Source organism: Malaclemys terrapin, chromosome 2 (genome assembly GCF_027887155.1).
Source record: "Malaclemys terrapin pileata isolate rMalTer1 chromosome 2, rMalTer1.hap1, whole genome shotgun sequence".
NCBI classification, from domain to species: domain Eukaryota; kingdom Metazoa; phylum Chordata; order Testudines; family Emydidae; genus Malaclemys; species Malaclemys terrapin.
Genome location: NC_071506.1, coordinates 109,378,729 through 109,450,817, shown reverse-complemented (window position 1 = coordinate 109,450,817; position 72,089 = coordinate 109,378,729).

Below are 72,089 nucleotides of genomic sequence, written 5' to 3'. Positions count from 1 at the left end.
AGCTTCCCTTGGACAGTGTAAACTCATTAATAAGTAAGCCACTTCTTCATAGGAAAGTGGACATGCACCAGCCTTCGTAATCTGAGTTGAGATTCCCCAAGCACTTCAACCAAAGCCACACTGTTTTAGGTAAAATATAAAACTGATTTATTAACTACAGAAAGAGAGATTTTAAGCAACAGGCATAGAGATCAAAGTTGGCTACCTAAGAAATAAAAATAAATTCACAATCTAAATTCTAACTCGGACTAAGCTAGATTTGAATTAAATAGTCTCACCCTAATAGATGGTGCAGACAGCGTACAGTTCCTCAATACATAATCTGGACCCTCTTCCAGCCTGGGACCAATCTCTCTAAGTCTTTGTCTTCCAGATGATCTTCCAGGTATTGAGATGAGGGGCAGAGGTAGGTGATGATGTCACAGTGTCTCTTTTTATACCTTCTTCCAGCTGCTAGAAAGATTCTTGCTGTGACATGGGATAGTCTGCGTTCCTGGCGTATATGCCTTCTCTGAGAAGCCTCTCGGATAGTAGATTCTTTTTGATGGACTATCAATGACGTCTGGCCCTCCTTTGTTGCAACTGAAAGGCTGGCTGTGGGCATTTCCCAGCTCACAACATATTTCAGTAACACATATAACATAACGTCACATGCAATGATAATAAATACAATTCAACAGGATATTAAGGTTCAGCAGATCAAGACTTTTTAAAAGATACCTCACAAGGCATGCATTGTACAAAACACATCATAATCATAACGTAGTGGTGACTATGGGGATTCCAGGGTGCTACTTTGAGGTACAGAGTATCAGCAATAACCCTTCCAATCATATCAGCATCCTCACACTTAGTTTAAAGAAAGAATATCCCAAATAAACTTCTTCCTGTCAGCAGGGGCTGCAAGAGAGTGAAATGTTTGTGTTTATGTCTTGTGGAAGATATTCAGGCCTGGTCTACATTAAAAAGTTAGGTCGAAGGAAGCTGCCTTAAGTCGATCTGTTAATGTATGTATCTATACTACCGGGTCCTTTACGCCAACATAAGTTGCCTTTAATGTCGACTTCTGTAATCCACCTATGCGAGAGGCGTAGCGCTTAATTAGATTTTCATGAGTCAACTGCGAGGTAGTGCTAGGGTGACCAGACAACAAGTATGAACAGTCGGGATGGGGGTGGGGAGTAATAGGAGCCTATATAAGAAAAAGACCCAAAAATCGGGACTGTCCCTATAAAATCAGGACATCAGGTCACCCTAGGTAGTGCAGATGCAGCGTTGTGTAATTCGACTTAATTGGCCTCCAGGTGATGTCCCACAATGCTCATCTGTGACCGCTCTGGAGATCATTCTCAACTCTGTTGCACTACAGCCAGGTACACAGGAAATAGCTCCTCCCCTGCTAAAGCCCTAGGAATTTTTGATTTCCCATTTCCTGTTTGATCAGCATTGGGAGCATGCCAGCTTGAGCACAGTTGATCATGGAGACTACACACCCCAAACGCACTCCAGCCAGGTCTGCACAGTGTAGTAGTAGGATTTTATGTTTGTATTTTGTATAATTTAGAATGAAGGCTAAAGAATAATAAGATAATAATGTAGCATGTATTAAATGTCCTCTGCAGATTGCTGGCACTTAAGTCTGTGTTGTCTGACCAGTTCACCTAGTGGCTGCATGTAGAAACTGAATAGAACTGAGGAGAGAACTGAATCTTGTGGGACACCACAAGTGAGGGGTCTAATGGCAGAGGTGCAGTTTACTATTAGTACTCGTTGGGTACATCCCTCTAGGAAGAACTTAAACCATTTTAACATGTTCTCCTGGGTTCCTGCCATCTCTCTCAGATGAGACAGTAGTATCTAATGGTCAAAAGTGTAAAGGGATGTAGACAGATCCAGGAAGATGAGAACAGATGTCTGCCATCTATTCATTGACAGTCAGAGATCATCAGTATTCCATGATTCTGCAGCTGCACACTGTGCCACAGAATCCACTCATTGCCACATACGAGGGCTCCAGAATCAAAGCCTTTTTAAAAATTAAGTTTGCAAGAAAACCTCCCAAATGTGAGCTGAGTGTAAATTTATGCAGAAATGTCTGTCTGAGTCTTTAGGCAGCCTGGAACAATAGCTCTGTGAGGCATGAGCTGTCCCCCCTTTTTTTTTTTTAGTAGGTTAACTCTGAAATCTAGAATGTTGCAGAATCCAGAATGCAATGCAATGGCTTTCCATTCTGCTGCAAGGCTGAGTAGATGGAGATCTAGAGCGTATTATTGCAACACAAAATTCCACTAGTATTCAGTATTTATATTTACATATTTATTCACACTGTATGTTATGGTTTATTGTTAATTACTATGATTATATTAGCTAATGTCATTATTATTTCTGAGGACAGTGGGATGAATGATTCAGATCAGTATGCACATTGTAGTGAATTTTAGCACATGGAAAGCTTTATAAAGATGAACTAATTAACTGCCATAATTAATGCCTACCTCACAAGAGTTCTGTTTATTCCCATTTCACCAATAGGGAAACTAAGACAGTAAAAGCTGAGATTTTAAAAGCAGCCTAAGTGAATTAGGTACCTAGGGGGTGCATTGAATTTCTTAACTAAGGCCAAAGAGGGAGTGTGTGTCAGAGCTGGAATTAGAATACTGGAGTCCCTTGCTCTCCCTCTTCTGCTTAGCTCACTAGATAAGGCTGCCTATCACACTAGTGAACTACTCTGCCATGTTGTGGTCAGAGGTCACACTGACTGGTTAGTGGAGACTAGCATAGCTGCAGGTAACTAGCGGGGGGGAACTTGCAGTGGACGGAGCACCAGAAGGAAAAACTCTGGTGCACTACACCCACCAGTCTGAAATGGTCTATCTGCTCATCCCTATTACTCCCCCCAGCAATACATACACAAATCAAGGGAGCCATTCTTCAGGTCTCATGGTTCAGCTGTGGGTGTGGCTACAGTGAATTACATACGAGCTTTGGTAAAAATCATGATAAACTTTTCACCATAGCATACGCTCACAAGGCTGTATCTACCGGGTAGAAAAAGGCTGAAAACATATTTGTTTAAAATGAAAGCTAAGAGGGGCCTTGACATTTTGAGGTCCTCAAAATAAGGAGGGGGACATGACTGCATGTTTTATGGACATTAAAGGCCAGCTGTGGCTGAGCGTAGAATCACAGGAGTAAGGAACGGCGAAGACATTTTTAGTCCATCTGTTTCATTTCTCTGCCAAGGCAGGAGCCAGCATTGTAATTCTCTGCCTGCTTCCTTAACTCTGTACTTCATGATCAGGTGCTGGTGTGTGGATAAAAAACAGAGCAAAATATTTTTCGTTATCATCTTCACATTCCAGGACACATCTCACAACAGCTGTGGAATCCATGGGTATCGCAGCCATCAATGGTCTGCTACCCAGAATTTCACCCACCAGGTCATCGTGCAGATAAATGGAAGGAGTGAGGTTTGTCACGGCTTTGCAATGAGCCCACATTCAATTCTTGTTGACAGCAGTTATTGTTACTTGGTATGCAGCTCAGCTGAAGCTTTCCTTTTTATGAATGCAGGTAAGAAAAAAGATCTGAGAGATTTTTTCCAAGACAGTGCACAGAGTAAGTGATACAAGTGATTCTTGAACAATGTTACAGGTTGTATGCATCAGAGATACGACTATGGAGAGAAACTGGCTAACATATTTCCATGTACTTAATTAAGGATAGGCATATTTCCATGCGTTTAAATTTCTTTTTATTTTGAGATAGTGAATTTCTCCTATAGCACATCCTGATCTCATTAACACCAGTAAATCTGGACTAATTACACTGAAGTCTATCGATTTAATCTATCTGTTCTCAAGTATGCTAATCATTATGGTATCTAGGAACCTATAGTTGTATTCTGGACTTACACCACTGTAACTGAGTTCAAAGTGGTACGTCTTGTCCTTCATAAACAATTTATCAGTCAAAATGATGTTAGGTGATTTCCACTCCAAAGTAATCACCACTCGGGCGGCAAGAAGATAGATAGGAGCACTGAAGGTAAATGATGTGGTAGAGGAATCAAAAAGTGAGAGTCCATGCTGTTATTTTCCAGCCGAACTAGTGCCAGTGATGCACTTGGGTGTGAAATACATTAGAATAATGGTGAGATATTTGTCTCCAGAACTGTTCCATTGCTGGGAAATTCCACCACACACTATATGGCTGAAACAGTTTTGCAGAATTGTCAAGAAAGTTATTAGCTCTCCCTTGCCATAAACACCAATACACACAACTCCTCTGCACAAATACATTCACACACAGGTCCACACTTCCTCCCAGACACACACCTTAGCACATGCTCTTTGCCTGCATTCCCCCACCCCCTCACCTCTGCCATTAACTTGCTACTAACCCTCCACCCCATTCAGCCCTCTGTCTTATCACTCTTCCCAAGTACTAACTGGTCACATCCCCAACTCATCAATTCTCAGTGCTGCACCAAATTTCTCCATTCTCTTTATTCTCTCCCACCCCTTTGCTTTCCCACTTCCCAAATATATAATTTCTTTTCCATGCCCAATCAGATCTATCACTGTGAGGAAAAAGCAGGTTTTCAAGCCTACACCAGCCACTGCTGTTCTCATCCCAGCAGCTGTGGTCACCTCAGTACCTACCTCACAATCAGGCCTCAAGTGTTCTCTTCGTGGAAGGTGTTCAGCCTTCCTACTAGTTTCTCCGCTTGCAGCTCCACTTCTCCAGTCCCTGTAGCTCTGCTCTACCTGCTTCCTGGCTTATGACATTCAAACCTGTTGGAATCTTTGGTCCCTCCCTTAGGAGCTGTGGTACTCCTCCATAGGCCTGGAGAGAGAACAGTTGGGATGGGCCATGGGAGGAGGCTTCAGGATTGCAGGAGCCAGTAGTGTTCTAAATATAACCTCAGCCAGCAGGGGGTTGAGGATGGAACAGATCTTCACTACTCAGACCCATGGACCTGAGTGTGGGAGTTATCCAAGAGCCAGACACCCAGAAAATTCATCAGATGTCATTGCAGCTGTTCTGTTGCTGAATTCTGAATGGAGCGCCCATTACAAGCCAGCCAGTGTTGTAGCCTCAGCTGCTTTCTCGTATTACCCAGCAGTTGCAACATCTGTTAGACTTGGTTTGTGTTTTGAAGATGATCTTCGCAGTTTTGAGTGCTACAAACCTAGTTCCAATACCTGCAGTGACTCTCACTCTTTAGAACTCCATTCAAGCCAATAAGATGTTAGTATGAGTTAGGATGAATTAAACCCTTAATTTATTTTAAATCAAAGCTTTGCTTTTGAAGAAGCTTTTAATTTGCCCCAGGCAAGAAGGTGAGTGGAATTTTACAAGGTTGGATTAAAATGACCAATTTCTATTCAACTCCTCCAACATAAACTAGAGTCAAGCAAATCCATGTTATGAGCCTTGAGAACTCACTCACATTTGCTGTTCTGAACTTTGTCCCCACTGGTCTGCCTTAAAATATCTAAGGCTACATCTACACTACGGGGGGGGGGGTCGATTTAAGATACGCAAATTCAGCTACGCGAATAGCGTAGCTGAATTCGACGTATCGCAGCCGACTTATCCCGCTGTAGGGACGGCGGCAAAATCGACCTCTGCGGCTTCCCGTCGACAGCGCTTACTCCCACTTCTGCTGGTGGAGTAAGAGCATCGATTTGGGGATCGATTGTCGCGTCCTGGCGGGACGCGATAAATCGATCCCCGAGAGGTCGATTTCTACCCGCCGATTCAGGCAGGTAGTGTAGACCCAGCCTAAGTCTTTTAATCTGGTGTAGCTTCAGGGAAGTCAAATACAGTGATTCCGTTTTACATCCGCTGAGGATCTCGCCTAAAGTGTCTTAGTTCATTCAAAAACTAGCTTTTCCCATGTTGAGCAGGGAACGTTAAGCAGCCAGCACATGTTGGGTCTAAAGCTCTGCACATATTCTGTGACAGATACAGAAAGTATCTTAACGTGTTGTGAAACACTACATTTAATCAGACCAAGTTATGAAGAGTAAATAGTAAGGGGATATCTGGAATACAACCTGAACATGATACTTCAGAACACTGGTATTCTGAATATTGCTTTGAGAAGCCCAAGTATCTCTGTGCTTTGAGAAGCCCAAGTATCTCTGTCTTAAATGAAACATTTGTACTGTGTAATGAGCACTGGATATAACATTTGAGTACAATTCTCATGGGTGGCGGGTATAATAGGCCAACGGAGGCTAAGCCTCCCCAAACAGCCGGGCTGTGTCCCTCTCTTCCTACACTGCTCCTCTTCCTTCCTTCGCGCAACATGTCACTAAAGATACATTTTTTGCACTCTATAGCGAGGCGGTGGGATACCCCACAGCCCCGCTGAGGGCTGAACCTCCCCTAATACCAACGTGGGCGGAGCCACCGGGTCCGGCACCCGCCCCTCAGAGGTCATGGCCCCGACCCAGAAGTATAAAAGCTGCCTGCAGAGTTCAGTGGCGCACACACCGGCGGACAGAGCAGATGTCTGTGGCCGAGCTCCCACCTGGGAGACAGCCGCAGGCCACGACCGGCCTGCTGACTTACCAGGCCTGCCAAGCCTACCTCTCGCCAGCTACCCCGAGGAGGCCTGGCCAAGCCTACCTCTCGCCAGCTACCCCGAGGAGGACTGGCCAAGTCTGCCCTGTGCCTGCTACCCCGAGGAGGAGCCGAGGCTGCCCTGTGCTACCTACCCAGAGGAGCCGATCCTGGTGGAGAGCACCGACGACACTAGGACGGCCCAGGTACCATACGAGGGGGAGTTGGAAGTAGCCCGGGGGCAGCCGACCCCAGTCTGGCTGCTGCACTGCTGGAGTCGATGTCAGTGTGTTGCGGCCAGGATCCCCACTGACAGCAGCAAATGTCCGTCGCTGCTAGGGCCCCGGGCTGGGACGCAGTGGAGTAGGAGGGCCTGCGTCCCCCCTGCCACCCACTCCTTGCGTGGCAGACTCCCCTCTTTTTTTCCCTGACCTAGAGAGGCTGGGACCTGTTAAACTGACCAAGCCCCTGCTTACGGCCTGGGTTACCGACTAACTATTTGGTTGCTGCCCCGCCTTGACCTAGGGCCTGGGCTGCTATAGACATTGCCTCAGCCCCTGTGTAACGAGGTGGTGGGATACCCCACATCCCGCTGAGGGCCGAACCCCAGCCGAGACTACTACACACCCTCATCTAGATTTTTTTCCACCAAACTGCGGAGCAGTGAGTGATTTCACCAGGACATTGCAACAATGGAGAAACGCTATCAGGGCAAATGGAGCCCATCAATGCTTGCAGACTATTGCTGGACAGTGACAAGAGATGCTCCATTTAATGAATACAAGAGAGAAGCCAAGAAGCGCCAAGTAGACACTGAATAGGACTAAACTATGTACATAAATTTTTTTGCCTTTTGTTTCATAATAAATGTTATTTATATAACCCTTTTGCTGATTTTTAAAGTGTTACATAAACAGGACAGGTGAAATATTCTCATGTAAAGCAAGCATAAAGACATGAAAAGACCTAGGTTTACAATTTATGATTAAAACTCTACTATCTACACAATATACATAGACATAAAATGTAAAAACTTAAATATCTTAAAACAACTGATTGGCTACTGTTTCTAATTGTCATAGTTGAATTCAGCACATCAAAATACATAATAAATAGCACATTTTATCTCTGAAGCAGACGACTTTTCAAAAATTGTAGACCAGTGTTACCTAAGTGTGTGGAGTACAATCTATGAAAAAGGCAGCTTTTACATTTTATCGTATCAACACCTGATCTCAGCGTTATGTAAAATATATGCTACTTGCATAGCATGTGCCTGTATGGTCACACATTTTTGTTCCACACGGGTTATTTTGGAGCCTTAGGGCCCTATCCCATTTGCAGAGATTTGATTTAGATAGATGCAATGCCTTCAGGCAAACAAATATTGGTGGGAATGGGGGACAATAGTTCAAAACTACAAATTATCTTTTAGGTTAGCGTTGTCATTCTTGCAGCTGTGTGCATGCAGGACAAATACCCACACAGCTGTATCTTCTGATGGCATTGTGATGCAATGCTACCACTGTGCTTGCGCTCCTATCTGAACTAAAGTTGGGAGCTTGTTTCTGCTGCCCACACGCTTTGCTTTTATGTATGTACATGACAATAGAAAAGGCATTGGCCCCATTACAGTATGTGAGTAGCATGTGTTGCAGATGAATACTGAGTTTAGGTAAATTACCAAGAGAAAAGCATACAGTCTGATTTTCTTTTCATGTAACATGTGTGGAGAGGTGGTAAGTTATTCATGCTCATAGTCCTCAGGGATCAATTTTATACAAGCCAAAGAAATAACCTTGGGGTGCAGGCTGTTTGTCTGTCTTCAGTACTTACATGGCCCCCATTACTGCAGTATCTGAGCACCACACAATCTATAATGAATTTTGCCCTCGCTACAGTACTGGGAGCTAGGGACATGCTATACTCACCATTTTACAGATGGAGAACTGAGGCACAGAGAGACTAAGTGGCTTGCTCCAGATCCAAGGAACTGAACCCAGCTGCCTCCAGGCCAGTGCCTCTAACCATTGAACTAGCCTTCCTCTCACTCCCAAAGAAATTGGGGCCAGATACTTGTGTAAAATGGTATAGTTCCATTGCAGCAGATCATGCACTGGATGTCTACTTAGCTTTAGGCTGTCTCCCCACTACAGATAGTGGATATTATTTGTCTCCTGTAGTGAGAGAATAGGGCTGCAGGGAAGAATGACAGTTTACATCATTCTTTCAGTATGCCCAGCTCACCTTTTCAGCTAACATGTGGAGTGCAGGGCATTGCTATGGAGCAAGGGATCAGTCATGAGTTCCCACTTCTTCACAGTTTGAATAAAAACATGGAATGTGAAGATCAGGATAATATAATTAGGTGATTGAACATTTTTGCTCATTTGTTCAACAAAACAATCTTTTTTTTAAATGTCCATTTAAAACTAATTTTTTTGGGGGGGGGCGGGGGGGGTTCCTTGAAAAATTCAAACTTAATAACCAAAAAGTTTTCAGTTTGGGTTTTTTTCCCCAGCAAAACCTGAGAATTTTCAATGAAAACAAAATATTTTTTCATCTAAATGTATTGTAGGAGCAAAAATCATTTCCTGACCAGCTGTAATAATACTAGTTAGTATTTGCAGTATGTAGTTCTTTACCTCTTCATAGTGCTGTACAGCATTAATGTAAACTTGTGTGTATGCATGTATATTAGATGCTGTATATGGATACATGTAATGATAGACTATATTATGAACATCGTTTCCTTTGCTATGCATACTTACAGATTTCTCTACTTGCCAAACCCAATCTATGACTGTTCCACCTCCAAATTTTGTAGAAAAGCTTTGGGTCACTAGTTGTACCAAAGAGAGTCTGGCTCAGCAGCTCCTAGGTGAGACACTCTCAGAGGGAAAGTGGTGGACCCACCCAGGTAATTTATGGAATTAATCAGAAGGAGGAAGTGTTCTTGGAAGACCCAGCACTTCCATTGGTACAGAATAAGACATGAGCTCGTGCCAGGAATGGGGTAAGGGGACCTGATCACCAAGCTAGATATAGGAGGAAGGGTGCATCTCTCTGTCAGCTGAGATCTTTTCCCAATATAAGTTGTACATTTGCCTAAAACTTGATTTCCTTATACTTAGCTATGATGTGGTAATGATCACATCTGTCCTTTTTTTTCTTCTTTTTTTTAATATTCTGCTTCTGTTGCAGATTTCCCTTCTTACTTGAAAGCCTAGCCAATAGAAATGCAATTTCCTTCCTCTCTGAAGCTTGCAGCTGCTGGATTCAGATGGGTTCAAATGTTTAGCAGAGTGAGGGATGCAGCCATGCCAATTTTTGTCTGTGATTTGTCCATACCTACAGTACAAAAAAACAAAACAGCTCTCCTTTTCAAATAGGCTTCATCCATAGTGTAATGCCATTGACTTCCATTGAGTTTACCCCATGGCTGAATTTAGCCCCATGATGGTTTACATTTGCTGAAGATCAATAATCCATAGACACTGTATACATACACACAAAATGAGTGACTGTAACAGAGACAGTGGTGTGTTTTAATGACTTCAATTGCTCCCAGGTGTTTGAATAGGCTATGTTTATAGACTGTTACATAGTTATACAATGGGATGACAAGAGTTCCCCCAACTCTCAGTGTAAATCTAGTTTACTATGAAACTAATGGATTGTAGATTTAATGATGTGGTCTTTTCCCCCCAGGATGCATCTCCTTCTATTTTCATGCCAAGTATGTCACTATTTCATAACACAGTAAATCAGATCATTCTTTTGATCCCGTCCACCAGTGCGGCTGTACATCTGAGTCTTGTATACCCTAGAGTGGGATGTCTGTAGTGCCAGGCAAGCAAAGAATCCACTGGAGTTCTGTTCTTATATTTATTTAGCCTCTATAGGAAAAACATTTTTTTTAAACATCCAGACATCCGCTGGAGCTAGCATTGTTTTCACTGATTGCTGCCACTAGAGCTCTGGAGACAGACAAACCGATCCATATGGAAACAAGGTTTCCATAAATCTGTCAGGCTTGAATTCTCTTGTGGAGCCTCATCCGGCTGCTTACCACAATTTTCTTTTTCTTGTTTTTAATTCCTGCTAGAGTCAAGTTCAAACAAACCCATTAGTTAGCAGCACTCTTGAAACAATGGTATAATTTAATTGTCTCAGAAATCCTGAGAAAGTTAAGCCTTTTCTCCCATATTGTATAGACATAAGTATACATTTGCATATTCCCACATCCACTGACGTACATTCATGGAGCCCATCGTTGTCTCCAATGTATGTTCTTTTAGGATGCGGGGGTTGGGTGCTTGTAAAATGCAGATATTAGACCCTTAACTCTGCTAAGAAATGGAGAGGCCTGCTAGCCACAGAACCATTAGTGTTTGATAACTTCTGTCCATTCTACTTCTTGTTATGGTCCATTGGAGCTGTTTCAGAAATGACAGGGGATTAAAAGGCTCAGGGGATTGAAAATGGGCAACAGTCTTTTACCTCAAGGTCAGAGGTTCATCTCTGACCTAGGCTAATAGTGGCTGAGGCTGACTGAAAGTCATTAGCATCTGAAATGAGTTGGCGATTCTTATTCCAATTCCTTCTGGGCAAGTGATCCCACATCATAAAAATGACCCCAGCTGGCTTTAAATGGCACTCTAGTGGAGCACTTAACAGGCAGAGAAACTTCTCTCTCACTCCTGGACATAGTCAGGCTGGGTGCAGCAGTGAGGCACATTGGTGGGGCAGTGTAGATAAATGGAGGCCTTGTGTTTTCAGAAGGCTGCCCTGTCTCACTTCGTCACCTTTGCCAGCACCAAACTTACTTTCAAAACATGAGAGAGAAATTCAGTACAACATTCCTCAGGGATGCAGCAAAAGATGGAAGATCTAGCTAGACTGGAAAGGTTGTACATAGGCAAAAGTGTCTGCCATTAAATAACACAGCTTCCAAAATGCGGCTTTTGAGAGATTTTCTCATTTTGTTTTCTTTCTTCTCAGGCATAGATCTTAGGAAGGATTTTTTCCTTATCCTGAATCAGAAGGAAATGTAGCACTGAAATCCCTGTAAACCAGAAGACAAGTTAGATAACATGGTGATTCAGGGCCAAAAGAGTCAACTGAATTAGACTATAGTTATAAGAATCTGCCTTCCATAAGATTCTAGATGCTATCTGGGAAATTGGGTCATGTAATCATGAGATGGACCTAGACTACTCCAGAGCTATCTGAGCTAGCACACCTGCCTGTGCCATCAGTTCATGGCAGTATCCAGTTCTCTTTGTGGTACTGATCCTGCAGTCCAGTGGTTCTCAACCTTTTTCATTTGCAGACCCCTAAAAATTTCAAATGGGAGGTGTGGACCCCTTTGGAAATCTATTGTCTGTACATATAGTTTTGAATTCTTTTTCAGTCAGTTTTCAGTCTGGCTTTCACAGACCACTTCGACATAGTCTGCGAAACGCCTGAGGTCCACGGACCACAACTTGAAACCCTCTGCTATAGTCAATTCTGTGACCTATCAGATCCATTCTGGATCCTAAAAATACCCAGTCCTAGAAAGGTAAAAATGAGCTCCTTTAATTATAATTTCTTCTGAGTGTTGTTTAGTGTACTTCAAAGCAGGAATGCTGTTAAGAAATGAACATAAAATGGTTAAACGATTTTTAAAACTTTCACAAATAATGTTATGGCATTGAAAGATACAGCTGATTCTCTGTCCTTCACCCCGTATCTTTTTTTTCTTTTGAAACACTGAGCGAAGCCTTTGAATTCCTCAGCTTTGGTTGCTTTATTGCAAGTCCTTGCTATTTTTAAACAGTTATTTTGTGTTTTGTTTCCTGGAGGCCTTTATTGTAGTGGTATTTCTCACCCCCTCCTCCTTCCCTGGCAATCAGGATGCTGGTTCACCTTGAGGCCAATACATCCAGATGAGGCCTGTTCTCAAACACCCAACCCCCCCCACCCCTCCCAAAAGACTAAGCATTTTACTCCATCTAAGTTGTTATGCTGTAGTGGTAGGTGTTCAGCAGAATTCAGAGATTCATAGAATCTGACGGGGACCATGACATGAAAGTTCTTGCTATGGAGTGGAGAAAGCTTGGTCACCCTGGAGATATTTAAATTGCCTCCGAACAAGGAACCATGCACCAAGGACAGCTCACCAGGGCTACAGACTCAGCCATATTATGTGCCCCAGGCTAGAAAAACCTCTGATTGTGGTGAAAGGACACGAATAGAAGATGACTCCATTTAAAGGTCCACCCTTCTGATCATAGGCGCCGACTTCCCCTCTTTCCCGTGGGTGCTCTACCCTCCCCTCTGGCCCTGGCCCCGCCCCCACTGCACCCCTTCCATGAGGCCCTGCCCCGCCCCCATTCCAAACCCCTTCCCCAAAGTCACCCCAACTCTGCTCCCTCCCTGCCAATATTCCAACTCCTTCCCCAAATCCCTGCGCTGGCCCCATCTCTTCCCCACCTCCTCCCCTGAGCGCGCCACGTTCCCGCTCCTCCCCCCTCTCCCGGAGCATGCTCATGCTGCCAAACAGCTGTTTGGCAGCAGCTGGGTGGGAAATGCTAGGAGGTAGGTGGAGGAGCGGGGATGTGGCACGCTCACAGGGGGAGGGGGAGGAGGAGGTGGGGCAGGGGGGTGAGGGGAGTTTGGCTGCTAGTGGGTGCACAGCATCCACTAATTTTTCCCAGTTGGTGCTCCAGCCCTGGCATACCCACAGAGTCGGTGCCTCTGCTTCTGATAGCCATATCTGCAGTGCAGCCTCTCTTTGTGAGGACTTACTAACAATTTGCCATCATGCAACTGTAACTGCTGCTGCTCTGTGAATTGGCTGACAGGAGATCTCTGTGCCAAGGGGACAGATGTCTCCCCACTGACTACAGTACAACCCAGTCTCCAATTCCTAACATCCAAGAATTAAAGGGGTATAAGAAATCCAAGTCTGTTCTTCAGTCTATGCCATACATCACAGTATCTGGAGCTGCTATCAAGTCACTAGAGTGACTGACTGTCTCCTGTCTCCAGGCCTTTTTCCATACCACCCTCTCCACATGGGCTATTTCCCCCCTCCCACTTTGCCAAGCCCCTATCCTTCCCTCTTTCATAACCCTATTGAAGAGTGTACTACTTCTGGGATTTTCACAAGAAAGTAGCTAAATCCTCCTAGGTTATTGAGTCATCTGGGCTTCTCACATGGTGTCTTCTCCATCCCTGCTGCCTATTAGATTGTAAATGCTTTGTGGCGGGGCTTGTCCTAGGTTTGTTTCTTGTGTATCATCAGACTCAGTGTCATCACTTAACACACACTTCAGTTGGGCTTTCAAATGATAAAATCCTTGATCTAAAATAAGTGAAACCCCACAAGGATTTGACCTTGGTACCTTAAACATATCACCCATATGCTTTAGCCACTGTGCTGTACACACTACAGCCAACTGCATTTGTGACAATCTAATGCTGTTGGTTTTGTCCCCTGGAGAGTCTGCATTGCTCTCCATGCCGGCAAACAAGTCTTTTGGGAATTGCAAGTTAAAATATGGAGCTCAAACAAATTGTGTTTCCTAGTGCAGGAATGCAGATTTTCATGCAAATCAGATTTTATTTTCTGCATGTTCTTTTTTCTTTGACAAAACAAGATTTTTCCCCCCTTACACTTTAGCCAGACGTTTCTCTCTAATTAGAGCACCTGTTGAAAAAATCCTTTTGTACGTGATGTTAAAGTAATCAGTTGTGCGCAAAAACACACAGCCGGCACTCCACGCCACAGCACTACTGCCAGGAGAGGCGTGTGCAGAATGGGAGAATGGTCTAGTGCTTAGGGTACTCGCTAGGGCATCTGGTCTTCCATAGGCTTCCTGTGTAAACTGGGGCCAGTCACTTAATGTCTCTGCTCCTTAGTTCCCTATGTGTAAATGGGGATAATCCCTTTCCTACCTCGAAGGGGTGTTGTGAAGATAAAATACCTTTTAAAGATTGTGAGGTGTTCAGATACTATGGTAAGTGGGCCAGGGAGGGCACTGTGTGAGAATGTAAGGCAGACAGATTATGCAAAGGGATTTCTGTACACCGGGCAGGTGGGCTGCATGCTGGCTCCTTAGTATAGTTCTACCCAAACATACTGTTTATTCTGGCACTGGGGAATGCTGAAGTTCATACACACTGAATTATGTCACAGTGCTCAGAGCACCACTGCCCTTTGCCTGTGGAGTTCAGATGCTGCGCAGTGCAGAGAATAATGGCAGTGTTCATTTTCTAACAGGGATTCAAGTCATGAGTGATTGTCACTTTTGTGTTGTATACAAATCAATCATTGCACTGAGGTTATGTTTTAAACTGAGCAATCCAATAATGCTGATGTTTTACAATTCTGTATTGTGGAACAAGTCTGTAAGATCACATTTAAAAAAATGAAGCCATTTTGAAGTTCAATGAGAGTAAAGAAGGATCTAAAATAGTTAAGCTGATAGTCTGACAGCTTTGAGGTGAAGGATGATCCAGTGGCTAAAGCAGAGGATTGAGAATCAGGAGATCTGAGGTTCTATCTTTGGCCTGCAATAGATTTTGTGACCTTGGGCAAGACACTTGATCTCTCTATGCCTCAGCTTCTCCATGTGTAAAATAGGGGACGTAATACTTACTTGCATCATATCAGTGTTGTAAGGCTTAATTCATTACTTTTTGTATGAGCACTTTATGATTCTCAATTGAAAGGTGCCATAGAAGTGCAAAATATTATTGTTATTTATTGATTTATTTAGCAGTCTAATGGCTGAGTAGACATTCCTTTGAAATCTCCAAAGGAAAGTGTGTGGGGAGAGGGAGGGAGAGGACTGCTCCTGGGCACAGTAATTCTATTTATATAGAATTGTAGTAGAGGTTCATCACGATTTCATTTTGCTTCAGATTTTTACCTAAGAAAATGGAGTTTTATAATAGAACTGACTGAGAAATCCTGCACTTCCATGGTGCAAATCGTACCATAATTATTGAACAAACACAAAGGTTTGTACATTGTACCTCCAATCTGCTAAGGTAAGTGAGAGTTAAAGGGCTGGCGCTCTGAGAGCTCACCCAGCTAATGGATCAGGATTTTTACAGACAGAAGGGGTATGCTGTAGTCAGAGTGGTAAATCTGTAGTGACAGACGTTGGTTCTATATTTGTCAATGACCTGATTGGCATGCATGCAGTTCATTCTACCAACAATAATTGAAACATGGTGTGAGGTAGAGAGAGAGGGAAATAAAGCTGTGGTTAAAGTGAAGGTATACATGGATTAATGTTATTTTAGTTTAAAATATTTCCCCCACCTGAATTACTTGACTATTTTTTTTAAACAAGAGTCCTGTGTTTGAATTGGTATGACATGCCTTCAGTTGCCTCTTGTTCCCTCTCCCTCACCTCCCTGTTGAGCGCTAGACATCTGTCAAAACTATGGTAATGGCTTTCTCCTGATTTGAAAGGATGCTTGGTATTTGTCAGAATTTCCCCTGGCTGCCACTTTCCCGTAGTTGTACCATATCTGTCCCTACAGGGTAAGAGTTAGGTGCCATGTTGTAAAAAAATCACGTTGTCTTAAGCTACGCCTACAGTATGAGCTAGGAGTGTGAGTTTTTTGTTTGCATACATATGCTTGTGCTAGCTCTCATTGAACTAGTGTGAGTATAAATAGCAGTGTGTAGCTGCGGTAGCACAGGTAGCAGCAGTGGAGGGACAGCTTAGCTGTGCTGTGTACGTAGGCACACTCTTTTCAGATGGGTTTGTACGCAGCATGGCTAAGATGTGCCTCTGCTGCTTGTGCTACTCCAGCTACACACTATTTATACTCACAGGAGCTCAATGAAGCTCCTGCTCCTGTGATGGTGAGTATGTGTATGGGAGCTGGGAACCACACCCCTAGCTTCTAGTCTTTGAGGTAGCTGTAATGTTAATTGTTAGTGGATCAAAGGAAAGGCGGAGGAGGATTCCATGCAAAGAGAAATAGTTTGGAGGGGAGAAGGCTCAAAATTTTAACACACGCTAGTATGGCCAAGTAGAGCCATCAATGGAGGATCCCCACTAACCTTGCTCATGATTATTGTACCTTCCTTCGCCCTTCCTCCTTCAGAACAAAATCCTAAATTACTTTGGCTTGGTACCAGCTGTTCCCTTGTCTTTCCAACCAGAAAAGCTCACTGGGGATGGGGAAATGCTGTGCACGGTTATTTTGAAATCCAATAACATGTGCATGCAGTCCAGCTGTGAATTGCATGAAAAATGCTGTGAAGCTTTGGGTTCTGTTTTGACAGTCCTTGGCTACTGAAAAGTCTTTTTCTCTGCCCACAGTCCCCTAAAATCAAGTCAAATCCACATACACTTTCTTCCAGTTTTTCAGCATTAGGTGACCACAATCATTTCTTGGTCACTGGCAGGATACATGTTCTGTCAGCCTCACTGAGGGGAAAGATGTTCTGGAATCTTCCCCTTGGTGGCTGTTTCCATTCTTCCCTGTTTCCATTCGCTAGTGGATCTGTTTGGAGTCTGTGGGTATAACTAGCAGCAATGGGACAAAGTTAAGGGCCCAGCTACATGCAACCTGATTATTTTGGAGGAACATATTATAATATGCTAATCTCTGTGTCTTGTAATAACACCAGTTGGTTTGGCCTTGGTGGATGAGACCAAAGTGGGTTTGGCTAAAACAGAGTTTGGTCCTATCTGTAAAGGCAAGACAAACTTGCATTATGCGAACATTGGGGAACTGCTATGCTATAATATGCTCCGCTGACACAGTCATTTGGCTCAGTCATAACAAATGGAAAATGTAGGTTAGAAAAACTTTTGAACAGTGTGATGTAGTTCTTTGGGAAGAGACTGTGCCTCTATATTTGTGCAGTGCCTAGCACAACGATGCTGTGATCCTGAATGAGGCACTAACACAAAATACAGAATAATCAGTTAAACTCTGGAATAGTTTCCTATGGGAAGTCGTGTAAAGCTCAATCTCTGAAATAATTTACAACTGGACTGGACAAAGCTCTGGAAAATATGATGTAGATGAACTAGTAGTTCTTTTCCAGGTATAGTTCCCATGTTATTCAGCAATAATGGATAAGCATATTAGCTGGATGTTTCTGCTGAAATGATCAGCAGTGAAATAATTAATAATTTGGGCAACTGAATTATAACTAGGCTTCAGAGTTAATCCCACAGTGAAATCAACTGAGGGCAGTTCAGAGGGTTAGAGCTATTGTTTCCGGCTTTAATTCAGACCCAGGAAAGCAGCATGGCAGGTACATTATATTTGGAAGGTGAAACACTTCCAAGTTTACATCCTCCAAAAGACAATGGAAACATCAGAGAAATGCTGGAACTTGTTTTCTGACTTTCAAGCCTCGATTCTCACTGTCAAAACTCACAGTCAGATAAGAATGAAAACGGTCATTTCAAGAACCATCTGCTAAAAGGGTAAGGATATGATCCTGCAACTAATTAATTAATAATTTTATTAATTTACTTGTAGTGCAGTTATGTCTAGGAGCCCTCGTTGTGGACAGGACCCCATTGTGCTAGGTGATGTACAAACCCAGGACAAAAAGATAGTTCCTGCCCCAAGGGTTTAAAATCTAACTAATCAACCTGAATCCACCTGTATTTCACAGTCTGAAAACAGATACTGCACTATGCACATTAGCTAACATTGTGAATATTTTCCCCCTGTGCATTTCATTCTGTAGTAGGTATTGAACAGCTGCATGTACTCAGAGTCTTGGATTACTGACCATTACATCTTAGTGGGCAGAGCAGGTCAAATTAACTGTGAATAATATTTGTTATGAATTTTGGTATTTTTATTGAATAAATTATTTGCTAACACATTTTTCATTATTCAGCGACCTCCATAGATCGATGAGTAGAACAGAGCAAATAATTTGCTTGATGAATTTTCCCAGCCAAGTACTGAATAATTAGTTGTGCATTGCTTTTTCCCCTTATATTACAAATTTATGAATAGTGCTTGCTAATATACTAGTATTGTTCACTATAGAAATAGTAGAGATAAAATGCTATTCAATTCATGGGGATTTTACATATTATTACTTAGTGCTTTGAGTATGTAGTTGTACTTTTCATGTTCAAAGTATGTTACAAACAGTAACTGATGAAGATTTATAACTCTGTGAGGAAAGTGAGTAGTGTTGCCCCTTCTCTGACACCAGTGTTGCATCTCTGCCTAGCGGTAGCAGAATTCTCGGGCATTGCTGGATGGTTTCCGATGAAGGAGAAATCAGTGATGTGGGGTCTGATGTATTCCAAGTGTAATCTGCTCTCTTTAGGCATATGCACCATTCCTGAAATACAGCCATCAAATAGCACACCCTTTTTTAGGCAATCCCTTGTTTCGGGAATCTGTGTGTCCAATACCTTTGTTCCCATGGAGCCACTTTGCCTGAAGAAACGACTCTAATCAGAGACCCAGGCAGAGAGCAAACTCTTCTGTTCACACAGCTACCTCACCACCTAGAACCTTGTTGAACCCAAACATTCCCCTGTTAATAAGACTATGACATCCTATTGATTTTGACCTTCTTGAGGCTAAAGGATTTAATCTGTTCATTGCTATTAATGGGCACCATGCCAGGAAACTTGAATTTCCTGTGCTACTGGATTAACGTGCCAAATGTGAGTGAGTGAAAGAGCATGCCAGCGTTGTGGTGGTGTTGTGAATATCTAACTATGGGATACTGCCTCTATTCCATCAGTGGAATGTCTGTTGGGTTTCTGTGCACTTTGCAGCAAGTACACAGAGCCCACAGACTCAGGACTATGTCAATGGGAGGGTTTTTCCTTTTTAAAAATATTTGGTTTTTCTATATTGCCATTAAAAAAAACCACTTAGACTAGTTGACCATACTATGAAATGCACAGCTGAAATCCACAGAGAGGCAAATGAAAGCAGACTGGAGGACAGTTTTGTTTTGTGGCAACTTTCAAGGTTTCAAAATGTCCTCTCCCCTCCCCCCCCAACCCCACACTGGAAAGAAGGCAAAACCTTTCAGTTGTTTCCCCCAAAACAGAATTATATCATCATGTCCATTTTTGGATTAAAACCTGTGTGAGTCTGCAGGTGGTTAGGGTACTGGTCTGGGATGGGGGAAACCCAGGTTCAAGTGCCTGCACTGTCTGATTCAGAGCAGAGTGTGCCTATTCCCTTTGTTCCTAGCAGATTAGACCAGGCAGCATGCACATACACCTCATCACGTGCTGGCACTCAGCATCAGAATCTGATTGCTTTCAACACTGGATAATGACCTCACTGTTGTGTTACCAAGAAATCCTGCCATAGGCCAGATATGTCCACATAAACTTTGCACACATTCCCATGTCAGCCGTCCATCTTAATTCCTGGCACCCCTTTTTGTTTCCACAGGTGTTTATGTGCATCTGGGGGTATTGTTCTAATAAAGGACAATTAATTTGGCAAAATTCCTTTTTCATGAACTTTCCACTTATGCCTTACAATGGAAAGTTCAGCTATTTCTGCAGGAGAAATTGGCTACATTTTGAATGCAAAGTGACTTGTGTCCCCAAACTTTCTAATTAAAATTTTAAATTCACGAATAAAGTCACTGACTTACAGGACAACGGTCACCTCGGTTCAAGCAGGACAAATATATCAAATATTTGTGTGTGTGTGTGTTGGAGCTGGTCAAAAAATGGTAAATATTTTACATGTACATGAACACGTAAAGTAACAAAAATGTTTTCATTTTGTCCTAGAATTTGCTTTTTTAATTAAAAAAAAAAAGAATTTTATGTCCAGTTTTTTGTTTTTATTCAAAAAGGCCATTTTTCATTGAAAAATATTTTGGAGCATATACTTTTTACTTGTTTTATTATGTGTGTGTTTGACAGATTTTAAAAGGCATTTTGATACCCAGACAAATGACTTGAGGCCACTTAGATGCATAGAAGATAGGTGGATGCGCATCCTCTAGGAATTTGTTTCCTTGTGCTTTAATCCCAAAACCTAGCTGTCTAAGTGGTGTTAAATTGAGCACCCACATGATTTTCTTGCCTTTTAGCCATATGACGAAATTTTTCTTCTCATCCTTGCGCCCATGGGACTTTCAAAGTGCTCCCATGCAGGCCATGTATATGGAAAATTATAAAATTCATTGCAGCCTTAACTGTGATATCATTGGGAAACCTCTATTTACCATAAATAGAATTTTAAAAATCTACTTTATAATTGGATAGTCAGCTTTAATCAGAAACAGTGTCTGAGGCAGACAGATGTTGTTATACCTTTGATGTTTGCAACATTGTAGCCATGTTGGCCCCAGACCTGAAGAAGAGCTTGGTGTAGCTCATAAGTTTGGTCCAGAAAAGGATATTACCTCACCCACTTTGGGTCTCTGTTATGCCTTTGACGCTGTCAACCTTCGTTTCAAATCTGTGACCCATTTGGGCTTGCTAGTGAGTGTAGCTTTTGCTGACTGCAACGGTTAGAGTAACTTTAGTTGCAGAAATAGCTTCAGGAAATGTTGTGTATTTTTTTTTTTTTAACATCAGTCATATTGTTCCTGCTAATTACCCTGGCCATATTAATGGCACAGACTGCTCATTTTCAGGCTCTGTTGGAAAGACTACCCAGAGAGGTGTTATTCCTCTCAGTGCAGTGTCAGATGTCACCCTGTGGGATATTAAAACCAATTCGAGATGGTGTTGAAAAATATTTTCTTTTTCTGTACAGTAACGCATGGAGCACTGATAACATTAAAAAGAAATCCCATTGCTAAAGAAATGTTAATGCAAAAGCTGCCAAATGGGAGAGATTTTCTATAGTTCACTGTTAATGTAAGACTTTGGCTTCACAGTACATGCTGTCCTCTAATGAACAGCTCTTTAATGAGAGCAGAGAAATCAGTGTTTCATAACTATACTAAAGACAAACTTTGGGAGGGTTTTTCCTTGGTTTAATTTGGTTTTAAAGTACAAACGCTAATTGGCTTTAACTAAAACAAGAGAGAACCCAATAGATTTTATGGTATTTTTGAGCAACAAACCCAGATCTCAGGCAGTCAGAGAAACAGGCTCCCCTTTTATGAGGTAATTATGATTTAGCATTTACTGTCTCCCTCTTGAGTCTGTGTGTTGCCTTTAAAGTAGCTCTGGGATGAACGTCAAAAATGGGATTTACAGTCAAACCTTTTCAACATGTAAACTGCAGGGTATGTATTATTTTTCTAAGTAATATTTCTTCTACATTTCTGTGTTGTTGGGTTTTTTTCCCTGAAACAATACCTATAAATTATTCCTCATGAAAAAGTTGCTGCATCATCAGAAAAGGATTATTTTTGGAAGTGCTCCTGAGGTTTCGTGTAGAAGTAAATAATTCCTCAAACCTCATGGACTGCCGTCTTTCAAGGTTCATTTCTTCCCATCATTTAGAAATCATTTTCAATTGATTAAACTTGATCTGCATAAAAGCTGGTAAGGGGCAGGTCCCATTTACTTCAGTGGGAGCTGAATCATGCCCTAAACCAGGTGTCGGCAACCTTTCAGAAGTGGTGTGCTTTATTCATTCTAATTTAACGTTTCACGTGCCAGTAATACATTTTAATGTTTTTAGAAGGTCTTTTTCTATACGTCTATAATATATAACTAAACTATTGTTGAATGCAAAGTAAATAAGGTTTTTAAAATGTTTAAGAAGCTTCATTTAAAATTAAATTAAAATGCAGAGCCCCCTGGAACGGTGGTCAGGACCCGGGCAGCGTGAGTGCCACTGAAAATCAGCTTGCGTGCCACCTTTGGCACGCGTGCCATAGGTTGCCTACTCCTGCCCTAAACGCTGAATGGTGTAGTTTATTGCCTAGAGGCATACTACTCTATCCCTATCTAGCTGTCCTTTGTACAAGAGAATGGGTAGCTGAGACCGCTTGTGAACTGGAAAGAGCTTGTTCTTTGTTTCAGATAAATATGTTACCCTCAGATCAACAGGAAGAAGGACTATCCTTTCACTTTTGCCATGGATTCCTTGTCTTTGTTTTTTGCTTCATCATAACTTTAACTAGAGTGCCACACAAAGGGCTAGTCTACGCTGGCAATGTTAAAGTGCTGCTGAGGCAGCGCTTTAACGTGGCTTGTGTGGTCGCGGCAGAGCGCTAAAAAAAATACCTCCTTGAGGGGCGTAGCTCCCAGCGCTGGGAGCATGGCTCCTAGTGCAGGTGCACTGTCTACTCTGGTGCTTTACAGCGCTGAAACTTGCTGCACTCAAGGGAGTGAGCGAGAAAGTTGCAGCGCTGTAAAGTGCCAGTGTAGACAAGCCCCAAGTGTCCATGGCAATAGCGTTTCCAGGCCTTCCTGGGAACCAGAGCACAGACTGGCTTGCAGAGCTTGACAAATCTAGATGAAATGCAATTTACATCATGCAAACCCATTTATTCTTATAGTGTAGGGTGTTTTTCATCTACAGCGGGAGTTCTCAAACTTAACATCTCATCCACTTCTATCCCCCACCAAATTAGCCAGCACCTTCAGCAACCCAAGCCAATAGTACCAAACCCTCCCACAGCATCAGTCTTCTCTCAGCAGGCCTTGCCTTACCCCAACATTGCAGCCTTCACTCACCCCAGCATCCCCTACCTTAGCACCAGCCCCATCTAACAGAGCCCACCCCCAAACCAGTACTCCAAGTTATGCACCTCTTCCCAATCCAGCCATGGTTTCTTGCAGTGACCCAAGAAGAGAATGGTATGTGCCCTCAAAAGGTGATGAGACTGGAGTCATAGCCAGAAACAAAGGCTAGTTAGATGTGAAGAAAGCTTGAGAACCTGTGCACCAAATACTTTAGAGCAGTGTTTCCCAAACTTGGGACGCCGCTTGTGTAGGGAAAGCCCCAGGCAGTTTGTTTGCCTGCCCTGTCCGTAGGTCGCATCTCCCAGTGGCTGCGGTTCGCCGCTCCAGGCCAATGGGGGCTGCGGGAAGAGGCGGCCAGTACGTCCCTCGGCCTGCGCCACTTCCAGCAGCTCCGATTGGCCTGGAGCAGCGAACTGCGGCCAGTGGGAGCGCCGATCGGCCGAACCTGCGGACGAGGCAGGTAAACAAACCGGCACAGACTGCCATGGGGCTTTCCCTGCACAAGTGGCATCCCAAGTTTGGGAAACACTGCTTTAGAGAAAAATCAAAATGCTAGTGAGAAAAGGAAAGTTTTAAGGTGTGATTTAAATAAAGGCAGAGAGACAGTGACTTGGAAGGAGGGATCCCAGAAACTGTAGATGAACTGAAAGAGTGACTGCCCCATCTGAGAAGAGCCATGAGGAGGCCAAAATCGGAGGTGTATAATTGATACAATAGGAAAGATAAAGTGAATCAAAGGAGAACTTTGAAAACCAGGTGGGTTATTTTGAATGAGATAAAAAGTTGAATTGGATAGTGAAGGTGATGGAGAAAGGGGTAAAGGTGATATTATCCTGCTTCCTTGTGCACAGGAGCAATTTAAATACACTAAAGCATTCCCGAAGCTTATAGAATAGTGATTTAAGGAGACCATAAAAGAGAGAATTGCAATAATAGAGACAGTGATTAATTTGTGAAAGTAACCAATCAGAAGCCAGAGTTAAAGTAAAGACAGACTTTAAAAAAAATCTTTATTTGGTTGCAAGAGAATAAAGAATAAATTTATAAATACAAAGGTAGCGGTTATATAAGAGACCAGGCTAAAATACTGGTATATAGGGCTGCCATTTTCAGAACAATCCAAAATAAAAGGAAAGATTTTGGAAAAGCTTCCAACTGAGAAGCTCAACAACTCAACACAGCTCTGCACCAAGGGGATGCCTTTGATAAGATTGTAATAAATGTGAACAGTGGAGCATATAAGTAGGGACAAGTAAGGTAATTCCTAACCTAACATGGGTTTCCAACAACACCTTGAAGGCAGGAGGAGGGGAGGAGTCTACTTGAAGCAGAAAAGGAAGCTATAATGAAAGAGCTGAAAGGGCTCAAATTCATACTTGTCTCACTCCCAAGTCTAAATCAACATGACTATGGAACAAAGGAAGGCTAGTGACTTGTAGAATTTCTACTTGCAGAGAGCAGGGGCGGTTCCAGGCACCAGCACACCAAGCGAGTGCCTCAGGCGGCAAGCCGCGGGGGACAGCCTGCTGGTCGCTGTGGGGCAGCAGTCAGAGAGCATTCGGTGGCATGCCTGCGGGAGGTCTGTCGGTCCTGCGGTTTCGGCGGCAATTCGGCAGCGGGCACGCCGAAGCCGTGGGGCCGGCGGACCTCCCACAGGCATACCATCAAATCCACGTTACTAGCCGGACCTCCCGCAGGCGTGCCATCAAAAGCCGCCTGACTGCCGTGCTTGGAGCAGCAAAATACATAGAGCCGCCCCTGTCAGAGGCGCAGCCTTATAGACATAGAAGAAGTGGGAGGAAAAAGAACTTTCAGGGTCCTGGATAACTGAAGATTTCTAGGCTTGGAAACTGCCATGGAGTTGAGGTCTGTGTTAAAGGTAATGAAATTTAATGAAATCCAGTATAACATTAGAAATAAGTGCCCTGTGCCCCAAGTATGAGTGGCAAGGTGAGTGAGGTAATATCTTTTATTGGACAAACTTCTGTTGGCGAGAGAGACAAACCTTCAAGCCACACAGAGCTCTTCTTCAGGTCTGGGACAGGAACTCCCAGCCTCACAGCAAAATGCAAGGTGGAAGAAATGGGTTAGCATAAATAGTTAGTACATACTGTAGGGACCATTCAAGGTAGAGTGGCCTGTTAGCACCTCTACAGTCATAGGACAAAAAGAGGGGGTTAGTGGGTTACAGATTGTTGTAATAAACCATAAACCCAGTGGGTTTGTTCAGTCCATGATTTTTAGTGTCTATCAGAGTTATGAATGTAAGCTTCCAGGTTTGTCTTTTGAAAGTGTGCAGGTTTCCTTTGAGGATGAGGACTGATAGGTCCTGGGACTGACATGGCTACAGCTACACCGCATACAATCCAAGGCCTTGGCTACACTTGCAGCTGTACAGCGCTGTGAGGTAAACCTGTCTTCGTACAGCTGAGTAGGGAAAGCGCTGCAGTCTGTCCACACTAACAGCTGCCAGCGCAGTGGTGTGGCCACGCTTGCAACATTTGCAGCTGTGTTGGGAGCGGTGCATTATGGGCAGCTATCCCAGCATTCATGTGGCTGCAACATGCTTTTCAAAATGGGGTGGGGGTGTGTGGATTGTGACAGGGAGTGTGGGGGGAGAGAGAGTGCTTTTTGGAGCATGTCAGCTCTTTATTTTGCAAGTTCCGAACTCCCGGCCCCCTGCTCATTCATTTACTCACTCAAAGCAAGCTGCAAACTGTTTGCTTTTCTCTGTGGTACGAGCTTTGAAACCGGCACTTCCGCATTCCTGCAGCCGGTCACAACAATGGAGAGGATTGGCCACTTGACAAGGTAATTAGTACAGCACTGCAAGCGTTTACACTCACACCCGTGAGTCGTAGCCACTCCTCTATATCTCTTATGCTTCTCGGGGAGGTGGAATACCTGCAGCAATGTACCAGGGAAATACAGCGCTGTAAGTGCCCTGCCAGTGTGGACGGGGAGTGAGTTACAGCGCTGGGGGAGGCTTTACAGCGCTGTAACTTGCAAGTGTAGCCAAGGCCCAAGTGCAAGTGGCATTCAGCAAGGGCCTGACTGAAAACTCACTGAAGTCAATGAGAGTCTTTCCACTGACTTCATTGGACTTTGGATTTGGTATCAAATTAAAAGTTTAAATCTTTTACTTTCTTCTTCAGGTTCTGTGAAATCTTTAACCCAATGTGAGAACCCAATTTCTTTAGCCCAATTTCTAGAACACTTCATGTAGCTCCCCAGTATCCACTATCCTGGGACAGTTTCACCCACTACAGAACCCTGCTGGTTTATGGAACTGGTCTAAAGGATTCTGGTATTTTCCTCCAAAGATGGTATTTTGTAAAGTGTTTAAAGTATTATTATTTTATATCAAAAATATACAAAAACACATTAAGAGGTGAGATTTTTCTATTTAGGTTCTTCTTCAGCCCTCGCCTCCATGGGATCTGGGCAGCTTCTGGAACTCTCTTAAATGGTGTGACTAACATCCATCACATGTAGTTCTTTCTTTTTCCCTTCTGCTCCCTACCTGGGGAAACTGGGGGATTTTTTTCCTTGAGGTTTTGTGAGGAGTCAAACCATATCTTGCCAAGCCCCTCATGAAGGCAAATGTGAAAGGGAGTGTCCATGCAGGGAAACTGAGAGGGGTAGTCTCTCTCTCTCTCTCTCTCTCTCTCTCTCTCACACACACACACACACACACACACACACACACACACACACACACACACACACACACACACTCACCCCCACTCGAGGTGATTTCTCTGGTTAATTACAGGAAGGGACAAAAATGTTGCTATATGCAATAAGGAGGAGAGGGGTTTGACTTTATGACCTTGAATATGAATATCATCCAAATGTGAATATTAGCTTATTCTCCAGTCCCTGGCAATAGTTCAGGAAAGGAGATGTATACAGAATGAGACGGAGAGAGATGTAGCACTTGGTAACATCTACATAGCAGCAGCATTCGTGACTGAAGTCAAACAATGAGGCATCTTGGAAGAAGAAGATAAATGGAGAAGAAAAGAGAGTCAAAACTGAGTTAGTTCAGATAGGGTGGAAAGGAAAGGGATTTGAAGTCTCCCCCAGAAATTAAAAAGGAAAGGTTAGAAATAACATTCAAAGAAACAGAAGAGAGTATTGAAAAGACAGTGGCTTCTTCTTGGGATTCTATAGAAGAATAAAATGATCAGCATTAAAAGCTGCCCCAAGGTGGTGGTATGATGAAAAGGTCTGCAAGGGTCCTGTAATCAGAGGAAAGGAGCAGGTCATTCATCATCCAGAGTAGGGCAATCTCAATATAAGATTTAGAATGTGATCCTTGACCAATTTTATGCTGACTGGACCAAAGCAGGTAATCTTTAAAGTCATATACATAAAATAAGCAGAGCCTAAACTGGAGTATGGCATATTTCATTACAACCAAGGCATGTGACCTGGTGTGGAGCCATCATTGCACAGAGGTCAGTTCCACCAAAACAATTAGGTCAGTACAGTTCTTTGTAGTCAGTATTTCATGTTACTGTCTACTACATCCAAAGAAGTGGGCTGTAGTCCACGAAAGCTTATGCTCTAATAAATTTGTTAGTCTCTAAGGTGCCACAAGTACTCCTGGTCTTTTTGTCTACTAAACATGCTTTTGCAATATGACATAAATATGCTCTATTCAAGGGCTGTGTAAATTGCTTGGAATCTTCTGCCAGGCAGAATGCCAACAATGACAAGTGCGCTGATTTCACTGTATTACTTTGAAAGACCGTTCGTAATGAAAATCTCAATAACAATTTTTTTAAATGACGGTCTTGTAGACTATATATTTTAGGTTCCTTTAGACTCTTGATATTTTTTTCTCCAGTCCAGAATAATTGGCTTTGTAGCCTTCCCAAGTCTGTGTGCCTCTCTCTGTCATATACTAACAACTCCAATGCATAGATAATTTATAAAAACAGAGTAGACACTTTTTAATAATTAAGTAATAGATAATGGGAAGGTGGTTTTTTTCCAGTGATGTACAATGGCTTTGAAGTAGAACAGAGCCCTGAAAGGGTTACATGCCCATGTATTGTATTTAGAAAAAAAATTGAAGAAAGCTGCTAATCTCATAGCATATAATTAACTACTTTAAGGCACTGAATGGTTCTCTTTATTTTGCAGTGAACGTACTTCATTGCAGTCACATGTATGCAGCAGTCCTGTGGCAAAGAGCCAGCTGGTTGCCCCAGACTAAATCACGTAGCATCAACACTGCCTTTTCTCTCCAAATTACAGGGCAAACAATAACAGGTAAAATTAGCCAAGGCACTAATTATACAGCACAAGTGTGTAAAGGATAGAGAATGATAAATGGCAAATGCAAAATATGTTGTGTCATATCATGTAATCTCTCCTGCTGCAGAGCTGAAAAACAAAGGGAGAATGGTGCCTTGTTTGTCTAACATACTACATCACAAATTAGAAATCCTTCCTAATTAAGATATTGCTAAAATTCCTTTGTTAACAAATTTTAACAATGTTAATTAGGAGGTTAGAGTGATCATTGTTCATCTAACAAACAATTAGGGTGATTTGCACTGTGGTTCTCAGAAACATAAGCGCATCCCAGAGCTTCTTGTCTTTTTACCCCCAGGCTTCTTGAGCTAAGGCCGGGCATCTGGGAATGCTAATGTAGTACGTAGCCACCCATTTAGCAGGAGCGTTGCTGGAAAATTATGTCTGCCTTAACAGCATATAACAGTTCAAAACAGCTGCAACTGTACGAGGATGATCTAGTCACAGACAGTGCTTGCTGAGGTCACTTAGGCTGTATCTGCACTAGAACTCTTTTTAACTTACCCTTCATTTCACTACCTCTGGTCCATCTCTATGGGTGATAAGAACTGTGGGAGCATTAGTGAAGACAGGGCATTGCCATTTTTGCCTTTGAGGCTACTGTTGAGTGTAGCAACTCAGTCAGGAAGCGTCACAAAATGAACTCACAGTTCTCTTTGCAATGCTAGTACCATGGTTGTAATATTTCTTTGCAACTAAAAGAAACTGGCTAAACCAAAGCAGAAAGTTTAATGTCTGGTCTTTGGAGGGGGGCTTAGTTTAGGAATCAGTCTGCTGGTTTCAGACGGCAAGAACTTGATTAAATCTCCCTGGTGAGAGGCCTGCAGAGATCAAAGTCTAAACTTGAGCAAGAACAGTGTTAAAACTATTTTTAAAATGCAGGGGCCAATCCCACTGCCACTTAAGCTAATGGCATTTCTGCCACTGACTGAAGTCAGGTGTAGAATTAGGTCCCAAATTAATTTTGAAAATAAATATATTGGATGGATAAACATCGGTGCTGAGGAGACTGAACTGCCTGAAAACTGTATTGTAATTTACAATGCTCCAATAACTTTGCCTAGACTAGGCTTATTTGAGAGCTCTCCCACTGTTGCTCTACTGCCAGTGATAGCCACGAGTGGGAGCACTAGTATTTCTACAAGCAATCGCAATATAAATATTCAATAATACACAGGATTCTGGCAACTACAAATCTAATTGTCCCCATGTTCTTTCGAGTTGTTCTTAGCAAGTCTAGACAACGAGGTGGTGAAAACATCAGTACGCTTGCCAACACCATGCTCCTAACGTTGGTATTACCAGTGGTAGGGTTACCATTCATCCGGATTCCCCCGGACATGTCCGGCTTTTTGAGCTAAAAATAGTGTTCGGGGGGAATTTGTAAATGTCCGGACTCCCCCCCGCCATGCAGAGCGCGGGCGGCTAACAGGGCAGCCGGCCGGATGGTGCCACTTACATGGGGCTCTGACAGCCAGAGAGAGCCCCTCCTCCGCTTCCCCCTCCTCTCCCCTGCAGCTGAGATCACTTCCTCCCTCCCTCCCTGCATTCGCAGATCGCTTCCAGCAGTCTGGAGCTCCTCCCCTGCTGCCCAGCGTGCCGGGACGAACGGTTCCGGCCGTTCCTGAGCAAGTTCACAGAGACGTTAGGCGAAGGCCAACAACAAGGGGGCCAAGGGGTCAGAGAAGGGGCAGGGAGGTTTTGGAGGGGGCAGTCAAGAGATGGGGGAGTCGGGAATTCGGGGGGGGGCTTTCTGGGGGTGTGTGGATAAGGTTTTGGGCAGTCAGGGTACAGGTAGGGGGTAGGGTCCTGGGGAGCAGTTAGGGTGTGGGGGGGTGTCTTAGGAGGGGGCAGTTAGGGGGCAAGGAGCTAGGGCAGGGCTCCTCCCTTCCTCTTTTTTACTTGCTGAAATATGGTAACCCTAACCAGTGGAACAGCACTAATGGCCATGCCTTGTGGAAGGTTTCCCAGCAAAGTTTAGGGTAGATCCAGCCACTGTGATACTTGTCATCCCAAAAGCCCTGATCATTGTGGTTAGTGTGAAATAAATGAAACTGTTCAATCTATTGTTCTTTCTGTGCAAACCCTACTCAGAGGATCTAACTCGATGTAAACACTAAGGCCTGGTCTATGCCTAAAACTTAAGTTGAATTAGATCATGAAAAATTCACACCTCTGAGAGATGTAGTTAAGCTGACCTAAGCTCGACTGAAGAATTCTTCCATCAACCTAGCTACCACTCTCGAGGGGGTGGATTAACTACAGTGATAGAAAACCCCCTTCTGTCACTCTAGCTAGTGTTTGCACTATGGGGCTACAACGGCACAGCTGCAGTGCCATAGCTGTGCCGCTGTAGTATCTGCAGTTTAGATTTGCCCTGATTCATTATGGTTTGTTCTCTGATTTTACTTGTGTCTATTGTAAGAGTCTGTTGTCCGTCCATGGTATGAGAAAATCTCTGCTGTTTTGCAATATCGGGGCTATTGTTGCACAGAGCCTGTTTTTTTGTTCAAATCACCAAGGTCATAGCAAATTTTATAGTTCCATTGTCCCCTTATAAACTAATACCTTTATTGTCATGGATGCTGCTTTATTTAAAGAGGTGTGTGGCAAATCCTAGGTGAAGAATGGGTGCACAGGACACATCACCAACATTCTAACTGTGGACTTGAAAAAACATTACAGTTGTGGGTCTAAAAGTATGTTTTCCACATCGTCTGGGTTAGGGGACAGCATTTATATGATTAGATCATAAGGCTGCAGCTATTTGCCTGTTTCTGATTAATCCCTCCTCTTACGGATTATTATTGACAAAATTGGAGTGTAAACTAACCCTAACCTGCTGAGCTCCTCTTAAGTTCTCATGAATATAAATGTATCAGTCCATCAATCAAATTTACATTTATAAAGTGCCCTTCACAGAAGGACCCAAGGATGCAGGAGACAATCAATATAAAGATATGAGTGTTAGTCTTGATTCAATGAAAAAAATTACTCCGATATTTCAGTTTTCTGGTGGAGATTTTACATGGGAGATGAGTTGGATGGGCCTGATTTGTTTTTCCACTAGCCACTAATTTCTATTACTTTTGTGCAAATTTGAGAGCTGATAAAAGTGAAAGACTAATAGTACTGGTTGGTATTAGGGTTTATGCATGCTTCCCCTGTACAGCTCTGTCAACGCACCTCATTCATGACCTGCAACTCCCTTCTGATGGCTGTAGATCTCTCTCTTGTGAAAGCTTCCAGTTGTTCTAAAAGGAGGTTGTTGGCCACAAGAAAGTAGGATAAGGCCATTCATCTCTTTCTGTGTGTGACCCAGGTCAGAATTCAACACAGATCTTTAGAATAGAAAGGTGAATGCATTAACACATTGCTTTCTAGTTCTAAACTAAGAGGGAAAGATCAATTTTCAAAGCTGGGAGGCCAGAGTTGGAATCCTAAAATCATGTTTAGATGTGTAAGTGGATATTCAGGTGCTTCAGGGCCCATTTACAAGTCTACTTGCTAAATCAGTTTCACCTAACTTTAAGTACCCACATGTGAAAACTCTGCACACTTGGTAATGTTTTTGAGTACATTTTCATCATGGTGCACAGAAATTATATTCAGGTTTCAGAGTAGCAGCCATGTTAGTCTGTATCCGCAAAAAGAACAGGAGTACTTGTGGCACCTTAGAGACTAACAAATTTATTAGAGCATAAGCTTTCGTGGACTACAGCCCACTTCTTCGGATGCATATAGAGTGGAACATATATTGAGGAGATATATATACACACATACAGAGAGCATGAACAGGTGGGAGTTGTCTTACCAACTCTGTGAGGCCAATTAAGTAAGAGAAAAAATTTTTTTTGAAGTGATAATCAAGCTAGCCTAGTACAGACAGTTTGATAAGACGTGTGAGAATACTTACAAGGGGAGATAGATTCAATGTTTGTAATGGCTCAGCCATTCCCAGTCCTTATTCAATCCTGAGTTGATTGTATCTAGTTTGCATATCAATTCCAGCTCGGCAGTCTCTCGTTGGAGTCTGTTTTTGAAGTTTTTCTGTTGTAAGATAGCCACCCGCAGGTCTGTCATTGAATGGCCAGACAGGTTAAAATGTTCTGCCACTGGTATTTGAGTATTATGATTCCTGATGTCAGATTTGTGTCCATTAATTCTTTTGCGTAGAGACTATCCTGTTTGGCCAATCCTTTATACTATGGACTATTATTATCAGATGTAGCTGTTTAAATCAAATGTGGTTTGAGCTCTACGGGCACATATAGATGCTGTAAACTGACTTCCATTGTATACCTTTAAAAAAATGACCAAACCAATTTTTGTAACAATGTCAGTTCTGTTGCTGTGACTTTGCTGTATTGCACATTACAGCCAAGTGAGATTGCTTTTTTCATAACCAAATTAGACATTCCTGCAAACAGGGACCATTACAAAGGAAATGCTGGTGGCATGGATGGGCTAAAATTAGAGAAATGCTTGCACCCAGTAGGTATCTGCTAGTCTGAGACTCCACTGAGAAATCGCATATCTGCCATATTGTGATGTTCACATAAATACTCCTGGAAGTACTGCTGCAGGAGGTCACTGTGTCTGATACCACTGTGTGTCCCTGAAGGTATAGTCTAGTGAATTGGATGTTCTGAGGAACTGCAGCAGCTCAGCAGGCAGGTAAAGGCTAACGTATCATCCTGCCCTTTGCGTGGTCACTTCTGCAGTATTGCTCACCCCAGATGTTCAAAAATCATGAGTCAGGCTCACCAGAAATCAGGAGAGTGGCTTTAAAATCATGAGATGATGTACAAATAATAGATGGGGTGTTCTTTTTATTTGCCTTCTGCTTTTTGAGCCTTTAGGGTGCACTGGGGTCATATTTGGAAGTTTTCTCCACAGCCACGAGGGCTAGAAACTTATTTTTTCTTTAAGAATGAAGGCTGAAATCATCACACAGCTACCTGACTCCAGGAGCTGGGGCTTTAAGGAAAACAATAATTATCACGAGAGTCATGACAAAATCGTGAGAATTGGCAGCACTGCTTCTGTCATTGATCAGAAGTAGTCGATGTGGAGTACCTACAGTATCTCTCTGGCCATTGTCTCCTATTGAATGCTTAAGCTAGGTCTCTCCATACATGAGGCCTGGAGGACATCAAAAGAGAGTAAACCAGGGCAGAAAGGCCACTGACTGTTTGGAAAGAAGGGAGAAGCGGAGCCGGTGTGTGGCATGTTCACCCCTCTCTGACAATCTGTTAGTCCCTTCATGCACTTAGTATATAATTTGGAGTTCCATGATTCTGGGAGAAGGTGGAAAAGAGAGGCAGGGAACAGCCATTTTGCTTGGTTTGCTTCCCTTTTGACTGACTGACTGAACCTACTAAAAAGTGAGGAGGTAAATGCTGCTAATGGTAGCTGTGTATATCCCCCCCCTCATGGCTACACAGAGACCCCACAGAGTTCGGAGCAAAAGTGCTGTAGCTACTCAGGCTCTACAATTATTAGTGGTTCATAACCCCATGACCTATCTCTACCTCTTCCCTTCACGTTGCCACACCTCCATCTCATGGAGAATAGACTGACTGGCTCTTCATGATTTGAAAGCTACAGAGATTCCTTATTGCTCTTTCCCTATCACAAGGATGTTCCTGTGGTTTTGGAGACTATAGGTCTAAAAGATTTACTTCACTATTTTGGAGGATTGAGAGAAACTCCAATTTCCCTCTTTGGGGGGACACATGCACTCCTTTTTGTCAACACTATTGACATAACATAAATGTGCATTAAACTGAGGTGCATTTACGCATGTTATGCTAAATGAAGTCTGTTGTAACACAGTATTTGGATACTACAGCAACTGGCACTATTTAAATACCACTGGTGATAGAAAAATTGGCTAGGTCGCTTGCTAGATGAACAGAAACATCCTGAGACAGTCGATATCACTTACTGTGGCATTGTGCCTGGCTGGCATGCAATTTCACACAAACATCTTGCCATCTCACCAATATTAATGGGAATTAGTTGTTTCTGTTAGAACCAACTAGTCATCTAAATGAGTACAATTATTGGCCCAAATAACTACTGCACAACACAGCGTTTTGTGATAACTCTTTGATTCTTGGTTGATTCACAGATGGGGCATAAATATGGAAAATGTGTGGAAAAGGTAGGCTTTAGAGCTGTTTTACAGAGAAATATTGAGAAATGATAGAGAAAATTCCAGCAAACATGCGAGATTTGTTTTCTTAAGCAGCTGTAGATAAATATAATGTAAAGAATCTAAATGAGCCATTTGCCATATGTAGAGCGATCTACCTCTCTGTCTGCAGTAAATCCTTTCATCAGTGGCAAGGATACCTAGTGCACAGAAAAGGCATTGTTTTATGTTATATTTAAGTCTAGATACATAAATAAATCAACTTTGAAATACAGGGAACCAGACCTGAAACACACAGCCTTGTTATTTCCTCTCCTGTTTTCTTCTCTCTCTTATCTCTGAGGGCTTCTGCTTGTGAAAACACTTGGGACAATCTTGTTGACTGAAATATTGGTATTTTATATTGCTATGAATTTATGAGGGGATAATTAGCTCCTTACTCCTCCAAAGTGGTGTTCCCCTTCTTTTCTTTCTACTCTCCTCTATTCCATCTTCCCCATCTTTTCTCTATCTTCCTTTTCCCTCCCCTACTTCCCTCTTTTTGCCACTGTTTTTATCTCCACAGACCCCACAGATGCTTCTTTCCCTTCTTTATACCTGTCTACTTCTCAACTTGCAGTATTGCTTTCACTCACTACTCCACACCTCTGCCTTACCTTCCCTTGCTATCCCATTCCCAGTCTGCTTCTTTCTCTTCTTCTGTTTCTGTATCGGTCTTTCTTTTTCTTTGCCCCTTTTTGCTCTTTCATCTTATAAACATGAATGACAGAAGGAAGATCTAGCCAAAGGCCACCTGCCTCCTCAGAGCTGATGCTCACTTTAGGAAGCCCCTAGTTAGCTTTATGGATGATGGGCTTCTGGCATCAGCCCAAAAGTACAGATAAATATTAGGCATTCCAAAGACAGAAAATTAAAACACAGCATGCAAATATTCAATCCACAGTATTATTATGTAAATTATCACCTAGTGGCTCATCTTATCAAGAAAATCTTCCTGCACCATCGCAGTTTTTTTCCACCTTTAAAATCTTGGTCACTGCCTAGTTTTCAAGTGTAAAGCAATTTAAGCAACAGAAATATTCCTAATAAACCTGTACTCTAAATTATACACACCTATGTCATTTCTCAGTCCAGTTTTCAGACTTGATTGCCTAAAGTAAGGCACCCAGTTCTAAATTTGAATGCTCAAATAGGCATTTAGGCGCTCAAATGCCCATTTTAAGCACCTAAATGCTAATCTGAGCACTCAAATATGTAAATAGGCACCCTCACCTAGGTGATCGAGTTTAAAATTTTGTTCCATATCATTTAGTGCAATTACATTACAGTTCTGTCAGATCTCTTGCCAGAATTACGGGTGTCAAAATATCATTTTGCCTGTGAAGTATCTGCTACTTCAGAGGACCCACTTAATGCATGGAATTTATTACTTAGACAAGCACTGGGGAGTATATGCCACTACTAAATTTCTATGCTACCCTGTCCCCCATGATATGGCTGGCTTCCCCAGCTATCTGAAGAGGATCCATTTGCTGTTTAGAGTGCCTAAGCAGCAGGATGCCCACAGAAAGCATCAGGGATACTGCTGGCCAGGTAAGAGTGAATGGACAGGTAAGTTCTTCCAAAATGTACTGGGAAAGAATTCATAGGGTGTCTCAGCTGACTGCAGTGCAAAGAACCATGGGATGTGCCCCCCAGGAGTCTTAGCACCACTCACAAGTGAGTGCAGTGGCAGTGTAAACACAGTAGCTTGAGAGTTATTTGACAGTTAGCCTAGCTCAAGTGAGAGAGGCCAAACTTGAGAGGAGCAACTTGAATGTAAAGGCAGGTCTACACTTAACCGCTGCACCCGTGCAGCTGCGCTGCTGTAGCACGACAGTGAAGACACTACCTGTGGCCATGGGAGGGCGTAAGTACTCTCTGGTAGATCCCTCTGCGAGAGTCAGTAGCTAAGTCGACAGGAGAAGCCCTCCCATCATATATGGGGTTATGTTAGTATAACTACATCGCTCAGGGGTGTGGATTTATCACACCCCTGAGCGACGTTAATATACCGATGTAAGTTTATAGTGTAGACCTGGCCTAAATAACTTAAGTTGACTCTGCAGCAAACACATACGCAGGTTGACTTCACTAGAATGAGGCACATGCATAGGTACGTTCATCAATCAGGGCCTGAACATGCCCTCTCTCTGGACTCTTCTGAATTACACTTTTATGTGACCTTTACTTAAGTGGGACTACTTGTGCTTGAATTTAGGCACATGCTAAACCATAGTGAATCAAGGACTTGGCGAATAATGGTGTTAGAAGGTCCCTGCTTCTCCACTCCGTGGGGAAAAAAATAAATAAAGTCAGCTCTGGCCTAGATTAACACTATATTCACTTTAATAAATATTTTGTTTTGTTTGCTGGACTTGCTGGAGTTACATTGCAAAATTCCATAAAACTGGCAAATATTTCTGATACCACATGCAAGGCAAAAGTGTATCCAAGAAAGGCAGAATAAGAAAATCCTGTCAGAAACTGCTTGAGTGAACATGCAGCTACCATTTGCAATGTAAGGGCAAAAGAGCCACCAGCGTGTGAAAGAACTCCAAATGAAACTATAAAATGCACGTGTCAATAGCACATTCAGTAAAACATTATTGAAAGCTTTTGCTGAATTACTTACAATAATAGGGAAATATGCAGGTATTTGTGCTTGAAAGCAATCATATTCTTTGTTTCACAGCTTAATGGAACTCGCATCCCAAAGTACCCAATGGACCAATTTAAATCACAATGAGGAGCCGACTTTCAGCTCACAAAAACAAGGAAATAGACAGTTATGGCTTAAATCTGGTGTGACACCCTGACTTTAACTGAGACTGCTGTGCCAATAAACAGAAGTGCGATTTAAAGCCTGCCCTTGTCAACCAGGAGTGTTAGACATAACTGTGAAATTCCAGGTTTTGTGGGGTTAATTGCACAATTCTTTGCTTTGCTTTAACAAGCTGTTTTATAGCTGAAGAGCTGTGATTTCCTTTGTTTCTTTTGTTGGGACCAAGGTAGATTAAGGGGGAACATTAGCCATTTAATTATGAGTGTAGAAGTGAAGCCTTGCTGTTGAAATAAGTCATTAGAAACTTTTTATAAAATGTGATCCTTTTAATCCACAGATGTAAGACCACAGTGTCTCCTGCAAGAGCCTGTCCAGACATGTCTATTATATGAAGTATTACATAGTATTATTTTTAGCTCACAGGTCATTTCATGGTGCTAGGATGGAAAGGAGAAAAGAGAGCTCAGCGGGTTGGAGGAGAAGCTGAGGACGGAGGGATGGAAGCAGAAGTCTAAGTGGGGGAGAAGTTGGGAAAAAGTAGTGAGCCTGGGAACCTTAGGAATGGGAGGTCAAAGTGCTGGGAGGGCCTAGATAAAATGTACAGCCTGGGGCTTTGCTATGACCATTCGTCAGATACTGAGACCAAAACTGAACACAGCATCCTAGGTGAGGGCATATCATTGATTCATATAATAGAGCTACAATATTTATCTATATTCTTCACCATCCCATTCCTTACACAACTGAACATTTTTTTTCCTTTCTTTCTTACTGCTACTGCACATTAAGGAGAGGTTTTCATTGAGGGTTGATCTACACTGGGAATTTACATCGGCATAGCTACCTCTCTCAGGGGTGTGAAAAATCCACCCTCTGAGAGACGTAGTTCTCTCGACCTAACCCCCTGTATAAACAAACCAAGGTTGGTGAACAAATTCTTCTGTTGACCTCACTAGTGCCTCACATGGAGATGGATTACCTAGGCGTGGTGGGAGAACCCCTCCCATCAACATACGTAGTGTCTACAGCAGGGGAGGGCAAACTATGGCCCAGAGGCCAGATCCGTCCCATCAGGGGCTTTTAATCTGGCCCATGGGATTGCCCCAACCCCCTGCCGTAAGCTACCTAACCCCTTGCTGCACCCCTCCTGCACCCCAACCCTCTGCCCTCAGCCCTCTCCCACACCCCACACGTGGTGCCGGCCACACCACTTCTGGGAGCAGCGCGGGGCCAGGGCAGGCAGGGAGCCTGCCTTAGCCCCACTGCACCATGGGGTTGGCAATCCCGCGGTCTGGATTGAAAGCCCTGACAGGCCAGATCTGGCCCGCGTGCAGTAGTTTGCCTTCCCCTGGCTTAAGCTCATACTTAGTCCCATTGACTTCATTGAGACTTAAACATAGTAGTCTAGTCAAGGGCAAACATGGGTAAATGGAGTTTACCCTCTTCTCATTTGTGGAATATAGAGTTTAGGTTAGTTTATCCACTTCTTTTTGTTTTTAAAACCACTACACCATTGCTTAAACACATGCTTAATGTTAAGCACACTCCCTGAATAGGGATTTTCTGAATTGGAGCCTCAGGGAGTAATCACAAGTCTGATGGGGAGAATTATTTATTTAATTTTGGATTCCCTTTCTTGAGTGTATTATTTTTTTTTTTAAACTTCACATTTTCAGTTCATTGTTTAAGGACCTGGGTGCTATTGTAGTACACATGATAAAGTTAAAAGATTTGAACTATAGGATTTATGTAGGGCAGATATAGCAACACAAAAGATACTTTTGAAGCAGAGTGCCTGTATTAAGTTATCAGCAGAATGCCCTGCAGCGTGTGCTCCTGTTGTATTATTGTGATAAGTCCCTCCTTTTCTTCCTCACCTCTTCTGTATTTCTTTGCTTTAATTCTAATTATTTGAAGTTCATATGATATATGGGCTTCCAATAATTAGAACTGGTGTAAGGAACCACAGAAAGGAGATTTATGCCAGTGGAATACAAAGAGCCTTCTGATGGTGTCATTTTTCTCTTTGGACTTTGAAATCGGTTTCTGCTGTCTCCACTCTAACAGAGCTATATCATTTTAGTCCACATAATTGTATTCCCCTTTTTCTTAGACAAGCAATGGCCTAAGCCCTTATTAAGTAACAGATCAAATGTCAAAGTTCTGTTGTAAATCAACAGGGAGCCTGTAACAAGTGAGGGTAAGAGGAAGCAGGGGGAGCAGGCAGTCAAGGGCAGGAATAAGATTTGTTGCCAAGTTATTAGAAATGAATACTCTAAAGACAAGCCTACTCAAACTTTCCTTGGGACAATTTAGTAACAATAACAATGTTGCATTACTCTTCCTTATCCCCTGGCCAGACCAAGCCTGTCATCTGGAAATAAAGCTAAAACCTGCCTGACTTGTGCAAGTGTTAAGGAGGGAATCTCATCTGCTGCTAAATTACTCGTGAAAAAATATAAATATTTTAAGCCAAATAAGTAAATAAGGACGTCTCCCGTAGGTTTTGCTGAGAAAGCACATCTGAAGAGAATGTTATCAGCCCTCTTTCCTTTTGCTTATGTCCTTGACAACGTCATGTAAACTTTGAAAGTAGCCTGACTTGCCCTTTCATAAAATTGCACAACTGATTCCACGGTTTCTTCCCAATAAGCCTAATGTGGAGCTAATGTTCTGCTTGTGAAACATTTGTACTGATTCAGCTTTAAAAACGATTCTTGTGTTGACATCTAATGACTGTCAAAGATGAACTGCAAAGCAAAACTGAAATTAAACCTAGATTTCTATTATGAATATCCCCCCTCTGTGCATGTGTCTGTGTGAGAGAGAGTATTCAGCACAGAAATAAATTTGTACTGGCTTTTGGAAAACCAATTTACTTATTTATTTTCACATTCTTCTGTGGAATTCTCTTGGTACTTCCCAGTTCAGTGACAATATCCCAGACTGAGACATCACAAATATCAGAAGTCTCATTGCAAATTTACATATATAAAAATTAAGCTGGGGTAAGAGTTAATATTGAGGGAAATTAGAATAAAACTACCAATACCTTTGCTGAGCAGAAGTTGGGGACAATTTGATTACCACAAAAAAAAGGGAATGACTAAGATGTGTGCCTAGCATCATTCTGATATCCATTTTCTGCCCTTGTGTTCCTTCTTGGGTGTTTTTAGACTGCAGACTCTTCAGGGCAGGGACCATTTCTCAACTGAAAGTCCTACACATCCTGCTTTGCACATGGCACAGCAATATGGCTACCTTTTTGCTTTGCACATCACTTCAAAAGTCTGTACTCTTCGTGCTACATGGACATAACTGTTGAGAAACGAATGTCTTGTCTGCACTATAGCAAGATATGCTGACAATCAAAAAACACTATAATTGCATTGCTTGTGCATGTTCACACAATGCTCCTTCTGTCAGCAGACCACGTCCGCAGTTGGTGCTTTAGCATCGGTAGTGAGAGCAGTGAACTGTGGGTAGCTATCCCATTCTGCTACTTGCCACCTTCTGCAGCTAGGAGTTGTGGGAACGCACAATGGATCACACTGCATCATGGCTGAGGGCTCAACATCCCATGATGCAGGTTTTTCTGTCCCATCATTCCATGGACTTCCAACTGCATTTCACAGCATTTTTTAATGGCCCCTGTTTACCGTGTGCCTGCCATCTCTGTCTGAAAGGATGGATCCTACACTGCTCTCTACTGCTGTGATCATTATTATGACCAGCCACGATGTGTTCATGAAGTGTATCACAAGTACCCAATCTGAACAGGAAAGAAACAACACCAGATTATTTTTGGCATTCACGGAGTAGCTGCACACAGTGGACTGTCGCTATTGGGCTCAGGAAACAAGCATTCAGTGGTGGGCTTGCATTGTTATGTAGGTCTGGCTGCAGAACTTTCAGATGTGGAAAGCCACCTTCCTGGAAGTGTGTGTGGCGCTCGCCCCGGACCTGTGGCACAAGGACACCAAAATGAGAGCTGCCTTCTTGGTGGAAAAGCATGTGACGATCACCGTGTGGAAGTTGGCAACTCCAGACTGCTACGGTTCAGTCACAAATCAGTTTGGGGTCAGGAAGTCCACCTTTGGGTTGCATTAACACAAGTGTTCAGGGCCATGAATTGCCTCCTGCTATGAAGGACTGTGACTCTCAGAAATGGGTATGAAATAGTCGATTGCTTTGCAGGATTGGGAGTCCCTACTTGTGGTGGGGCAATAGATGGCATGCATATCCCAAATTTGGCCCCGGACCATCTTGCGAAGGAGTACATCAATAGAAAGGGGATATTTCTCTATGGTTTTGCAGGCGCTTGTGGATCACCTTGGTCATCTCACAGACATCAACATGAGGTAGTCAGAGAAGGTGCATGACGCACATATCTTACATTGACCTGTACAGAAAGCTCCAATCAGGGACTTTCTTTCCAGACCAGAAGATTCCAGTGAGTGATGTTGAAATGCTATAGTGATCCCCAGTGTATCCCTTATTCCCATGGCTCATGAAGCCTTACACAGGAAACCTGGACAGCAACAAGGAGCACTTCAACAATAGGCCGAATAGGTGCAGAATGATCATAGAATGTGCCTGTGGCAGATTAAAAGCACACGGGCACTGCCTTTATGACAGGTTAGACCTAAATGAGGAAAATATTCCCATGGTCATAGCAGCCTGCTGTGCGCTCCATAATGTTTGTGAGACTAAGTGTGAAAAGTTTCCTCTCAGGTGGAATGCAGAGGCAGATTGCCTGGTGGCTGATTTTGAGCGGCCAAATACCTGGGCTATTAGAGGGGCACAATGAGGTGGGGGAAGCTATTCGAATCAGGGAGGCTTTGAGGCACCATTTGAGCTCCAGTAATGTCTTTCTATACATGCTTTGTTATTTGCCACCTTACTTGAAAATTTTGATGATTGCTTCTTGACCATGATCTGTAGTCAGCAAATGTTCCAGTTGTCATTGTGTATTAACTCCAGCAGCAACCACCATGTGTAGGCAACAAATGAAGATTGATTATTTTTCAGCGAGTATATTTTTATTAAATGCAAATTAAGAACACACAGAAAATGCTTGATGGAAAAGGCAGTCTCCTGAAGAGGAGACTCTCATAGCTGTGTGTAACTCGAGCTATCATTTTGTAAGCTGTGAAAAGGGGAGGAGTGAATAGGGGTACTGTGACAGGCTGGGAAGATGCAAGGAATGTATGGGAGGAGTTTGGGGAGGGCATGGAAAGCAGTTCTGTATAGGCTTTGGGAGGTGGGGGGGCAAGCATGCATGTGTTCTGCCTGCAGTGCAATTAGGGACTTCAACCTCTCTGTTTGCTCCTCCATCACTTTTATCATCTGTTCCTGGCCCATTAAAATTCGCTCCTTCCTCTCCTGCGTATCTATTTTATGATTTTCATTTACAATCTCTCCCCTGTGTTCATGTTTTTTGGCATCTGAAGATTGGAGCACCTCTTGAAACATGTTCTCCTTGCTCCTCCTCGGTCACTTCCTTATCTGGTGGAGGCACTCTGCCAGTGTGTAGGGGGTTCCCCTGAAGGCCACATCTGCAGAAGCACAAGAAACAATAAACAGATGCATGATCGTTCGTGCACTCAACACTGAATCATTATAGTAAAATACACCTCTTTCTCACTGTCCCTTGGCAAGCACACAGTTCGGCCAATTCCCTAAATGTGAGTTTGACCCTGGAGGGTGTGCGCTCAAGATGGGGAAAAGGGTCTTGGTGGTTTTCTAAGGGTTCACTGCAAGCGACTAGGGGCAAAATTGTAAATTCTGCCACCATTTTCCATAGATAGGGGTCTTTGAAGCTGATATCTCACTCCTGAGGGTAAGCAGGGATGCAAGGGCACATCCCTGCATGAGTGTGGCTTCAGACTGGGCCCCTATTTTGTTTGTCTGTGTGCTGCTTTGGTGCCTGCACAAGTGATTGCTGATTGGTGCGGGAAAGTTTCCTATAATGAGGGAAGGAACAAAGCAACTCTCCCAAGGATCTTTTAGCAGAGGATTGGTGAGTACCTCCAGGAAAGTTTCTTAGAGATTTCTCTGGAGGATTCTCGTGAAATCTTGGTGTGCATTAACACACTGTTCCGCCCTACTGTATAGCTGCACAAGAGAATGTGAAGCCCATGCAAACACAGCTAGTCTTGTTTAACCCACTTCTAGCATATAACAAAACAAAGGACAGCTCTACTTATGGAACCAGCATCAACTTAAAAAGATTACTTACTTGGGCTCCCCTCTCCTGCATCATGCGTGCCAGAGCTGGAGTGCTGGGACTGGCTCGAACCCTCCTGGGTTGAGAAGAGATCCTGACTCACCACGGTACCAGATGACCCTGTTGCCTGACCCATCTTATCCTCCAACTCGACCTCCTTATCCACCACTTTGTCCTCAGGGTTGATTCCACTGTCTGCTGTCTCCAGCGACCCTGAAGTATCCACAAGGCGCTTGGCTGTGGAGGTGGGGTCATCGCTGAGGATGGCGTTCAGCTCCTTATAGAAGTGGCAGGTCTTTGGTGCAGCACCAGAGCGACGGTTTGACTCCCCTGACTTCTGGTAAACATGACTCAGCTCCTTTATCTTCACATGGCGCTGATGTGTGTCCTTTTCATAGCCATTATCCAACATGCCACAAGAAATCTGACCGTAGGTAACGAAGTTCCTATGGATGGAATGGAGTTGGGACGGCACAGCCTCCTGTTCCCCCAGAGCCAGCAGATCCAACAACTCAGGTGTGCTCCAAGTGGGACAGCGTTTTCTGCAGGAAGCCACCATGGTCAGCTGGGAACATGCTATGTGGGCAGTCCACGCCAAGCAAACAGGAAGTGGAATTTCAAAAAATTCCGGGCCTTTAAAGGGGGTCGGCTGAGCGGTCAGGATGGGCATTGTGGGACACCTCCTGGAGGCCATTTACAACCAAGCGCAGTGTCTACACTGACACATTGTTGATCTAAGTTTACTGCAAAAAGCTCTACGTCTCTCATCAAGGTGGTTTTACTTTGTCAGCAAAGCAGGAGAATTTTGTCAGCAGAAGGAGCATTATTGTGTGTACACCTCCACTGATTTGTCGATGAAAGCTGCCTTTTGTCAACAAAACTGTAGTATAGACAAAGCTTGACTTTCTCTCTTCCCTGGAATATTGCAACAAACGAACATCAAGATCTGTGGAAATACGGTGTTTAAAACAGGAAACAAACCCAGAATTTCCCTTTCACTTTTCAGGTTTGACTAAAACAGAGTAATAGTAAAGGATGAAGGCAAGTATCAGAGGGGTAGCCGTGTTAGTCTGAATCTGTGCCACAGGACCCTCTGTTGCTTTGTAAAGGATGAGTCAAACATGGACACAGGGTACAAGATTTTCAATCAAAGTAGAATAATTGATAGGAAGAAATGCACTCAGCAGGGCATTTGAAGGGCTTAATCGCTTTAAATTCTTTATTATGGCTGGGCTTCTGTTTGTCTTATTAGGCACTTGAATGAAGACATAAGATGAACAGCATAGGTCTTTAATTGTTTATTGCTTCTAACATAGAAATACATAACCTGAAATGAATCAAATAAGATATTATTAGTTCAGGGTATATACCATTGTGACAAAAAGCAACACCACCACAACAACAACAAAAAGCAGTAAAAGAAACTAGAAATAACGTGAAGTGGTAAAGAATATATAGAAAAAAGACATGAATAAAAAAGATAAAGTACAATAAAAGAGCATAACCAACCATCCCTCTATACTGAACTGAAGGGTTTAGGTTCACATTAGCAAAGTGACCAAATGGTTTGAAAAGCTATACCTGTGAACATAAAGGAGGTACCTATGACAGGGGTAGGAGAAAAGGAGGCAGAAGGAGGGCAGAACTGGTGAGATGTAAAAGCTTTTTGCCTCTGCATGTGTCTCAGCCCACAAATGTAAAGAGAGTACTGATCTTAGCTTGGTTCCTTGTGAATATTTGTCCTCCTCACAAAATCACTTCATTCTTAGCATAGCTGAATTGTATATAACAGGAAAGGTAAAGGTAAAGCTGGATGGGAGAGACAAGGTGGCAGGGGCACTACCACTTTTTACTGCCTGTAAGGAAGAGCACAGGGGTGGAGGGTCGGGGTCTTGGGGAGAAGAGGCGGTGCGGGAGTGGGGCCTCGGGGAAGAGGTGGCACGAGGGTGGGGGCTTGGGGAAAGGGGCGGCTCAGGGGGGAAGGGGTGGCATGGGGGGTAGTGGTGCCATAGTTCGGGCACTGGTGACCCCCCCCACACACACACTGTTAGAAAGCTTCCGCCACCCTGAAAGGTGGATGGGGTAATATCTTTTATTGGACCAACTTCTATTGGTGAGAGAGACAAGCTTTTGAGCATACACAGAGCTCTTCTTCAGGTCTGGGAAATGTACTCGGAATTATACACTTCCCAGAGCTGAAAAAGAGCTCTGTGTAGCTCGAAAGCTTGTCTCTCACCAACAGAAGTTGGTCCAGTGAAAGATACTACCTCACCCACCTTGTCTCTCTCATATCTAACATTGCAACAACACTGCATAGAGCTGCAGGGAGCAGTTAGAACCGCATACATCTATGCCATGCTTACCCATCAAAGCATCGCTATGACACTGCACTTTCCAAAATACCAAAATTCAAAGAGAGTTTATTTGATGCCAGATACATTTATATAGTCTATATAAGCATCACCACTTTTAATTGTGCACCTTGATGCAATTGGCTTGCCTTCTCCGGACGCCTTGTCAATTTTGGTATATAGAATTTCACCCTCTAATGCTTCTGTGTGTTGCAGGTATTGAAGCAGTATCCCTGAAGCAGTATCCCCACAGGCTTTATGACATCGGCCAATGTGCCAACACAAGACCACCCTGCTGAAGGTAAGACATGAAAAATATGAGTACACTGAGTGAATTTTGTTAGTGGAGCAGCACAAGATTATTTAGCTCAAGTGTTTGTTACCTTGGCCAAAAGCACTTCACTTCTCTCTCTAGTTACGTGGTCTGGAGAATTAGTTCACACTTGGTGCTGTAATATGAAATATTCAGGAATTCTGGCAGGCTTGATGGACTCCTCATGCTTCTTTGTTGATCTCACTTTGTTTCTTCATTTAGAGAAATAAGCACATTCAATTAAAAAAAAAACCCAACAGATTTAGCTATGATGTCACTGGGCAGCTTTTCAACTACAGGGCAAACTCATTGCTGTGTCTGTAGTGCAGGGGTCGGCAACCTCTGGCACGCGGCTTGCCAGGGTAAGCCCCCTGGTGGGCTGGGCTGGTTTGTTTACCTGCCATGTCCACAGGTTTAGCCAATCACCGCTCCCACTGGCCGTGGGTCGCCATCCCTGGGTCAATGGGGGTGGCGGGAAGCGGCGGCCAGCACATCCCTCGGCCTGCGCCGCCTCCCAGAGCCCCAATTGGCCCGGGACAGCGAACCACGGCCAGTGGGAGCGGCGATTGGCCGAACCTGTGGACGTGGCAGGTAAACAAACTGGCCCGGCCCGCCAGGATGCTTACCCTGGAGAGCCGCGTGTCAGAAGTTGCCGACCCCTGCTGTAGTGTGTACTTTGCAGGTTGTCTGGCTCTCTAGCTCTTTCAGAATATTTGATTATGTCACAAATTCTAGCTATTTAATTTTTTTCTTAAACAAATCTAGTGTTATCTAACCTGGAACAGTTAACACACAGAAAACCTGTATCTGAGGTGTGTATGTAAACCAAACTGTATTGGGTACCGAGTAGTTTGAGTTTCCCACTCTGTATCGACTAAGTATTTTGGCCACCCTTTGTTGCAGCCAGACAGATCAGGTATTTCAGACTTGTTTCTCTACTTTGACTGATGGGCACTTCCATTCACACCCATTTGTTTCATATACATTTCATCACTGATATTTCCTTGTGCCCTTCTCTCCTTATTTTCCCCTTCTTTGTTTTATGGAGGCTGATGAGGGGTGGGTTGTTGTTTTTTTGTCTGTTTTAGTTGGTTTTAATTTTATTATGTAACAGAGGTGCCTAGGGCTCCTCTGTTGCCTATGGTGATTTTTTTTATTATGTAATTTTTAAGATTTGTATAAATGTTTTCCTTCACCAGCTTTGTGAATTTTTTAGCCCATTATCTGCAAACCGATCTTTCAGACTTTCTTTATTGATAGCCACTTTCCTTGTCTTGCACCACTGAAATCTAGATGACTGAGCTGCTCCCGGTTATGAGACTGCTTTATATCTGTATATATGAAAACAGTTAATAGAGAAGTTGTCAGTAGACGGCACTCAAGAACATGTGGTATAGTTTCTGGTTCTTGTAGGACCAATAATGTTTGCTGCTGTGCACGGAAAATGGCTTCCTTTGTATAGCTCTTTATAGCTCATCTTAATGCTGCCTGTCCCATTATGTGTATTTCATTCTAAAGGGATAGGTCCCAGAAGAAATAATTTCTTTTGCAGTTTAACTCACTTTCATGGGGACAAAACTTCTCTCTTGAGACTAAGCACTTGGGTAGTGGGAAAGTTGGGGACTCAAGCTTCTTTGGTTTAATATTGGGGATTTGAAAATGATTTTTAGAGGTCACTTTGATTTGTAGAAATGCCTGGTTTTGTCAGGGCGGGAAAAGGGGCATGACATTCTATTTTAAAAGTGTTCTTAGGTAAGCCCCAATCCTGCAAACAACCCTACACCCATGCAAGGCAGCTTGCAGAATCAGGGCCTTAATTTCCTTGCCAAATAATCATTAGCTCTTCAATAATATCAAGGGGATTTTTTTTTTTTTTTGCTTGCAGTTGGGTACTATGCAACATTCAAATGCTCATTAACATAATTGCTCCTTCCAATTTGCACTCTCATTTGCACTATGTTAACAGCTACTTTTTCATCTTTATTCAAACAAATGCTGGCCTTTGCAACCAAGAATAAAATTAGTAGTAAGTGATAGCCCATTTAATGAGGCCAAATTGTTATTTAACTCCAGATGTGTACAATATTTTTTCTCTAAATCTCCTTTAATTCCTCACTGATATTAATTATATTCTGTCAGACATATGACACTGAAATGCTTGCTCTTCCAGCAGAGTTCAAAATAGAACATTTTGCTAGTGTGCCATATTAGCAAGGCAAAAAAAAGGAGACTTCTATCTAATTTTGTTTCTAAAACATCTGATTAAAAAATGAGATCACTGCCAGTTAGATAGGCAGATTTGGCAGTTCTTTCATATTTACTGGAACTGTGATTATAAATCATAGTTGTATCTCTCTGTCAAAAAATGAGTTATCAGAAGATGTTATGTGTTAGCAGCTCAGATGTGAATAAGATACTTCTGTTACAGCTGTTTGTTAGAAAATCTCCTGGTTTCTATTCCTTACTCTGCCTTTGCTCTGCAACTGATTCATTGTGTGACTTTGGGCAAGTCTTTGTGCCTCAATTCATCCCATTTTTATTATAGATAGATAAATAGATGTGTCACTCCTCTGAAGGCAATAGCAACAGGGTTGCCAACCCTCCAGGATTGCCCTTGAGTCTCCAGGAATTAAATATAAATCTCCAGGAGAGTGCTGAGAGCAACTTGGAAGATAAATCATAGGGCATTCTGAAAATGAATATTGAATGTTGAGTCCAATTTATACAGTAGTCCAGCTGGTGTTTAAAATGCCATGGCAATGTGCATTTGCCTGTCCAACAGTTGCACTGTGCATACATTTCTTTACCTTGTGTGGCTGCAACTTTGTCACAATGTAAAGTCTGTGCACCGTAACTGATATATGCACCCACACAGGCATGTTCGTCTTTTCTCTGGTCTATGCTACACTGCAATTGCCTTGCACTTTCCAAAAAAAGAGAACAGAAATGGATTTTGGAGCGGGCTCTTCAAAACATAGCAGCTCCAAAGGTTTCGTAAAAAAGAAAAAGTACTATTGTTGTTGCAATGACGAATAGTGTAAAGATCCTTAACTATAAAAAAATGGCTTTGCAAAGTCGATGAATTTACAGCAGACTGCATTTTGTGTTGTCAAACATTTTCTGTTAAATAAGCCTAATTGAGTTTTTGGCTTATTTGTCCTTTTCTAATGGTATGCTATTTTATTTTCTGTCTTTTTAAATAATGGAATTAACTACAAACATACAAGCATACACACAAACATTTAAACATGCATTAACAAGCAAAGTAACCTAAACCCAATCTCACAATTTAAAAATAAGATTCACATTACAAGTGGAGATGTTGCAATATTATTTACTTATGCAATATGCTTAAAATGTGAAATGATAATCCATACAACTCTCATTATTTCCACCGAAGGCAAAATGATGGCTCTGTAGTGAATGAGTTTTAGAGTACAGTAGGTCAGTCATTAATGCCATTATGTCATGAGATGAAACCTCCTGGAAATAGATCCAATCAGAGTTGGCAACCCTAGGTAGCAGATATTAAGGACTTGCAAGTCAGTTTCGTGTTGGAGGAGAAATCAGTGACATGGAGTCTGAGTACTTATTTAATGCAGTCTGTACAGAGATGGTCTCATACAACATGCAGGCAGTTCCCTCATTCAAAACACCCTCTGCCAGAAAACCAGTGCCTGGTTTCTAGGGAACAATTCATCCCCAAAAATTAAGGCAGAGAGCAAACTCTCCAGATGCTTGCAACAGCTCCCGCAAAAAGCAACTGTCTCACAAAAATAACAATGCTGCATTTCTTCAAAGGCTGAACAGTGCTTGCATGCTGAGAAAAAAATTAAAAACTGTGTGTAATAGCACTATCTGGTGAGTCCTCCTAGAAAATTTAGAAATATTTCTTCAGAAATTATAGAAGTACACATTATTATTTCTATTTAACATTGTGTTATACTGCTTTTAACTTTTGATTACTTAAACTATTTGAATGATGGCAATTCTGAGATGTTTTGTATGATGCGCCACTTATCAATCAGAATATAGTTGATCTCATTCTTGTTCTTCGCATTGGGCATGATCCATGTCCACCTTCTCTTGGACTTTTTCTAAAACCAGGTGTTCCAATGAACATTTCTTTTGTCTCCGCCAGAGTTGTCAGTCGTTCTCCTCGTGAATTCCGTTTGCTGATGCCATACCTTCCAATGAACTTTTCGCCTTCCTTCCGTCTTCCGGCCTTGGAGTTGAAGTCTCCCATTGCAATTGTATATGTGGATTTTTGAGTGAGAGTTTCCTCAAGCTGATAGAATTCTTCCACATCATCTTCACTTGTTCTTGTGGGAGTGTAGATCTGGATAATCTTGAGGGTACTATTCTTGTTCAGTTGAAGGTACAGCATTCCGATGCGTGATGACTTGAACTTGCAGGAGATGATTTTTGAAGACCATTCCTTGATGATGATAAAACCGATTCTGCCAACAGTTCTTGCATCTTCTCTTTTGCACATTCTGCCTTTCCACTTCGCTTCCATTTCCTTTGTTTGTTGTGTTTTGCAGAGACCAAGGACATCGTAGGCTGTCCTTGCCTTTTCCTTCATTAGATCATTAATCAAGTCGTCCCTGATCAGTGTCCTGCAGTTGTAGGTAAACAGTGAGAGGGCAGTCCTTTTTCTGGCCCCTGAGATTCTTAGCAGCCTCTTGTCGATCAAACTCCGCATCCGTAGAATGGATCGAGGGACATACAAGGAACTGGGGCCCATTTATTCATGTTGTTTTAGCCATTTCTTCAGCCACCCGCTGGCTATGCTGTCAGTGTCATCTTGACCTCCTCAGCTTAGCTAGCACCCAACCTCAAAAAGGGAGGACAACTGTCCCCTCCCAGGTTTAATGTCTGACACCTTAATAGCATGGTTGGACCTGCGGAGTGTATTCTCCAGTTATCATCACTGTCAGTCAAGCCAGGGTCACTGCTGTGCCGCTTTAAGGCATTGAGGTAGGATTTTGCAGAGCTGATTGGCATGCATTCAATTCTATCAAGGATGTCCTCCAAGGAAAAATCAACAAGGCAACATGTGCCAACCTCTTCAACTCAACAGTACAGCCAGCAATGTTGTAAGGCAACAGAATATGGGTGCTGATGAAGATAGAGGAGCAACAAATCTTTCATGGAGAGGGCAATGGAAAGAAGAATTCTGGGGATTTCAATCCGCGACCGAGTCCCCAATGAAGTGATCAGACAGCAGAGTGCAGAGCAAGAAGTTGTCGTTGAAAGCAGGTACTGTAAAATGCGATGGACAGGGCATAAAGCGAGGCTTACTGACAATCGATGGACTGTAGCTGTCACCGAGTGATATCCATGGGAACTGAAATGACCACTCGGCTGACCTCCAAAGAGATGGGAAGATTTTATTGTGAAAAGGCATGGCCACACATGGAGAAGGAAGGCCAGGATAAGAGAAGAATGGAAGATGTGTTGTGATCAGTGCAATCTATATGAGGGTCTGAAGGATCGCTCGATCAAGGTGACTTAAACTATTTATTTTATGTATCTTGTGTTTGGCATTTGAACTCTTTAGCACTTTAATGCAAAGGGAGACTTTACCAAGTAGCAATCAAAGCATTTTCTAATTATTCTCACAATCTATCATTCTATCTGATTTTTAGGAAATGGAGAACAAACCATTACGAACAGAGAACTTCTCAATTCATCATAATTCATTATGAGCCTGATCCTACCAGTGCTGTGCATTGGGTTGAGGTCACTCATCTGTGCATGAGAACTGAAAGTCAAACTAACTAGTCTACTTTTATTGTCCAGTAATAACTCAAAAAACTTGCATAACACCTGACTTGTATGAAGTACTACGCAAACGTTAATCTGAATATTCCCCTGCGAGTTAAGGAAATATTATTATCCCCGTTTACTGATGGAGAACTGACACAAAGAAGTGAAGTGGCTTGTCAGTAACGGCAGGTCTACACTTAAAAAACTGCAGCAGTGCTGCTGTCGTGCATTAGTGAAGGCAATACTATGCCAACGGGAGAGCTTCTTCTGTTGGCGTAGTGAAGTCAACAGGAGAAGCTCTCCCATCTACATGGGGCTGTCTACACTGGGAATTAGGTTGGTATAACTGTCACTCAGGGGTGTGGGATTAGAACTCAAGCTGCCTTTATTCCCATTTCTATGTTCATTCCATCAGACAGCACTGGATGTGTATATATGTTACTATTGCTCTGATGGGACAAAGGGGCCATGAAATGGAAATATTGTCCAGTGGATAGGGCAATGAAGTGGGACTCAGAAGAGCTGCATTCTATTCCTGGCTCTGCCACTAACCTGCTGGGTGATTTAGGCAAGTCCGTTGCTTTGTGTGCCTCAGATTCCCCATCTGTAAAATGGGGATAATGATACTTAACTCCTTTGTAGGAGAAGAGGTATTTTTGTTGTATTAAATAGGCAGCTAAGGATTTCCCTAGCTAGCACAGAGCTGGGATGAACAGCTCTACCCCTCCCTATTCTAACCTCCCTGAGATCAAAGGATCCCAGGGGTGAATGTGGCTCCAACTGCCCCAGGGATTGGGGGAGTACAAATGTGTCTTAATGCCATCTTTTCCCCCCTGCCCCTCTGTGCCAAATAGCTTTCTGGTACAGCTGAGGATCTGAGCCTATACACATGTGTGCAGCGTATTATCTAAATATTGATTAGTTGGAGGGAAACAGTAGTAAAGTTATGCGAGAAAGGAAAAACTAGTTTCTGAGATTTTAATACATCATCCAAGGTGGAAGTCTGAGAACAGCACCCCACAATCAATGAGAAAAGTGCCATTCCCCTTCAAATAAATCAGAACAAAAAATATTCCTATTTTTTTTCTTTGAGGGGGGACTTCTTATTCTTGAAGATCCTTCTGTCTTTATTTTGCTAGCTGTGTTCAAGGAAGCTCCAGCCTCTTTCCCCACTTGGTGCTAGCTCTTTCCACTCTGCAGTGCCTGCTCTGTCTCTCTTTCCAGTATCTCCCCTCCGCCGGAGCCAATTCTAGCCACTGTTGCAGATGCTGGCTCCTTTCAGAGGTGTTTTTCTCTCCTCTTGCCAAAACAGTCAATGCCATCTCTTCAGATGGTCTGCGCATGAGGGTATCACAACTCCATGTGCTAGTTACTGCTGTTGCAGGGGAAAAGCATAGATTAAAAAACTATTCATGTGAGGGTGGTCAATATTGACCAATGGGATTCTTTAAAAATTTCCTTAGGTCTAATAAATATATATGCTGTATGTGTGCCAAAAGGGGAATAAAAGAGTCCACAGCAAGCAAGGTGTGATATCTGCAAAATGAGCCAGTTGAGAGAAGAGTCTGTTGTTTAATTGGCCAAGTTAAACAAGATGCAATTAGGACTAACTTGGTCCCCTAAGATATCTTGGAACTCCCGGGGAGATTATGGGGAAGCTGTTGCTTTAATTGTGGCTTGTTTAAGTTGGCCGTTTTAATGGTTAACACTTTTCTGACTTGGCTCTTGTTGTACATATCACACCTGTAAACCGCTGACTAGTCTTTCTCCCTACCCCCTCTCCCCCCATTTAGCTTTTTCTGTGTGTTAACTGTTCCAGGTTAGATAACACTAGATTTGTTTAAGAAAAAAATTAAATAGCTAGAATTTGTGACATAATCAAATATTCTGAAAGATGATCTATGATGTCATGGAACTCTCCTGAAGTGTGTGCCCAGTCTGAGCTTATCACTACCATTTACACAACTGTAATATTCTCTCTCCCTCTTATCTCTTCATCCCCACCTATGCAGGGCTGATGAGTGAGCTGCTTCTAGCTGATAAAATTTACCCATCCCTATTATAAGTAGTGCTCCATATATGGTCAGAGATGTGTGTTATGTAAAATATGTCCATCGTACCGTGGGTGCCTCAGGCTCAGCCTTACCTTAAGGACATTTCTGTAGTTTTTTTCCCCTGTAACTCTCTCTCTCTATATATATATAGGGAGTGCTCCATTAATTACACAGCTCACAAGTTACGTATGCCGTAGGTGCTCCAGCTGAATCTGAGGGCAGAATGCTACACTACAAGCACAGGGCCTAGGTTAAATTTTTTTCTGTTTGTGAGTGAGGAAACAGTGACTGAAAGTGGGAGGACTGTGGGGAAACATACAATGGATAGATAATTGGTTAAAAATACATTTATTTTTTAAAAGGGTGATGACAAAGTGCAAACTAAGGCTAACATTAAATCAACCTAGGGGGAAGGGGAGCAGTGGGTGCTGGGGGTGGGGGCAGCACGCAGAGCTGCCTCTACATCCCAATGGGTGCAGAGACATGCCAGCAGCCAGCCGCTTCTAGGAGTGGCATGGGGCCACGGCAGGCAGGCAGCCTGCCTGAGCTCCGCTGCGCCACCTGACTTTTAGCAGCCCGGAGATCTCGATCGACTGGCAGAGGCTCCAGGATCGATGGGTTGGTAACTGCTGCACTAGATGCATGTAGGAGCTAGTGCTGGACTGGAAAGTACCATGTTTGTTCTCATCTCAAGTGAACTGTGTGGGGTCTGTAAACTGTCCAAGACAAATAGCCAAAGTTCAAGATGTTTACAAACTGATGGAACCAGAGGTTATATAAACGATATACTCTGGATTTTTCATTTCCCCCTCGTACTCCTTGAAACAAACAAATAAAAAAGACACCTCAGGGAAATAGAAATAGAAAACCATTAAGATTATGAAACTGTCAAGAAATTCAAAAGTCAAAAAATTCCAAAAGTTAAGATTTTTTCTGCAATGCTAACTTGGCCATGTAACACATATTGAATATTTTCTCTTATTTTCTAGTCCTGTTTTCCAGTGTGACCAAAATTTGTTGTTTTAGATGGGCAAGTAAGATATTGTTAGATTTTTCACTCTTAACAATCATGGTAGAAGGATGTGCCTGGGATGGTAAATTTTCATGGCAGTTTTAAAGGCAATTAAATCTGTACATAACACACAGCCACAGTGTTATCTAAGAGTTACTCATTTGCCCCATTGGAAGTAGGGTTAATATGATTGTTTACTTACATATAGTGTATAAATCATTTAAAATAGCAATATATATTCCATTTATTTCATCAGAACATTCCAGAGGCAGGCATCTTCTTTTTTTTGTCAGTTTCAAAGTTGCAGCTACTGCCTCCTTCATTGTTCCTCTTGTCTGTGTTAAAGTTGTGACCACGACTTTGAATCTGACAAGAAAGGCTCCAAGCTGAAAGCCAGTGCTCTGCAACTGAGAATGGGGGAAAGCTTTGAGTTGGCTATTGACGTTTATTGCTCTACTTTTTTGTTCTCCTGGTTCAATGTAGCATGAAGACAGACAAAGGGAGAAGAAATGTGAAAGTGCTAGAATGATGCTGGGGGTCATAAAATCATCCCTTCAGAATATAGTCAAAGTGTATTGCATAAGTTTTCTTATCCCGTGATGGATCTGTGATCCATTTGACCCATCCATTTTATCTGCTAGCTACGCAATCTATCTATTTCTGTTGAGCCAGTGCTGATCTGCCTGCCAGGACAGAACCTAACAATTTTGCAATATACACTGCACCCCTAGGGACTCCTTGCATTCCTCCATCATCTCCCACCCCCAAGCTCCTTATGTGCCTCGCTCCCAATGCCTCTCTATTTTAGGGACTGCCTGCAGTTTCTCCCACCTCCTCTCTCATGCCAGGGGCTCTTTGCGTCCCCCATTATCCCTTTGCTACATGCCAGAGGCTTTGTGTGTGTCTCCCAAATCCCGCTCCCTCTGTACCATTGTCCCCCTATCTCGCCCCCCTATAGCAGGAGCTCTGTGTGGTTCCCTTTCCCCCCAGGCTGGGGGGTCTGTGTGCCTCTCCTTCCACCCTCCTCCTGTACCAGAGTCTTGTATTGCTTCCCCAAATGTCAAGGTCTCTGTGTGCCCCCCATTCCCCTCCTCACCTCAAATAAGGAATTGATTGGATGCAGCCTTCCAGATGTATTGCATGACAGACAATCAGAGAAGTGTTGAGTATTAGCCTGTGCTTTGCTTGGTCAATTGTTTCATGCACAAAAAATAAACGATCAAAGCATTATAATAATATACTAAAAAAACACAAGAGAAACCACTTTCAATGAGACAGGACACAAAAAGAAGGTTTTATTTAAGAAACAGTTGAAGAGGAGGAGCAGTGAGTGCTGCAGACTACAGCCCATGGCAAAAACTGATCACCTGCTGAGTCACGTGGTGGTTGATTCCCTGAATCAGCAGCAGTGTGTATCATTGTGCAAATAGCTTTCGTGAAAGTCTTTAAGGGCTTGTCTGTGCTTGAAACTTTTTTGGATTAATTTGCATTTTTGGGGGGTAAACATCCACATACACAAGGGTTTGTTTTTCTTTTGTATTATCTGGCATCTCAATCTGCATTAATTAATCCAATTTGGAAGCAAAGTTACTCAAATTTGGAATAAATTATTCCACAGTAAAGTAGGTGTGGACACATTCCCATTTCAAATTAACTATTCTGCTTCTGGCAGTCCTCCTACTATCTCCCACTCATTGCTGTGCACAAGGGTAGGCCTGTCTGTTTACCTGTGTTCCATCTCCTGCTCCAGGATCATCTTGACTGGATGTCCCCTCTGTTTAAATGCTGGTATACAGCCAGGTTACCCAAATTCAAACATCCAGATCCCATACCAATTATCCAGCAGCCATGCCCTGTGCTTCTCCATAGCCTCATGCTGAGATCCTAGGCTTCCTTGCTTTCTGCAGACAGCAGCGTCAGTCCCATCTTAACAGCAGTCCCCGGAATGCCAACATATACAAGAGGATATCAAACCAGATGAAAGGGGGGGGAGGGGACACTCTTGGGACCTGATCCAGGGCCCAAGCAAAGGAAAGGAACTCTGACAAGGTTATAAAACACCAGGAACAATAAGACTTCTAGCAGAAGTTGCAAGATTTGCATCTCTGAAGAGAGATGGGCCAGATTTTTGCAAGGGGGGCACCACCGAGACCTGGCATTTTGTGGACACCAGTGAAAACACCCCGCAGACGCCAGCCAGGAGTCCAGGACGCTACGCAGGAGGAGATTGATGTAGATAACCAGAACCTCTTTGATTTGCAAAACCCTGAGGCAGGTCCTGAGGCAGAGAGAGTGGCAGAGATACAGGAGACCCCCAAATCCAAGATGCAGAACCAGCCCAACAGAACTGGGGAGGGGATCTCTTCCATTAAGTAAGTTACACTGACCGAAGCGACAGTGTGGACAGCGCTATGTCGGCAGGAGAGCTTCTCCCTTTGACATAGCTACCGCTGCTCGCTGCACTGCTGTAAGCTTTCTAGTGTAGCCATAACCTCAGTGCATGTTGTACGTGTGAATGCAGTTTGGGTTGGCATACCCAGGCTAGCTTTAATCTAGTGCAGCTAAAAATAGCAGTGAAGATGTGGTGGCACGGACCCCAGCATGGGCTGGAACACTAGGCCAGTACGCACATTGCCAGCTTGTGCTGGGGTCCGTGCTGTTCCTTCACTGCTATTTTTAGCCGTACTAGCTAGATTAAAGCTAGCGTGGCTATGCCTACCCAAAGCTGCAGCTATGCCTCCAATTGCAGTGTAGACAAACCCTAAGTGAGCAATCCCTGCCCTTGCCTGAGCTCAGGGGCTGAACTGTGACAGGCCCTTGCATGAGTCACACGAGGCCAGGAGAAGGGTTCTTGGAGGCTCCTTCTCTTTCTCACCCACTTATGGTCTGCCCCAGATACGTTAAGTAACTTTGTTACGGTCACATGGCTAGTTGTTGGCAGAGTGGGGAATAGAACCCAGCTCTCCTGGCTCCCAGTTCCATGCTTTGACTGCTAGATCTTACTGCTTTTTGTCATTGTAAATTAGCAAATCACAGTCTAAAGCAGGGCGGGCAAACTACAGCCCACTCCCAGAAGTGGCCGGCACCACGCCCTGCGGCCCCTGGTGTGGGGGGGCAAAGGGTTCCGTGCACTGCCCTTGCCTGTGGGTACCTCCTCCGCAGCTTCCATTGGCTGGGAATGGGAGGTACCCACAGACAAGGGCAGTGCGCGGAGCCCTCTGTCCCCTCCCCCCACCCCCCCCGCAGGGGCCACAGGGACGCGGTATGGGGCTGGGCAGGCAGGCAGGCAGGGAGCCTGCCCTGGCTCCGCTGCATGCCGCTGGCACCCTGGAGCCACTCCAGGTAAGTGGTGCCGGGCCGGAGCCCGGCACCACTCCTGCACCCCACACCCCAACTCCCTGCCCTGAGCCCCCTGGCACACCCCTCCTGCACCCCAACTCCCTGCCCTGATCCCCCTCATACATCCCGCACTCCTGCACCCCAATCCCTTGCCCTGAGCCCCTTCCTGCACACTGCACTCCCTCCCAACCCTCTACCCCCTGCATGCAATTTCCCCACCCAGATGCGGCCCACTGATGGTGCTGAACAGAGCAGGCATGTTTTTAATGGTCACATGCATTAACTGCAAGAAATCCAACCCATAAAACAGTTATGTTATGCTCACCCCCCTCCTCCCCAAACACCTGAACAAAACCAGAACTCTCCAGAAAGCAATATAACAGAAAAACAATAGATTTATTACCCTAGAGAGAGCAGATGAATGCAAAAATCCTTCATCGTATAGATTGCGTAATGCAATTTGCAACATGGAAATTATACTCTATTTTTATTACACTTTTTGTCAAGGATTGTGTTCTAATGGAAAATATGATTATTTTGGATGTAACTAAATGTGGAGGATTTCCATTAATCCATACCATTCCCTTTTCAGTTACGCATATAATAGTGATAGATGGAAAGGTCGTATGGCCCTCTAATGTCAGTGTTCTCATATAGATAATGCTGGGATTACACACTTGTTCACTGAGTTATTTTCTAGTTACATGCCATATACTCTGCTGGCCTTGTTAATTTGATCATTGATTAAGGAATCGGTGATTAGTACCAGATTTTTAGTGTTACTATGAATTCTTGGGAGTGCTTGCACTCACCTAGACAAAGGGTCTGGAGCTGGAATATTGGTGTGCCTAAGTGCAATGTCTGCTCTTTCACTTAGGTAATAAATTGTTGTTTTTGCTGTTTGGAGATCCTGAGCCAAATCCTCTGTTGAAGTAACATTGACTTCTATGGAGTTACGCCTGCAGAGAATTTAACTCCCTGGTTTCTGGGTGTTGCTCAGGCCTTTCTCCCCCCCACCCCCATTTTGATTACTTTAATATACATTTATTAATATTGTATTATATTTTAATATAAAATATAGTGTGTGTGGAAGGTTTGTGTGTGGGGGGGCGGGTTTATGATGTCATGCTGTTTATAGCAAGGAAACAACACACCTTATGTTGCTGCAAAACCTCCCATAGGTTAGGCAGCTGTGAATTATGATGTTTGTTTTCACCTATAAAGGATGGAACTAGTGTTCGTACTCAAGTGATTTGAATGATCTGTTGCTCAGCCATATTGTAATGCAGCCATGGGTGTGCTCTGCCTATTAGAGGTCCTAGGACCCAGATCCTCAAAGGGATTTTAGTGGGAGCTGGGCACCTGAATACCTTTTTGAGGAGGTGCGACAAGAGCATAACTCTATAGCTGCTTCTTGCAAGAAACCCCCCACACTCTCGGTTGGAAGATCTATGAGCACAGCAGCTATCATCAGGCAGCAGACTTGCAGTGGGCAAAGACTGATAAAAATTTAACTTGAGACCTCTAAGATCACTAGTGCAGGCATGTAAAGTTTTGTATCCCAGGTATCTAGCATTTTAGATGGTAAACTCTTTGATGCAGGGATTATCATTTGCCCTATGTTTGTATAGTGCCCGGAACAATGGGACACTGACTTGGCTGGGGCCTGTATGTATTTCCACAGTATAAATGTTAGTTAATAATAATCATCCTGCAATTAAACTTAGTCTAAAGCCCTGCCAACATTAGTAAATGCCTCCAAAGGAAGTGGATGTCTAACAAGACTCACTATGTTTTGGAGAATCACAAAGCACCCATTTGGATTTCCTTAAAAATGCTTAATCTTTGTTAAAGAAAATGTTTACCAGGAGTTATAGAAATAAAAACAGCAAACTATCCTCTTTCAAGAAACAGCTCTCTGTTGAGCAAATTAATTAAACACAGGTGCAAGCTAGCTACAACAGTGTATCATATTTTGCCTATTCCCAAGCCCTTCTAGCCAATAGGAACACATCAGACTCCTGGTGTTCTAATTAATCCATGTACAATAGACTCAGAGATAATTACTTAGGACTAAAAGCACACCTCAGAAAAGAACTGCACAAACACAAATATCATGTTCCAACACTCACACTTCTGTTGTGTAAAACCAGGATGATTCTTCATGGGGATTTCTCTTCTTCCTTTATTCCCAAAATCTTTGTCAGAAACACAGGAAGGTACTTTAGACAAGAGAACAGATTTTATTCCTCTAGATAGAAGCACTTAGTCTAGTCTAAACTACTGGGTGTTTTGGAGTTTTGTTTGTTTGTTTTTACAGTAAAGAGGAGGACTGTTTTGGGACAATAAAACATCTGGAATTCCATTACAGCCATTGTATAACTTTTGGAGTTTGTTTTCATTGGTATTGCATTGATTTTACTAGTATCAATATAAATATTATGTTAGCTCGTAACTGCTAATTATATCAACATAAATTTAATTTATAGTGATAATCACAGTCCTCATGTTGTGCTGCTGCCAAACCTTACAACTGATGCTTTGAGACATCATGTAAACCCAGCCATTAGCAATCAAGTAAATGCTCCCATTACACATTACTGATACTGGCTAAAGAACTTTTTAATTGGCTTCTTACAATTTATGGCAGATAATGCAGGCTGTGAGCTCAAATTCAGGGTTCTTTTTCATATTTTCTGTCTGCTAAGTATCTGGATGCAGTGTTGTTGTAGCTCTGTTGGTCCCAGGATATTATTCTCTGTAATCTTGAAAGCTTATCTCTCTCACCAACAGAAGTTGGTCCAAGAAAAGATATTACCTCACCCACATTATCTCTCACGTACCTGGTTGTATTATGTTGTATACCACAACAATAAGTGCTTGAAATTGAAAAGATTGGGATTGTGTACTTTAGAAAGGAGATGAATAAGAGAGCATTCGATACAAGTATGTAAAATAACAAATGGTGTAGAGAAGGTAGATTGGTAGCTTCTGTTCTCCCTGTCTCATAATACAATGTTCAATGAAATCGAAAGGTGGCAAATCAAAACCGGACAAAAGGAAATACTTTTGTCAAAATGTGTAATTAGCTGGCGGAACTCATTGCCGTAGGAGCTTGCTAAAGCCAAGAATTTAGCAAGATTCAGAGAGGGATTGGACATTTGTATGGATAAGAAAAATATGCTGGGTATTTATAATTAATATGAACAAAAATGTTGGAAGGAATATAAAACCTTATTCTAAAGTTTTAAACTAATCGCTAACTGTGGGGGATTAAGTTGACACCTAAGTATGCCAGTTGATCCTATTGTGGGTGGACCTTGAATGTTTCTTTAAAGTATCTGGTGCTGGCTATTGTCAGAGATAGGATACTGCATTAAAGGGACCAGGGGTTTGATCCAGTATGGCAATTTCTATGTATCTATGCTTGAAATAAGAAACTGAAATTTCTAATGTAAGAATGAATCTCTTTGCTATTATTTCAGTCACTGGATCATTTAATTAATTTTAGGAAGAAACATACTGTGTGGGCTATATGGAGTTGTGTGGGCAGGTCAGGAGTAAGATATGGCAGTGTATGAACAGGCAAATAAAGATGACAATAAACCAAGGATTTTTGGGAAAAAATGGGAAATAGAGACTGTGCTGGCTTGGGACTGAGAGGAGTGAGAGAAGACAGGAATAATTATAGTGGCTTCTATGATACCAAGAGAGATTGATCCCTGGTGCATCAGCTTTTTCCTGAGTCAAACCACTGTGATAGCGTTCTGGAAAGTTTGAGGTAGGTATGTGTGTGTGTGTGTGTATGCATGCATATCTGTATGTATGTATGTATACACGTACATCATAGCTCCTAGGGTTCCCTTCAATTTGCTAACATGTTAAAATGCAATTTACCATGTCTACACTAGAGTTTTAAAACGTTACCTAACTTTTTTTTAAAAAAATCTTTTATCCTAGTCTAAGCATTAAATATAGTTGCCAGTATTTGAGACACTTTTCAGATGACAAATCTCCAACTTTGCCAGCAGGATTAAGGTTGTCAAGGTTTTGGAAATTGCATGGGATGTTTGTAAAATATTCTTCTGTAAACATGGTCTTACTGCACAAGACACTAAAGGTATTTTCGTGATGTGTCCATAGGGGAAATGTGAAGGTCTGCATATATATGCACAGAATAAATAAATAAATGGAGATATCCTGTCTCCTAGAACTGGAAGGGGCCTTGACAGGTTATTGAGTCCAGCCCCCTGCCTTCACTAGCAGGACCAAGCATTGATTTTGCCCCAGATCGCTAAGTGGTCCCCTCAAGGATTGAACTCACAGCCCTGGGTTTAGCAGGCCAATGCTCAAACCACTGAGCTATCCCTCCCCTGGAAACCAGATGTTCTTTTCAGGGGTGTTTAAAGAGATGTCTAATAAAATCATGCGTAATAAATATGAGAGATTAGTGTTTAAGGAGCCCTCTAAAAATTTTCATGTGTAATGATTCACTGGTAAGATTCATTTAATTGGCTAATAAGTAGTTTATTGACTGAGGTTACTTTTGTAGCAAGCTCTCCTGACCAATGTAGAATGGAGTATTGTATGCAGATGAAGGCATCCACTTTTCATTGTGTTTCTTTTTCTTGGAATACAGAGTAGCCTTGTGTTCTAAATGATCTGTAATTGTTATTAGAGATGACTTTTTTGCAGGTTTTCAGAAAGATTTCTCTATTCAGTCTTGATTTTTAATTTTTTTTTTTTAAATTGCCAGTGATAGAGAATCAATCACAACCCTTTGTAAATTGTTCCCATAGATAGTTAATTACCTTCACTGTTAAAAATACAAAACTTATTTCCAGTCTGAATTTGTCTAGCTTCACCTTCCAGCCATTGGATCTTGTTACACCTTTGTCCACTAGATTAAAAAACCCTCTATTATCAAATATGTCACCCATGTAGGTACTTATAGACTGTGATCAAGTCACCCCTTAACCTTTTTATTAAGCTACACAAATTGCGCTCCTTGAGTCTATCAATATAAGGCAGTGGTCTCCAACCTTTTTACGCACAAGATCACTTTTTGAATGTAAGGGCAACCCAGGATCTGCCCTGCCCCTTCCCCGAGGCCTCGTCCCACTCACTCCATTCCCTCCCCCCCGTCGCTTGCTTTCCCCCACCCTCACTCACTTTCACCGGGCTGGGGCAGGGGTTGGGGTTCAGGGAGGCCTGACGCAATCCATTAGGCGACCTAGGCGGTTGCCTAGGACACTACAATTTTGGGGGCGGCGACCGCGGCGGTATTTCGGCAGCGGGACCTTCCGCTGCCTCTGTGGGGGGCTGCATTTCGGGGTAGGACCTTCCACCACCTAGGGCGGCAGAAAAGCTGCCGGTGCTCCTGGGTTCAGGAGTGGGTGCGGGCTCTGGGCTGGGACCGAGGGGTTCGCAGTATGGGAGCAGGGTCTGGGCTGAGTCTGGGGCAGGGGATTGGGGTGCAGGAGAGGGTATGGGGTGCTGGCTCTGGGAGAGGGGTCAGGGCTGGGGCAGGGGTTTGGAGTGCAGGAGGGGGTTTGAAGTACAGGAGGAAGTATGGAGTGCTGGTTCTGGGAGGGGGCTCGGGGCTGGGGGTTGGGGTGCAGCCTCCCACCGGGGGACACTTACCTTGGACGGCTCCCGGGCGGCAGTGCAGCAGGGCTAAGGCAGGCTCCCTGCCTGCCCTGGCCCCACTCAGGCACATCGGCACCTCCTCCTTATCACGAGCCGGGTCACCCCCCGATCCTGCCAGCCAGTAGCGCACCATGTGACTACGCTGCTCCCGGAAGGGGCCAACACTTCCCTGAGGCCCCTTGGGGGGTGGGGGTGGGGCACGTGGCTCAGCGCACTGCCCCTTTCTGCAGGCATCATCCCCGCAGGTCCCATTGGCCACAGCTTCCCGTTCCTGGCCAATGGGAGCTGCAGGGGTGGTGCTTGCAGGCAGGAGCAGCGCATGGAGATCCATCCTCTCCCCTACCCCCGGCGGGGCCACAGTGAGTGCTGGCCACTTCCGGGAGTGGCATGGGGCCGCAGCAGGCAGGGAGCCAGCTGTGCTGCCATGGCCGGAGATCGCGAATGACTGGGAGAGTCTCCAGGATCAACCAGTCGATCGTGATTGATGGGTTGGTGACCACTGCTATAAGGCATGTTTTTCAATCATTCTCATTGCCAAAGCCGGTGCTAGGCATAAGCAGACTAAGCAATTGCTTAGGCCCCTGAGCAGCTCAAGGCAGGCCCCTATTCACTTTTTATTATAAGAACTTGCCTGTTTTAGTATGGGGGGGGGGATACTCTTGCTTAGGGCCCCCCAGTGGGCTAGCACTGACACTGTTCATGGCTCTTCTCTGACCCCTTTCCAATTTATCAACATCTTTCTTGAATTGTGAACACCAGACTAGACACTGTATTCCAGCAGTGGTCGCAACAGTGCCAAATACAGAGGTAAAATAATCTCTCTTCTACTCAAGATTCTCCTCTTTATGCATTCAAGAATCGCAATCTCAAACACCCCAATAGATAATGAATGCATCAGTGCACTGACCTATGTGATACACTGGTTAATTAAATAGGAAAGGTTCTGAGGAAGGAATATTTTGTCTCCATGCACCTTTTTTATCCCTATAGTTTATTCTGTTTCATAGAGTTTTAATAAAAACATTTAGCATTTTTATGTTGTTTTCTAGCTTCAAAGTTCTTTGCAAATTATAGAATGATAGAAATGTAGGTGTGGAAGGGACCTTGAGAGAACATCTAGTCCAGTGCCCAGCACTAAAGCAGGACTCAAATTTACGTAAACTATCCCTGGCAGTTGTTTGTTTAACATGTTCTTAAAGACCTCCATTGATGGGGATTCCACAACCTTCCTTGGAAGCTTATTTTAGTCTTTAACTATCTTTATAGTTAATTTTTCCCCCCTAATAGCTAACCTAAATCTTCCTTGCTGCAGATTAAGCCCCTTACTCTTCAGTAGACATGGAAAACAATTGCTCACCATCTTTCCTGTAACATCCTTTACCATATTTGGAGACTGTTATCAGGTTTCCTCCTCAGTCTTTTTTTCTCAGGACTAAACATGCCCAGTGTTTTTAACCATTCCTCATAGATTAGGTTTTCCTCAACCTTTTATCATTATTGTTGCTCTTGTCTGGACTTTCTTCACTTTGTCTCCATCTTTCTTAAAGTATTGAGCCCAGAACTGGACACAGTACTTCTGCTGAGGCCTCAACAGTGCTAAATAGAGTGGGACAATTGCCTAATGAATTAATCTTCACAACAATTAGATAGTTAGGCTATGTCAAAGGTATGTTTAACACCAATATGGCTCTTTCCATGAAATCCCAGTGAAACAAGCACAGGTAGTGTTTAACCTTGATGTAACTAACAAGGTCAACCCAAACAACTTTTTTTTTATTGCAGTAAAGATGTAGTCTTAGTTATCTAGGTGATAGGTGCCTTAGAAATACTTTCATCAGACAGATAGTTACAAGAGCTGGGGATGTAGAACTGAGGCAGAGAGATTGGGATTTGCTGAATGGAAAAGGTGTTCTTTATCCCGTTAGTTAACAGATGGTAACTAAAATGGTAAAACTTCAGTGTGGACAGAGCAGTTTGTAGCTTTCTACATGAGGTAGCAGTTGAGGTAAACACAAAGGAGCCCTCAATCTACTAACATATGTGAAAACTACAACTTCCTTGTACATGTTAATTTTACCATGTAAGTTACCATGTACTAGCTAAAAAGCCACCCTTTCCCCCAGTGTTTGCAAGCCCTTGGTGTCAGAGAGAGAACTAGAGAAAATCTAATGGCTCCTGGTTCTATGCTGAAACTTCTCTAGACCACGGACTTCTCTTCTAGCGAAGACAAAGCCTCCGATTTAACCATGGCCATTAACCTTTTCACTTTATCTGTGTGGTGGTGGTCATCTGGCTTGATTAAAGTGTTTAGGATCTTGTTGCTATAATTTTTTTACATTTGTATTTATTTTAATTTTTTTATACTGTTGGCAACAAGTGTGCATGTGGATATTCTTTTTCCTCCTTATGGTGAGAGCCTCACATGTGCTGCAGGCACAGAATTTGCCACAAAATTCACCATTTGTAACAAAATTGTTCTCCAGGAGCCAAGCTTACATGGAGGAGCGGGAAGTTGTGGGAGGGCTACGGGGTATTGCTATTATATATTTCTAGCTCTATGATTGTAAATAAAAACCTTGAAAACCCGAACTAAGTGTAAACAGACAGTATCTTCCTGAGCCTTTAGACAGCCTGAAACTATAGCTCGGAGAGGTATAAACTGCCTCAGTCACCTCAATGGGTTGTTAAATCTAAAAACCGAGAGATAACATTTAAATGTCAGCTTTGTTATCTATTCCATTTGCAGAATACTCCAGCTAGTATGCTTGTTCCACACTCCCAGACTGCTTCCCATGTCACCCCAGCTGATAAAAGCCCCAACTACTTGTACTTAGCTGTCAACATTCTGCATCTTTCCCCTGGCAATTTCTAATGCAATAATGCATTGTCACTGCCAATATTTGTGGCTTATTGAAAAACTGTGGCATATTGTATTTAATACCAAAATAATTAACATAGAGGACACTGAAATGATTGTATTTAATTTCATATTTAATTAACAACCTACATTTTTAATACACCTTAAGCTACCTTAAGCTACAGAATCGTCTCTGTACCACAGAATCCATAGGATTTAGGTCCAGCTTGCTGTGTAGTACATGGGGCCTTGCTTATGGTTTTCTTCTCAGTTCATCTGCCATGACCTGACTCCCCTGCATGGTTCCATTGAAAACGTGTATAATTTATTGGATGGTGGTGGTGGAATTTTTTGCTTTTTTACAATTAGGGTTTCAGTTTCATTGTTTGCTCTTTTCTCTGATGTTTTGACGCCACTTTTCAAATGGGCCTCTACTTGAGGAATACATTTAAGGCTCAGTTTCTACTTTGGCATTGCTTAAAGTCACCGTGATAGATTTAAAAAAAAAAAAAAAATGCTTGGTATCTTTAAATGTGTAAATATCGTCCCTAATTTAAATTTCTAAATAGTCACTTTCTAAACTGTCAACATTTTAAAATCTGTTGATGTATGCAATCTTGAAGTTACCATGGTGACTGATTCCATTGCCAAGGAGACATTGGTCTTGTGATATCCTCACTGAACAGGTTCAGCTCCAGAAAGGCTTGGAGGTTCCTTTAAGATGAGCACATCCTTCAAGTTTAATGTTTTTAATTTTTAATTTTTGATGTAAGCCAGCTTTCCTTAGTGGGATGTAGCTCGGTTATGTCAGTAAAGGAGGGGAAACAATCTTGATTCTGAAGCTCTTCATTGTGACGGATGAGGGAGACTTGACAAGTATGCTAATACCCACAGATCCTATTTCACTGTTGACCTTTTATCTGAGTAGTTTCAGAATGACATTACCATCACTCATTTCAACAGTGATAGCATATGAACTTGAATCAAGACATTCCTGAATGAAAATCACCAATGAGTATAGACTGCCCCATAACATCTGTTCTTGCTCTTGCACGAGACAACAGGACTGTGCAAATGGGCCATATTGGACCTGATTCTGCAAGGTGTCAAGCACTTCCTGTGAAATGATGTGTGACCTCCATTCCCACTGATGTCAATGAACACTGAGAATGCACTCAGGTCATTGTGCGAGGTGCTCAGCATTTGCAAAATCAGACCCATCATGGTTTTATCTACTTTTAATATTGACTTGGAGATTCTATACCATAGCAAAACTGCACCTTGCTATGTTATCAGAGGGAAAGTACTAGTGAGTCCCTGTTTATAGGCTATATTCATCATCACTTCATTCTTGACTTCAGTCCCCAAAGCCACTCCAGACAGGTCTTTTGAACTCTGCCATGCAGAACATTCTAGACTTTAAAGGTGCAGTAGCCACACACAATCAACACAATTTTTAAAGCCCCATGCACCACTCTGAGCAGAATTTTTGTAGAAAAAAATTCTGCAGGGAGGAAGAGCTTCTCAATTCTTTTTTCACATGGGGAAACAATTTTCTTTAGTTTCAATTTTAGGGTTCCCTCTCCCCCCGATGTAAATACAATATATAAAGCTGTCAGTGAGCATGGATTTGGAAATAAAATGTACCTTTACAAACTTGAAATGAAGCCATATTAGCACTGACTGATTTTGAAGATGGCTCTGCTGTTCTGCTTGTATGGGCATTTTATTCCATTTTTTAACAAAATCAAAAAAGGGACAAATTGTCATCATGTGGAATTGCATTACATAGCTCAATGGCATTAGCTGAAATCCAGTGTTGTACAGAGTGCTAAAATTCTGCTAGGCACTTTTACAGACCAGAAGAAGAAGTACCTGACCTCAAAGAGCTTACAGTCTAAGGTCCTGATTCACAAAAGCATTCTTAAAGGGATGGATTTATGTACATGCTTCAGTGTTTTCCTGAATTAGGGCCTATTGTGACAACGTGCAAATAAAGCTGAGGGAGGGAATGCAACAGAAAGCAGTGTGATTGTGCAATGAAGTTGACCTCTTGTCTTGCTACCTCCATGAGCCTTGTCTGGATTTTCCTGGTGTTGGTGGAGAAACGACACTTGCCAAAGGACCTCTCTTACTTTAATCACAGAAACAATAACTGGTAAAGCATCAGGAGAAGATACTATACTATTGCTTGCAGCAAAAAACAGCACTGGCATATCTGCTGGAGCCCACTCCGTCCCACCCCTGAGAGAAAACTGGCTGGACTTTCTCTCCAAAAGATCATCTTCAGCTACAACATCCTCTGAATGTTTGTGGTGCTGTTTACTATAAAAGGAAATATAAGTCTCTAGCCTCATGTTTTGTGAGCCTTTTTGGACCCAATTCAACAGAAATAGGAAAAAGCCTACTGTACTCTTAAAGAGAGGGGTGATGGTTTTGCTGTTTTGTCTTTTCCTTTAAAAGGCCTACACTAAATTCCTTATAGGTCAGGCCAACAATACAAGGCTACTGCAAAACCCATGAGGGCTGGTGGTTGATAGTGTTTCAGCTAAGAGTTACCTTTCTCATTAGAAAAAATTAAAATAGAAAACAAGATGATTTTTTTCATTAGGAATGTTAATTTTTGCAAAAGCGCTAATCCCAAATATTTCAATAAAGGAAAAGTAACCCCAACCCCAGTACACACATGATTAGCTATTTCCTATTCTTGTTTATTGTTTGCAGATAGAAGAACCTCACTCTTAAATGTGCACCCTCTCTCTAAAAGGATCTGTACTTTGCCGTATCTGTTTATTCTCTGTCTCACTGACATGGGTCATCTGGTGGGTGGAATCTTTAGCCTTCGGCTGCTTGACTTCTAGAAAAAGAAGGAAACCTGGATTCTCTCCTCAGTTACTAACAGTGTGAAGTCTGTACTCTAGTATTTTCTGTCTGCGCTCCAAAGGAAAGAATGATTGCATGCTTATCAAAACCAAAACAACCCTACATACCATTTCTTTGCTCCATGCATTACTAGACATTAATCATGGGCGAAGGACTGAGAATCATAGAAATGTAAGGCTGGAAAGGACCTTGAGACTCACTGAGTTCAGCCCCCTACGCTGAGGCAAGACCAAGTAAATCTAAACCATCCCGAACAGATGTTTGTCCAACTTCTTCTTAAAAACCACCAATGATGGGATTCCACAAGCTCCTTTGGAGGCCTATTCCAAGAGGTTAACTACCCTTATAGTTAGAAAGTTTTTCTAATATCTAAATTACATTTCCTTTGCTGCAGATTAAGCCCATTAGTTCTTGTCCTACATTAAGTGGATATGGGGAACAATTGATCACTGTCCTCTTTATAACAGCCCTTCATGTACTTGAAGACTTATCAATTCGCCCCTCAGTCTTCTTTTCTCAAGATTAAACCCATGCAGTTTTTTTTAACCTTTCCTCATAGATCAAATTTTCTAAACCTTGTCATTTTTGTTCCTCTCCTCTGAATTCTCTCCAATTTGTCCACATCTTTCCTAAAGTGTGACACCCAGAACTGGGCACAGTGCTGCAGCTGAGGCCTCACCAGTGCTGAGTAGAGTGGGGCAATTCCCTCCTGTGTCTTACATGCAGCACTGCTATTAACACGCCTCAGAATATTAGTCTTTTTTTACAACTGCATCACATTGTTTACCCATATTCAATTTGTGATCCACTATAACATTTCTGATCCTTTTCAACAGTACTACCACCTAGCCAGTTATTCCCCATTTCGTAGTACATTTGACTTTTCCTTCCTAAATGAAGTACTTTGCACTTATCATTACCGAATTTCTTCTTGATGAATTCAGCCATTTAGCCAATATCTCAAGGTTGTTTTGAATTCTAATCCGGTCTTCCAAAATGCTTGCATCCCCTCCCAACTTAGTGTCATCCACAAATTTTATATACATATCTCCACTCCATTATCCGAATCATTAATGAAAAATATTGACTAATACCAGACCCAGGACTGACCTCTGAGGGACCCCACTAGATACTCCCTCCCAGCTTGACATTTACTTTCCATTGATAACTACTTTTTGAGTACAGTCTTTCAACCAGTTGTGCATGCACCTTATAGTAATTTCAACTAGACTGCATTTTTTTAGTTTGTTTATTTGAATTTCATGGGGCATTGTGTCAATAGCATTACTAAAATCAAGATATATCATGTCAACTGCTTTCCCCCACCCACTAGGCCAGGAACCCTGTCAAAGAAGAAAATGAGATTGGTTTGGCATAATTTGTTCTTGAAAAATCAATGCTGGCTATTCCTTATAACTCTCTTATTCTCTAGATGCTTATTAATTGATTGTTTAATAATTTATTCCAGTATCTTTCCAGGTATTGAAGTTAGGCTGACTGGTCTATAATTCCCAGAGTCTTCACTGTTCCCCTTTTTAAAGCTAGGTACTAAGTTTGCCTCTGAGACCTCACCTGTCCTCTATGGTTTCTTGTAAATAATTGTTAAAGGTTCCAAGATTGCTTTAGCTAGTTCCTTAAGTACCATAGGATGAATTTCATCAGGCCCCGCTGACTTGAATACATCTAACAGCTAAATATTCATTAACCTAGGCTTTCCCTCTTTTGGCTTGTGTTCCTTCCACCTTGTTAATATTAAGTGTGTTGAGTGTCTGGTCACCATTAACCTTTTTAGTGAAGAATGATGTGTAGGCCTGCGACCTGATCACCCCTCCTTCCCATATTAAACCAGCCTTCGGTGAAACTCACCACTAAAATTTAAGGGGGGGGGGGGCGGGAAGAGAGATTGTTCTGCTGCTGATAAAGCACCCCCACCTCAGGAATGTCCCTAGCAAGAGTTTTAACCACCAAGGTTGTAAAATAGAGACACCCACGTGCTGGGAAATTTTAGGGAGGATACAGAGAGACTCAACAAATGATAAGATAAGCTCTGACCAGTGAATTTATGCTGACCATATACACAGAGAAGGTCACAAATAATTAGAATT